At 47.8% G+C, this 60,001-nt stretch overlaps 1 protein-coding gene across 1 annotated transcript; it reads left to right on the top strand.

Annotated features, from left to right (window-relative positions):
- The first annotated feature begins 2,367 nt into the window (after positions 1-2,367).
- Positions 2,368-34,965, top strand: LOC119435888 (staphylococcal nuclease domain-containing protein 1-like). The gene is made up of 8 exons (XM_037702586.2): positions 2,368-2,602; positions 5,775-5,916; positions 11,246-11,544; positions 16,441-16,576; positions 19,068-19,264; positions 21,614-21,724; positions 28,883-29,131; positions 33,833-34,965. Exons 1-8 carry the CDS (start codon positions 2,396-2,398, stop codon positions 33,896-33,898), a joined length of 1,407 nt encoding a protein of 468 aa, XP_037558514.1. The 5' UTR covers positions 2,368-2,395; the 3' UTR covers positions 33,899-34,965.
- The last annotated feature ends 25,036 nt before the right edge of the window (positions 34,966-60,001 follow it).

Raw genomic sequence — 60,001 nt, 5'->3', positions numbered from 1 at the left:
AGTGCGATTCCATCTACTGCATGATTCCTGCAGTTTGTAAGGGTGTTCCGTATCCGCCGCCTTGGCCGTGGGCATTGCTGGCTAACGCTCCCAGGGATAATCTTGTAAACAAACACCCAAGAAAGTGACTAGAGCAACATGGCACCACGGTAGCTGAATCGGTGGAGCACCACATACATAATGCAGAGGGTGTTTGTTCCCCACCTGAGGCAAGTTATCTCTTCGTCCACTTTCATTTCCCTTTACCTTATTATTTCTATATTTCAAATAATCACAATAATAACTTCCCTTATGCTTTCTCTGGCTTATTGTCTGTCATTTTGTATGAATGTGGCTAACAAACATCAGGTGCCTTGGTTTCCCCTTTTTTTGCTTTTTGTATGCTGAGGGGCCTGGAATTTGGGGCCTTTGCATACCGAGGGGCCTTGATGTCATAAGGTAGTGTACGAGGGTTTATTAGCCGGTGCCTGCTCTTAAGGGGGGAGGAGGGGATGAAAAATAACTTTTTTGTTTCTTGACAGAAAGGGCTGAAATTTGGCACACACACTGTACATTGCAATAGAGAGGCAAATCTAAAATTTCATTAAGATATCTTCATTAGTTTTTGTTTTATAAGAATTTACAGAAGTTTACAAGTTCCTTGCTCGTGGAAAGCCTGGCACAGTAACGAAACATGGTACGAAACTGGGAATACTGTGTATGTTTGCCCAAATGTCTAATCTATATCAAGACAGTGTTAGATTTTTTTGTTAGTGCCCTTATAATTTTTTACTCGATATGACATGCATGTGACTTGTGTTTCACTGCATAGAGCCATGTAGTTATTCTGAAATAATTAAATAATGGAAAAATAAATGAACATTTCAAGACTGTCTTGATGTGCAGCACAGTTTATGGATCACAGCAAAACAAACTGGACCAAAATCGGTCCAGCCATTGTTGTGCTATGCTTTCCATGAGCGAGGTGACCAACAAAAAAAACACTATTGAGAAAACGACCTGCAAAGTTTTGCAAGCAGTGCAGCTTTATTAGAACGCATCAGGGCGGTAATTTTTGGCATCAGTGCTGCCAAGCATCTTCTTGCACCTTTGCCTCTTCGTTTGGTGGGCTTTGAAAATTTCATAGCCTGGCTAGTCCATGAAATTGAACTTCCGTTCAGTTGTGGACATCGCGCGAAGGGAGTCGCGCACGCTGCATGCTCGCGATTCTGCAGTCACCGCTGACACGAAATGCGTCTGAATCGTGCGCCGTTCGGGCGACTATTTGTCCGGTGAATCTTCGGTTATCACACTGTAGCTCGTCGATGGTTGGGGCTCGCTCGGAGGCGGTGTGTCCGTGTCGCACGATGCACCAAACTAAGTGCACCGTCTTTGCCGGCGATGGTGACCTTCGACCCGCGTCGATACGATCTCGGCTGATTCGCGCGGCCGTACGCCGAGGCGCGGGAGCTTCCGTTGGCGCGTCTTCCGTCGACTGCGTTGTCGGTACCGATGGCACAGGGCAATTGTCGGTTTCGCTGCTTTAGTCAGACGATGCAAGATAGCGCGGCACGTAATCCACGGTGCAAGGTAGCGCGGCCCGTTCAGTCGGGTGCTCCTCCGCTTCTCCCGCTAATCGCCGTATTTTTCTCGCCGTAGGAGGCTTGCGCTTCCGTATTCCGAAGGCGTGCTTCGTCCAAACTTTCATCTCCAACAAGCTACGATCCATAACTAAACTGGGCGCTCTCAGAAATCCGAATTCTGCGTGTCAAGTGAAGACGCCGGCATGGTTTGCGAAGCAGACAACCGCGGTTGCCATCTTGCCCGCTGCCGCAGCAGTAACCAATGGGAAGACGCCTTTCACCACGGCAGCCAATCGGAGGCCCGCTTTCATCGGAGGGCCCGTGTGACTACCTCCAGCAGACCCGCGCTTCTTTTGTGTTTGTGCATTTGTTACAAGATGGCGACGACCGACGAATTTTGAGCGGCGAAACTTTGAGCTTTCGAACGATACCAAGATGGCGGCGCTCGGTGGCGGGAAATACGAGATATGGCTCCGTGAACGGCGGTGATTTTGCGCGATTTAAAGCTGTTTTCTCGCACTGCGCACTGACAAATTAATTTTTTTCGGGCACTTTTAGCACGTTTTCAGCCAAACCATTTTGATACAGCGTAGATTAGGCGTTGCAGATACCGAAATGCGGGGTTTCCAAAAACCGATTTTTCTCGGGATTTTCGCGATCTGATCCCCGCGTCCCCCCTTAAGCTCACATACTGCATGGCACTGTGGTTGAAAGGATGTTCCATGTCTGCCGCCATGGCCGTGAGCAGCGTTGGCTAGCACTCCTAGTGGTAATTTTGTACACATGCATGACAATAAAAAAATATACGGAAGTATAGTCACTGCACTAACCTAATGTGCTGCTCTCTCCCACACAGCAACGTTGCAGAAGCACTAGTAGGCAAGGGGCTGGCAACCGTGGTCCGGTACCGACAGGACGATGACCAGCGCTCGGCACACTACAATGACCTGCTAGCTGCTGAGATGAAGGCGCAGAAGTCGGCACGGGGACTGCACTCCAAGAAGGATGTCTCTGTCCACAGGGTCGTCGACCTGGCTGGGGTACGTTCTCCCTGTTGCTTTTCTTTTGCTTTTGCTAGGGGGGTGGGAAGGGGGGGTGCGAATCTCAAAATTTTAACACGAAAATGTTTTGTCCTGGGTTTCACGACTGATATCTGGCATCGGATGTAATGGATGTAACGTTCGCCTTCTGGGAGTGGTGAAGCGAAGTACTGCATTGTGACATTAACGAGTGCCGACAGGGAGCGCTTCGGTAGTCGTAGCGCTGCGGAGACTCCAGCATGGTGTAGCCATAGAATAAAGAACTAAGTGTAAACGGCTTCATGACTGTAAACTCGTCATTTCCAACGAAGTACTGTGTAATAAATAAAAAGAAGTCAGGCCTGCACGGCACACGCAGCACAGTCAACAGCAGAAGCTGGTGGAGCGGCTCAAGAGTAGCTCCAATTTGGGCACCATGCGCAACAGGGTCTTCGCGGCAGTCTGTTCGCCTTGTTTTGACGAGAATGATCTGAACTGTCCGCTTGGCGTCGACGGCGAGCTGCGGCTTGTAATGCTCTCCGCACAGCAGTCTGCTGAGCCCGATCAAGCCTTACAACTGCAACTTACATGTCGGGTACGCTGCGTTTGCAGGCACTTTAACTAGATGGCGCCACCATACTGGCAGAGGCTCGGCAGCTTGGGAGCGCGTTGATTGCGCGCCTCGTCTGAATCGCATATTGTCCTCTGTGCCTGCGCGCACTACGTTGGCAGGCACCTTACCTAGATGGCGCCACCATACTGGCCGAGGCTCGGGTCTTGTGCCCCTGCGCGCTTACCTTATAGAGCATTTCCGCTGGCTGATAGTAAGCACTTGCGTGGCTCAGTGGTAGAGTATCTGGCACTCACGCAGCTAGCGTGGGTTTGATCCCGGCGGGAAACGTGTACTTTTTTGGCATTTGTAGCGATAGCGGTTACAGTGGCTAAATGCCAGCGGCAGCATCATCGCGAACCGAAATGGCTTTTGGAATGAGCCCATAACAGCTTGCGCTGTAATAAAATAAACATTATTAAAGTGTCAGACGGCAGGATTCGAGCCCTGGACCTCTAGTACAGAAGCCCGACGTTGAAACCATTACGCCACGGACGCATGCACCGACACGCGGCTTAGAATGCCCTTATCAATTTCTCGCGGGCAAGTCAGCGCGTTGAGTCGCCTGACATGTTTCAACTCCATTCGCCAACAGGATGCCGCGCGCGAAGCAAACATGCAACATGGTCGCCGTCTCGCAATCGTGCGTCATTCGCTGCAGCGAACCACGAGTTCATGAAGCAAGCATGCAACAGCTTCTGTGAAGACACGTTTCACTTTCATGTTCTACCGATTCCTATGAAAGAGGGATCAACTGTATTTTTTTCTCATGTGTATCAAATACAAATAGTTGAAGGGAAAAACAAACTGAGCCAAAGAAATCTCAGAATGTGATGGTATCTACCACTGCCGATTGCCCCGCTGCCGTGGCAAAACATGAATCGCTCAACCAGCTCCGTGCCATCTATGCATTTCCGTTAACCCTTCATGTTCACGCAAAATCCAGTCTTGAACGCCAACAATTGTTAGTTTGTCACCATTGCAGTTTTGGTCTTTGTACTTGATTCTTATCCACATGTTTTTCTTTTGTAAATTTTTCTAGACTGAAAGTGCACATTAGAAACTAGACAGTTTTAGTTTAGCGTGGTTACCGCAATAGCGGCCGTACCGGAATAGCGGGATCGAAATGCGCATGCGCAGAACGCTAAACGACCCATACCGTTTACCGTGCGCACGCTATTTCTCAGAGTTAACATTACCGTGTTAGCGTGTTTACGTAGTGTACGTAAAACATGGCAGTGGTCCCGGCCGCCCGCTTCGAACTGAATTTGGAGTTGCTGTTGAATAATTCACTTCGTTGGTAGGAAATGACTGTGTAAATGGCTTTCGCTTACCTTCAGGCAGGATCGACAATATGTTTTTATGGATAATTTAGCGGAGTTTTCGAGATCGCTTCTCGTTTCGAACGCGCCTAAGCCTAACGAAAGAAATTTTCTCCGAGATGTGAGCGCCACCTGTCGATAAAGTCGGGAAATAGGCGCGACGACGGCATATGGCCTCTGAGATGGGAGGATTTCGGAGGCTATGGTAGACAGCTTGTACTGCTTGTCTGTTTCGTTGCAGATCGACAGACATGTGAAGTAAAGATACAACGCGCTCCTGGCTTCCATTGCGCTGCTTATCGCACTTTCCGGACGCACACACACATAGAATTAGGTGTCCTATGTATGAGAAATTCAAAGCGTAATGGCATAGCGTCCTGCACGTAAACTACGCTATCATGCTATACTAAAACTCTCTTTCTGCAAAGTTCGTTTGCGGAACGGTAACGCTATTTCCCGTAACCCTGCTGCTCGGCACACTACAATGACCTGCTAGCTGCTGAGATGAAGGCGCAGAAGTCGGCACGGGGACTGCACTCCAAGAAGGATGTCTCTGTTAACGCTAAACTAAAACTGTCTACTACCGTATTTGTTTGATTATAAGGCAGTCACCATAAGGCAAGGGTGCAATTGGGGGACTCAAGAAAAAAAGTTTTAGTATTCACAGCCAATATAAGGCGATACAGGGTAGCCGACGGATTATAGAGAATCGACGGGGATCGCCTGAAATACTGAATTACACAGCCAAAATGCAAAATGGCGACCATGAAAAGAGGGGTGGGGGAGTGCGGGTTATCTGAAAATTTTGCCTCTCGGTGAGGCTTTATGGCAGCGCAAATTTCTCCTTATAGTGTGGCTTCGTGGCACTACGGCGTGCGCTGCCGTAAAGCCACACTGTAAGCGAAATTCGCACTGCCGTGAAGCCACACCTATAGGCAAAATTCGCAGATAAGGCGGGGGGGTGACGGGGGTGACTTTGAGGATACGGATTCTGGGAAAAAGACCTCGTCTTATATTCGAATAAATACGGTAATGCGTGTATCAATTCTTTCAACCTGAAAACTAGGATCGACTGGAAATGCCTCCATCCCCGGCATCAAAAGCTTCACGGCTGCCACTCATGAGGTCTTTCATTGATTTTGTTAATTGTTGACGAAGTCATTTTATTTCCTACTGCACATGTGCTTGTGATTGCCCAGTCCTTCCTGTAATGCCCTCGGACTTTGGAAGCAACTCCAACTGTCTCGTGTCTGTGTTTCAGGACTTGGCCAAGTCTAAGCAGTTCCTGCCATTCCTCCAGAGGGCGGGCAAGATGGAGGCAGTAGTGGAGTTTGTGGCGAGCGGGTCGCGGCTCCGGCTCTACATTCCCCGAGAGAACTGCCTCGCCACCTTCCTCTTGGCCGGTCAGTGCCACACTTTCACTTGCCACCATGCCTCGCTCTGCAGACAACCCTCACAAGTTGCGCACAGCTGCTGTACTTCTGCGGGTGAAACAGGCATCCACCAGTGTTGACATCATGCCTCAAGGGGATACATTTTTTTAGGGGTGTGCGAATACTGTATAGTAGATTTCGAAGCGGCCATTGGATCGAATCGATAAAAAAAAGCCATATATCGTTTTTCTCAAAATGTATTGCTTACAAGTAAGTATTAGGCAAGAAAACACATTGCTGTACAGGCTCGGGGGTTTCGAAGCATTGAATAACAAGAATGTAGCAAGATATTGGTAACTTAGGCACATAGAGATCAAGGTATACAGTACAGTCTACTCTTATTAAATGAAACTCAAAATTATCCTATTTACTTGCATAATGAACACACTCGTGTAGTGAACACACCCCCACTTTTACAATCAAGAAGTTGTCTTTTCTTTTCCTCGCATAATGATCTTACTCGGAGCTTGCTGCCGTGAAGTAGGAGAGACACGGTACGCTTCGGCATCTGATATGGCGTCTGGCGGGTACGATTGTGTCAGACGCTGTATTGGATGCTGAATCGTATTGTGCGTCTCCTATTTTTATTATGATAGCAATTGTATGAACACTCCAGGCACATTTTGGCCTTCGGCGCCGACGATCGCAGTGCAATCTCCCGCGTTCAAGAAAGGAAAGCGGGGAAAAAATGTGCCATATTCCATTACGCGCATGGTGCCGGGGGCGCAGCAGCTGCGCACTGCGTCGCCGCGCATGCCCTCTCTTGAACGCGATTTGCGTTGGGGGCTGAGTCTAGGTGCGATGGCGGTTTATAACTTTGTGCGTGCTCTGTCCTTGCCGCTCGGTTTCTGTTGAAGCGATACACAGCACGAAGGCCACTTCGCTCACTGTTGCTGCCGCGCTTCCTCACGCCAGTGACGCCAGTGTTTTTGACAGCGAGCGTCAAAAGCATGGTGTCAGCGCGCACAGGCAAACATGAACACATCACGCTCGATGAGCGCGGACACTCGCTGTCAAAACACTGGCGGGAGGAAGTGCAGCAGCAGCAGCGAGCGAAGTGACCTTCATACCGTTGATCGCTTCAATGCAAACTGAGCGCCGAGTACACACAGCACGCACAAAGCTACGAGCCGCCGAAGCACCTACACTGCCTATGCTCTGCCCCCAACGCAGATCGCTTTCAAAATACGGCCCGCACGGCCGTGCAGTACGCAGTTGATGCCAGAGTACATTCCCCCCACCTGGTGCCTCAAGCGTGATGGAAGGAGGTGCGCCTCCTCCCTGCTTTTCTTTATTACGTGCGCCAGATTTAGCCACGGTCGTTGGCTCCCCTTGCACGCTTTCACTCGCACATACAGCATACGGCGTGTGGCGGTATCGCCCTTGGACTTTATACGGACCCCTCTTAAGATGGAACCACACCAACTCGCCCAGCTTTCAATTTTGATGTTTATACGGATAATCTGTGCACCAAAACCAATTTTAGGGCCCCAACGCGTCGAAAACACCATCTTTAGATAGCAAATACAGATCTCAAAAGCCATGCTTTCTGGCGGAAACCGAAAATACATCATAGGTGTTGCCCCCGGCACTTTGGGCGGCCAGTCCCATCATCAAGCCACCAAGCCAAGCGACATGATAAGTCAAGATTGCCGCTCTAGCTGGTGTGGGGTTGCAGTTCGCAACGCATGATGCGGGAACATGATGCACGATGCGGGTTACCAATGCATTGGGTTCTATGGGAGCTATACTGGGACCGGCCAAGAACGATGTAACAGCCAGGAAATCGCAGCACCCGGGAATGTAACAGCCGGGTTCTACTGTATTAGTATTCTTGCCAGTGAGCTGGGCAGCAACAAATAGTCCATTGCAGCATAACTGTCGGGTTTCACATGAGCGTGCAGGCTGTGGTATGATTGCGCTGTTTCTCAACCTGCGTGCACGCCTTGCACTGAGTCAAAATGGAACTACTGCTTGCTGTAACCATTGCAGCCGAATGTGTGGTTGCTAGTGACATCCTCATGGATGGCGACTATGGATGGTGGGTGGCCAATGCAGCTCATGCGTGGTGGTAAACGTAATACGGCTTTGACCACCTTTAGCGCATGTCACGGGTGTCTGAAAAATCAGCATTATACAGTCGTCGACCGATTTTCCGGACCTCGAGGGGACCGAAAAGTAGCCTGAAAAATCTATCAGTCCGCAAAACTTGTTCACACACACAAAAAAAAATTGAATTTATTAGGCTTATATCCCTGTCACACTGGACGATTTAATGTCATTCGAACTGAATGGCATTAGCCTCGAATGACATTATTCAGCTGCTACACAGCGATATTTAATGCCATTCGAATCGAATGACTTCCGCAATCGAATGAGTGCGAGAAACTCATTCGGCTTTGCACTCGAAGCGAATGTGTACTCTCTACCCCAGAGACAAGGTAAAATATGACATTGAGCGTTCGTAAAGTGAGATGCATTCATGTAAAAAAGGAAATTATTTTGCGTGTTTTAAGGCATCTGTAATTTTAGCGAGAAAAGCTGTAGGGCAGGCTATCAGAAAATGTTTTTACTCTGCACCTCAGTGACGTCTGGCCGCAGTCGCTTTACGAGTCAGCCATACTGTAAACAAACGGGCGCCTGTGTACACGTACGAAGCAAGGTACATAGCAACTATCCACTTCACCTGCTAAAGCTGAGCGTCATCGTTCAGCACCGCCATGTCAGTCGTATCGTTTGTGTTCAATTTATCGGCTATGGCTACTAAGCTGGCTAAGCCTTGTCTTGGCTTATTGTGGCCAGACATTCTGAAATAGAAGTTTAAATGCGTGTTATTTCAGTGAAGCGACGCCTCATATTTATTTTAAAATACATAGATTGACTTTTCAAACACTCACCAATACCTTGTTGTACTGTTCTTGCCAATTGTATTGGAAATATGGCTATTGATATCATGACCAAATGACATTATTTTTTTATTCTGTGTAGTACCACCACGGGTCGAATGGCATTTGCTGCACCGAATGTCATTTGAATCTAATGACATTAGAATGCCCAGTGTGACAGGGATATTAGAGTGGCATAAAAAAAATGTCTAGTAATGCCCTGCCTCATACTACACTTGAAGGCGATCAATTTGCTTAGATTTGTGTAAAACTGACCTCGTCTCCGTATAGAGTCGACAAGAGCTCACTGCATTGGCGATATTGATTGCCAGAGATCGCCATGGAGATCGAATAAACGAGCCCGGTTATAGCGCCTCCTCGCTGCCCATTACTTGGCTCTCGTGAAGGCACAGGAGGCGGCGCCGATCACACAAATGCGAAGCCGCACACACACACACACACACACACGCACACAAAGATGCGACAATGTCTCTAAGACACACCTGTTCTGTAGACGCAACACGTTCAAAACAGCAACTGAAACTTAAGAAAGAAAAAAACAATAAAAGAAAGGAAAAAAAAAAACAAGCTGATCCCGCATTCAGTGATTATGAAGATAGTGCCGACCAAATAAAGAAAGGAAAAAGAAAAAGTGCCATCCCTTGGATCATTTTGTCAGCTAAGAAAGAGCACGCATGCTCTCTGAGACGAGGGGATGGCGCACGCTCTCTGTTCATAGCAAGTGCCTCCCAATCTTGGAGGTTATAGAGCAGGCCACTGGAAGCCAAGCCAGCGGAAAATCCAACGTGGAGGCCTCATAAGATTTGGTAACGTGGCTCAGAACGAGTGATTTAGTCCGGAAAATAGGAACTTCACGGCCTAAATCTTTCCGAAAAATCGGTCTCGAAAATGCATTAGCTCGATGGGAACCCTGACGTTGCATTTGCTAAGTCCGGAACATCTAACAAGTCCGAATTTTTGGAGTCTGAAAAATTTGACGGCAACTGTAAATGGTACCGCACTATAATGAAAATGTCACTTTTACAAGTGTATTCACATCCAATATAGCCAACTCACTTTTTATGTACCTTTGACAACATATCACGCAATGCAGCACTGGAGTCGCACAGCAGAAACATTTTATTTTCCTTTTTGTCACTTGTGTTAATGAAAATTTGCAGTGATCGATGTCTGACGCTGTGACTTCACGGCGTTACGCCGTGACAGCACAGAGGTGCTTCCCCTTCCCTCCCCACATCTCAAATGCCATCTTTTAATCTCAGCGGCCAAGTGTCAAACACCCCGTGAACAAGGCGCCAACGCTGGGCCAAATTCCAAAGCCGACTTATCAGCTTTCGAAAATAACTCCACGAAAGCAAGGACAACAAGGGGACCTCTGGTGCACCAGCAAACGCTGGTTGTGGTCCAATGACAGAGCCCAGAGTTGTCAAAACGCTGGTTGTGGTCCAACGACCGAGTTGCTGGTCTTGAGCCGGACGATCTCTGGCGTAGCTCCAGGCAAATCTCGAAGAAGGAACTTCTTCCGGAAATGCAGACTCTAGAGGAACTCGTCGACTAGCTTGCCAGGAAATCCCCTTTTTCCGCAGACTTGCAGACTTGCTTGCAGACTTTCGCGTTACATCTCGTCACCGGTGCGATCTGATCCCCCTGCTGATTCCCACACAGTGCTTTTATTGCCTTCGCCGGTGCTTCTAGAACCTACGGACGAGTCGTGCTCCCATAGCATGAGAAAGCCTGGGAATCTTCTAGACATTTCTCGCGTTTTCGACCGCGGCCCTCGGAGCGTCGTTGAGGAGGGTGGTGACTCATCCGTAGGCCCAAGCCGGGTTGTCGTCCTCTCTCTCTCTCTCTGTCTCCGCTCGCCGGGTGAGAGGGTGTTTCGGCGCACGCGCTCTTTCTCTCTCTTAACCTTCGCGTATCTTGTCGAAGCTGCTAGACTGTTGATCGCGTCGGCTGTCTGTGGCGTATGCGCTCTCTCCCTCTGTCGAAGCTGCCACGGGCCGACTTGCTCCGTTGGGGGGTTGGCTGATGTGCTGCGCGCGCTTTGATTTAGCGCACTTTTGTGACAGGTTCTGTAAGCTCCTGCGAGCGCCGCAAGTTTGTCACGCTGGGCCTCAGAGTTCTAAGCTTTATTTTGCCAAGTGAAGTCAAAGTTCAATTTCTCTTTCTTGCCTCCAAAAATCTGGTCAGAAACAGTCAAGGGTATTGCATTTTTCTTTTTCTTTTGTTTTTTCTCTCAGTAGGAAAGTCTGCGTTCGTGTTACAATCGATGGCACATTATTCTAATGTGCCATCGTAAATATGGCAAATGAAGAGAATGCAGTACTGCGGATCCCTCCTGGCTGAGGTCTTGTGGCAAAGATGGTGCGTATAATGTGGTCTCCTCCTTGCAGGCATCTCTTGCCCCAGGGCAGGCCGCCAACAGGGTGGCCAGACCATTCCTGGCGAGAAGTTTGGCGAGGAAGCACTGCAGTTCACCAAGTCGCTGTGCCTACAGCGTGAGGTGGAGGTGGTGGCCGACGGCATCGACAAGGCGGGCAACTTCATCGGCTGGCTCACCGTCGAGGGCGTCAACCTGTCGGTGGCTCTGGTTAAGGAAGGGCTCGCCACGGTCCACTTCACGGCCGAGCGGTCTGTCCATTACCGCGCCCTCCAGCTGGCGGAAGAGCAAGCCAAGCAGCAGCGGCTCAAGGCTAGTGTCTTAATGCCAACTCCTCTTGATGTGATGCCAATGTTGTCACCCGAAACCTTTAGGGGCATTGTCCTTGGTAGCTGCAGACTTTATTCCACTTTGGTGTAACACAAGCAATAATGTGACAGGAAAAGTTATAACTAAACATAGTTTTCTACAAGAATTACTAGAAGAAACTTAAGTGCTACAATTGTTCGGCTAGCATGGAAATTATGGTTTACTGCGAATTGTTGCATTCACAGTGCAATATTTTGGTGAAGGGGATCAATCTGCAATATCACAATGTCGTTTGATGCCCGAAGTGCAGAGGTTAGTCAAATCTATGTACCAACCATCATTGCCATGCTTGGAGCTGCCGTCAGAGCTTTGTCAAGTAATTTTAGTAGGAAACTCCACCATACGACAGAAAACTTCACCATACCGCAGGTACTGCAGAAAAGTTTGTTAGACTTCCTTAGAGGCAGGTGATTAATCACATTATAATTTGTCACTTGGTCTTATTGGATTCCTCAAATCCTGCACAAGGAATAGACCGATCCCACCAGCCAGTTTCACGACGCCACCGCTGCCGCGGTGCATGCTGGTACATGTAGTCATCCGGCCGCTCCAGGCGCCCGGAGTGCCTGTGCGTTTTGTATTCGAACGATCTTTGGCAATTTTTATGGTTCGTGTAGAGCCATCGTGCGATGGGAGGATTGACCTGCTGCGTTCCTGGCTGGTACAACAACCACACAAGGGACAAAGGCTTCTGATTCTGTGTTTCCTAAAGAGCGAAAGCTTCGAGAGTGGTGGATCCAACGGATTAATAGGTGGTACTGGTAATACACAGCGTGAGAATACGGGGACGAATAGCGGCCGCATTTCAATCGGGGCAAAATGCGAAAACACCCGTGTACTCAAATTTCCCGGAATTTATAGATTATTTGTCGATTATTGATTAGCTATTGATTGGCTATCGCAAGGTATTGGCCACGTACAGTGGAATCTCGATGATACGAATCTCACGGGGTCACGAAAAAAATTCGTATTAGCCGAAATTCGTATCATCGAAACACAATTAAAACTAGCTAAATTAAAGAGTCAAGAGGTGAACTCACTCAGGCACACGTACGTAAAAAGCATTTACAGTATAGACCACTTATAACGTAACCGTTTATAGTGCAGAACTGGCTACAACGCGGCCTTTTCCGACTCCCGTTCACCCTCCCATAGAACTCCATGTACAGTAGAACCCCGCTGTTACGTTTTTCACGGGACCGTAAAAAAATAACGTAAGAGCCGGGAAACGCAAGAGCCAGGAAACAGGAAAAATTGAGAAATGGGAGTAGTGTTGAACTGCACACAATATTATTTTAATTCTTACGTGCGACAAAAAGTAGTTTCGTCCGACAGCCGAAGTATCGATTGCGATGAGCTATACAAAGAATAATAGTTTTATCGTCTGTATAAACTTGTAAACATTCGGTTATTAACTAATTAACAAACATGGTGTCAGCGCCCACAGGCAAACATGAACACATCACTCGATGAGCGCGGACACGCGCAGTTAAGCGTCGCTGCAGAAGCGAGCGAAGTGACCTTCGTGCTGTTGTCTATCGCTTCAACCCAAACTGAGCGCCGAGAACACGCAGCACGCACAAAGCCACGAGCCGCCGACGCACCTACACTGCGTAGAATCTGCCCCCACGCAGATCGCTTTCAAGATACGGCCCGCGGGACCGCGCGCGCGCCGCCGCGCAGTATGATGCCAGAGCACAACGCTGCCCGCTCCCCCCCTCCCCCCCCCCCCTCCCTCGCTGGTGCCTCGAGCGCAACAGAAGGAGGCGCGCTTCCTCTCTGCTTTTCTTTCGCGCGCGAGACGCGGTCGTCGGCTCCCCTCGCAACCTTTCACTCGCACATTCAGCATACGGCCGCGCAGCTTCCCTCGCACGCTTTCACTCGCACATACAGCATACGGCGCGCGGCGACGTATGCTGTATGTGCGAGTGAAAACGTGCGAGGGGAGCCGACGACTGCGTCTCGCGCGCGAAAGAAAGCATACGGCGCGCGGCGACGGCGTTATCGCCTTTGAACTTTATACGGAACATCTATGAGCCAAAACCAATTTTAGGGCCGCAACGCGTCATAGGCATCATCTTTAGATAGCAAAAGCGGATATCAAAGGCCATACTTTTGCTGGCGGAAACCGAAAATACGTAATAAATGTCGCCCCCAGCACTTTGGGCTGCCAATGCCATCGTCAAGCAACCAAGGCAAGCGACATGAAAAGTCAAAATGGCCGCTCGGGCCGGCGCGGTGTGGCAGTTCGCAACGTATGATGCGGGAACGGTCCCACAGTTGCGACGTAACAGCGGGGTTACCAATGCATTGGGTTCTATGGGAGCTGTGCCGGGACCGGCCGAAAACGACGTAACAGCCGGGAAAACGCAGCACCCGGGAACGTAACAGCGGGGTTCTACTGTATACGCATACCGCTTACAGTGCAGCCGCATGAGACGAAATTGCGACTTCCGCGGGAAAATCTCGCCGACAAGGGCGGTAGCGAGCACGAGGTGCGCCCACCGATGGAAGAGGAGATCAACGAGGGCGAGGCGGACGAGGAGTATGAGACGTGGAGCACGAGTCCAAGGGCGATAAAGTCGTCACCGCGCGCCGTATGTGCGAGTGAAAGCGCGCGGGGGAACGCGCACCTTCACGGACAGCGAATGCACAGCGGAGAGCAAACGTGACTGCCGTTGCGCGAAAGGCAATGCCTCCTAAAAAAAGGAGGCATTGGCAAAAGGCCGTGGGGTTATGGGAGGGGGGCGACGTTTTAGGCGACGCTGTGCTGCGGCGCCAAATGCATATCTTGCAACCGAGCGCAAGGGTAACTGGTGACGCAATCTCCCCACGCGAAAGGAGCAAAGCCTGAAGGTAGCGCAGGAGGGAGGGAGTGGGGGGGGAGGGGGGGGCGGCTCCTACTCTGCCCGCAAATGCGTTCCTGTACTTTGCGCCTGTGCCGGCTGTCGGTGTCGTCGCGCGCACCGTTTCTTGAAAGCGATCTCCACACGGCTCTGACCTTCGTATGCGCTGTGCTTACACCGCTCAGTTTCCGTTGAAGCGATAGACCACACGAACCTTCGCTTGCTGCGGCGGCCGCGCTTCCCCACGCGCGGCCGCTGCAGCGAGCGAAGAGACAAAAAGAAAAGCACAAAAACAACAAAAGCGCCACAGCTTCAAACTCTTCGCGCCCAGTCGCGGCTTCCGCGCTGTCTGGCGCCGCGTCCGCGCCTCCGCACCAAAAGAGAAAGGGAAAACGCACGTGACTGCGCACTGTTCTCTTTCGCGGCCGTCGGTGGGGTGGCGTTCATTCGTATCAACCGACACGGGTCGAAAATCGATTCGTAACAACCGTTCTCTAGCACGTTGCAATGTAATGGCGCTCGGCCGGGACCTAAGAAAAATTTGTATCATCCGGAAATTCGTATTAGCCGTGATCGTATCATCGAGATTCCACTGTATTTGGGCTAGGCCAAGAACTACCAAGTCATCCCAGCAGTTTTTGGAATTTAATGATTATTGATTGATGATTTATTAACTATTAATTAGCTATAGATTGGCTATCGCAAGGTATTGGCCAGTATTTGGACTACGCTAAGAACTACCAAGTCATCCCCAGCATTTCCCGAAAATTATTGTTTATTGATCGATTAGCTATTGATAGGCTATCGATTGGGTATCGCAAGGTATTGGCAACGTACTTGGGCTAGGCTAAGAACTACCAAGTCATCCCCAGCATTTCCCGGAATTTATTGATTATTGATCGATTAGCTATTGATTGGGTATTGCAAGGTATTGGCAACGTATTTGGGCTAGGCTAAGAACTACCAAGTCATCCCCAGCATTTTCCGGAATTTATTGATTATTGATCGATTATCGATTAGCCATTGATTGGCTATTGATTGGCTATCGCAAGGTATTGGCTACGTATTTGGGCTAGGCTAAGCACTGCCAAGTCATCCCCAGAATTTTCCGGAATTTCTTGATTATTGATCAATTATCGATTAGCTATTGATTGGCTATCGATGACTTGGCGATGATTGGCTATCGGCGTTTTTATGTTAAAAACGCCGCCTAGCTTACTTAAGAACTTCCAAACTTCTAGATATCGCTGTTACCGAAGTCTGCAAGTCGTGCGCGAAACCCATGTAGGTAAGTAAGGAACGAAAGTTTTGGCGCCGCATTTCAAACCTGTCTCCAACAGGTATACAAATCCCATTATGTCCGTCGCTAAGCAAACATAACGTTGCAGTCACCGAGATGCACGTGCGCAAAAATAGTAACGCAAAACGACCGCGTACATCAGCATGTACTACATACAAAGCTCGAAAAAATACGATACTCAACGCGTTATGAGCGGGTAACAACCGAAAGGAAAGAGGAACAGGCACTTTTCAACGTTCGCCTCGCATGCTGCAATGAACAGCCGATGTAATTTCTTTAAATACATGACGAATGTTTCTCGGTGGTGGAGTTGCAGATATGTCTGGGAAGCTCGTGCGCAGTACTCAACGAGCGCGGACTGCGGTCAGTGCGGTGGTGTGGTTGACTAGTTGACTACAACCAAGATGGTGGTAGTGCTACTTCCGGAAAACCGGCGCATGCGCAGATCGGTCGGTGGGATCGATCTATTGATTTTCCTTGTCTAGCGAAATCTGCTAGATGGAGGTTTCGCAAACGTTTTTGGAGAAATAAATAAAGGAAGCTTGCATAATATAGTGCCAAATGAGATAAACAAAATGAATGTCATACTCGGATTAAGCACATGCATTATAGCAAATTACAAGTTTTGAGCACTATAACTCAAAGAAAACAGATTTTTAAAAAGTGCCTTTTTTTAATGTGGCTCGTGTGCAGATCTGGGAGGACTACGAAGAGACCGAAGACACCAAGCCCCAGGAGGTGATCACCGACCGCAAGGGCAACTACCGCAATGTGGTGGTCACAGAAGTGAAGCCGGACCTCTCCTTCTACGTCCAGTTCTTCGATGACGGTGAGCACTCCTGCCATTTCACACCGGGATGTCTGACTTTTGCCACCTTGCTGTTGCCTACCTGTTGCCGAACGATAATTCGGACTTGACGGGGACCACCAAAGTGTCCTACAATTTGAGAGTCTGAAATGCCGGATTTGCCAGAAAATAAATGACTTTAGACTGGTGCTAACGTATGGGGCTAACAATATGCAGGTGTTAACTTATGGGGTAGAAACATGGAGGTTAACAAAGAAGCTTGAGAACAAGTTAAGGACCACACAAAGAGTGATGGAACGAAAAATGTTAGGCCTAACGTTAAGAGACGGGAAGAGAGTGGTGTGGATCGGAGAGGAAACGCGGATAGCCGATGTTCTAGCTGACATCAAGAGGAAGAAATGGCGCAGGGCAGGCAATGTAATGCGTAGCATGGATAACTGGTGAACCATTACAGTTACAGAATGGATACCAAAAGAAGGTAAGCGCAGTCGAGGACAACAGCAAACTAGGTGGGGTGATGAGGTTAAAAAATTTGCCGCCACAAGTTGGAATCTGCTGGTGCAGGACAGGGGTAATTGGAGGTCGCAGGGAGAGGCCTTCGCCCGGCCGTAGACATAAATATAGGCTGATGATGAAACTATGCGAAAAAGTTCTCGGATCGTCCTTTTCGGGGACACCGTCAATTTCGTGCCGAAGGAAAATTTCGCAACGAAGAAGCCCACGAATACACGCAAAATTGCTGCGTGACTGGCCGCTCGAAGCACTTTGCATGAATTCACGGGCATCTTTCATGCTCAGAAAAACACTATTATGTAGCATGTATTGAGCAACAGAAAGCGGTATTGGGAGTTTTTCATGTTGCTCTACAGTTTTCTTATTGACACTTTGATAATTAGGACACTACTTCTCGAGTTGGATAATTCATTACAATTACCTAATTGAATCTCGGTAACGAAAATCTTACTGGCGGCTGCTGCACTGTACTGGAAACAATATTTGCTAGGTTTTCTTCGAGTAACGCAATTGCTCTTTCTTTAAATGTTGGTGCATGGTAGTTGGGACACCCTGTATATATATATTGTGCACTGTAAAGGGATTATTTTTTAAGTCTCTAGACAAACCTCGTTAATACGTAGTCGGCCGGGAACTACGTTTAGGTACGCACTAAACGATGTACGAATTAACCGCCAATGCCAGTTTAGCGGCTGCTTACCGACCGGAAAAGAACTACGTCACGATGCTGTCAAACACACGCACTCAGACAGGGTTTATTTGCGGGTAGGCAGCAAAAAAGCGGTAATCTCACTGCCGCCGAGGCGGTGTTCCCACAACGACGGCATCTTCGAAGCCGATAAGGCCGCGAGCCAGTTTTTCCATAAGGCCCCGCTTACGAACTATATTAACAAGCACGGTGTAGCACATGCACAGATAAACATGAAGACGTCTCGCTCGATGACCGCGGAAATTCGCTTTCTGAACGCTTGAGTGAGGAGGCGCGGTAGCAGCAACAAGCGTGCTGCCTCTTGTTTCAACGCGAATTAGATGTCGAAAGGACAGCCCATACGAAGCTACCGGCACTAGTTGCACTTTGTCTGCAGATCGCTTTGACGATGAGGCCTTCAGGTGTGCGCACTTTATCCACGCCGCAGATCGCTTTCAAGATACGGAGCCCGTGCGGCTGCCACCGAAGTAAACCCCTCCCTTTCTGGCCTCCCCCACTTTGCCTCGCGCTCAACAGAAGCGTGCTTCCGCCCCGCCTTTCTCCCTCGCGTGCACGAGATTGAGTCGGCTGACCCTCGCAAGATTTCACTCGCACATACAGCGTACGGTGTGTGGCAACGATGTTGATGTGTTTAGACTTTATACGGAACCTCAAAGCGACGTCCAAGGGGACGGCAGAAATGCGCTTCAGCAATGAAATGTGCTTCTGCGTGGTTACTACTTAAATTTGACGGCGAGAGCGAATTCGCAGCTCCTACCGGCGGATTCTTCGCGTTACTGGGAGCTGCTCTCGAAGGCCGTGCTTTTGTGCGCGGAAATCGGCAACAACTGTATGAGCAGGAAATATGTCATGGTGGCCATGTTTTAGGTTCACTATCGCTGGCGGCTGTTGTCCGGGCGTCGCAACTCGAGCATCGAACGTCTGCACACATGAGATTTTGCCAATTTTGTGCCTGTGCGTGTAAATAAGAAACAAAAATAGTATGCACTAACCATTTGGTGGGCAATGAGCGACTACGGCTTAAGCGGTCAGCCAATACATGGGATTCAATGGTGGCTGCGTGGGGGAATCTTTGCGACTACGTTAAAACCGCAATTACACATTAAGCAGGTACGTATTAATGAGGTTTGACTGTACATCCATGTTACATATAGAGTTCGAAGTTCATTGCTTCATTGCAAACTTTTGATCACTTGCTTGGGGCTGTTTTTCCAGAACTGGCCATTTCGCCATCAGACCCCTCTCATCATAAGGAAAATAAGCCCAATTAAGTGACCTTCCCTTTTTCAGGCCCGAAGCTGGAAGAGATGACCAAGCTGCTGCGTCAGGAGTTGGCGGAGCATCCACCCGTGTCAGGTGCCTACACGCCCAAGAAGGGTGAAGTGTGTGCTGCCAAGTTCTCTGAGGACCAGCAGTGGTACAGGGCGCGTGTCGAGAAGGTCCAGTCCAGCGGTTCGGTCGAGATTTTCTTCATCGACTACGGGAACGTGAGTGCTCTTTTCCTTTTCTCTCATCCATTTGTTTCTAACTTTGCAGGAGTACATCTCTGCATAATGATGCTTGTGGGCCATTCAAATTTTCTGCTCATGAAAACTGTAGCGCTGCTCATCAGCTGAAAAGAATAGAAATATATATATCTATGTAAATGGTGTGCAAATGAACAGTTGCTGAAAGGCGAGGAAGAATAAAGGTACAGTGCAGTCCACTCTTAATGATACCGCATACATACCTGCCAAGTCTCCTGGATTACCTGGGAGACTCCGGGATTTGAACCATTTCTTCCGGTTGTACTGTTGACAGGAAAATCTCCCGGAAATTGCGGTTGTGTCCCGTTCCCGTGTCCAGCGATTTGTCAGGCCACATTGGCAAAAAAAAATACAACCCAATCTGATCCATTTAGAAGTTCATCGCGCAAAACATTGTTAAGAATGTCTATTTCGTTAACCGCAGAGCCGCTGCTTACGCTGATGGGGTTGTTGGATGCCATAGTGGCCCTAGTCTCATTAAGCCAGCCAGCCAATGCCACCTTCCGCAACTATGTGACAGTGGTAATTTGCGTGGGAGATTGCGTCGCCAGTTTCCCCTTGCGCCCGGTTGCAAGATACGCATTTGGTGCCTCTTATACCCCCATGGCCTTTGGCGCTCCGCCGTGCGTCCCCTGCGCGCTTTCATTCGCACATACGGCGCGCGGCGACTATGTTATTGCCCTTGGACTTTATACGGAACCTTGAGACGGCGACGCCGACGGCAGAAATCCGCTTGCAGTGTCCATATAATTGCTATAGCAATAAAAAAAAACATCCCACAATAAATGGTTATGATGAAAGTGCTGACCGCATATACTAGAAAGAAAAAAGAAAAAGTGCAGTACTCTGAGCGTTTTGCCAGCCAATGAAGAGTGGACATGGCCTCCGAGACTGGAGGATCGCGCAAGCTCATTATTGATAGCGCGTGCCTCCCAATCTTGGAGGCTATAGAGCGATCCACTGGAATTCAAGCCAGTGCAAAATCCAATATGGCGTCCTCCAAGATTGGGTAGCGTGGCTCGGAACGAGCGATTTTGTCCGGAAAATTAACCTTTGGGGTCTCAATTCGTCCGAAAAATTGAGTGCAAAAATGCATTAACTCAATGGGAACCCTGACGGTGCATTTTTGAAGTCCGGAATATCCACCAAGTCCAAGTTTTGGGAGTCAAGCACCCACATGCCCGCTTTAGCGGCAGTTATCGATTCCGTGAAGATCGTCCGCAACTTTGTTGAGTGCAGTGCGGGTGATATTTATGTGCTACTTGTTGTGAGGCAGCTGGAGAGCATGGCACTTGGGGCCGGCGAACTACCACGCCAAGTAATCCCGCATCATTGATTACTTCGTGTAATCTTTCTCGGACATGGAAAATAAATGTGATTGCTTTTTGTGGCAAGTTCTTGCTTGTTTTCGTTTTTTTTTATTCATTTCCGTTAATTCGAAAATCCGCTTAATTCGAAGAATTTTCATCGTCTGGCGACCTTCGAAGTATCGAGGTTTTGCTGTATATGGTGTGGTGGCAAAATGTCTAACGAAACTTCCAAGATAAATTGCTATACAGTCAGCGACCGATTTTCGGGATGCCTTCGTGTCACCGCCACAGTACCCCATAGAGTAGTGTATACGCGCCTGAAATTTCGGATCCAAAAAACCTTCACCGATCAATTTTACGAACTTTTTGCCGTGACCCCAAGCCTGAAATGGCTTTAATCGAAGCCACCACCAATGCCATTTTGATTATCTTGCCGCCTCAAACCGGCGCTCTCGCACGCAGATCCGCTGGCACCCGTAGCCACCATCGCAGCAACCCTAGGCCTAGCTATTTAGACGTTCGCTACCAAGCTTCTTACTGTTCGGTGCCGTGTTTTTCCTTGAAACAATGCCCCGCTGTTAGCAATGGCGCCAACTCCGCCTTTGTAATCTTCGCAAGTGGCTTCGAAGCTCGGAAAGCACAGCACGTTACATAATGCTTGCTCCGAAAAGTCAGCTTCGCCTCAATACAGCATGTTATGCGGTGACGCATACCAAGAGTGGGAAGGGGCAATTATCACGGGACACAGTTATGTCTTCTTTAATTATACATGTGTGCACCCGCAGTCACTTGTCGCAGTTTGAGCGCCGATGTGCCTGTGATTTCGGACGTGCCTGTGACGATTTGAGCCCATGGGGGCAGTAAAAGGCATGCATTAATTTTTTCGGGCATTTTGCGGCCCCAAGGGAGTCCGAAAAATTGGATGTGGACTGTACATTTGTGCATTTATGTAATCGCTGAATATTTCATTGAGTGATGCTTCTCGGTTTCTGATTTGCAGAGAGACACGGTGGACTCTTCATCCCTGGCGTCCTTGCCTTCCCTCGGAATCCGCGACATCCCACCAGCTGCAAGGGAATATGCCCTGGCTCTGGTGGCACTGCCAAAAGACGTGAGTGGTCCGCCCATTGTTCCCGACGCACTAGGTGTAGACTCTGATGACACAGCCAATCATTGATAAAGATGTGTAATCATGGTGTAGCACACCCAGTGCAGGACATGAGACCTATACACATGCCTGGATGTAATGTGTAATGTGAAGGAGCTATCCTAGTGAGTTGTGGTAATAATGTGCAGTGTAGGAGACTTCCAGAGACTGTGCATCGTATCTAATAAACTTAATGTGCACTTGTCGCATTGAAATGGACGCTTCACCTACATAGAAACATGGGCACAATTGCCATTGCATTTGTGTCATAAGCATTGCATTTCGGCATCAAATTAATGAGATTGCATGGTTGGCCATTAGCAGTATTTGATACAATAAGCATTTAAAAACTAATTTCTGGCATCAACTGCGGACTGCACGGCGGCGCGCGGTCGCGCGGGCCGTATCTTGAAAGCAATCTGCGTTGAGGGCAGTCTAGGCAGTGTAGGTGCATTGGCGGCTCGAAGCTTTGTGCGTGTTGTGTGTTCTCGGCGTTCAGTTTGCATTGAAGCGATAGACAACAGCACGAAGGTCACTTCGCTCGCTGCTCTTGCTGTTTCTCACGCCTGCGTTTGACAGCGTGTGTCCGTGCTCATCGAGTGTGATGTGTTAGTGTTTGCCTGTGCGCGCTGACACCATGCTCGTTAATATAGTTAATAAGCGAATGTTTACAAGTTTATACGGACGATAAGACTACTATCCTTACTTTGTATAGCTGTCAACTAATTTGCTATCGCTGTCGATGCTTCGGCTTTCGGACGAAAGTACGACTTTTTTTCACATGTAAGAATTAAAATAATATTGTGTGCAGTTCAACACTACTCTCATTTCTCAATTTTTCCTATTTCTCGGCTCTTGCATTTCCCGGCTCTTACATTTTTATTTTACGTTCCTGTGAAAAAGGTATCAGCGGGGTTCTACTGTAGTACAGTAAAATCTCATTGCTACGAACCCCACATTAACAAACTTTTCAGATTAACAAAGTTTTCAGAAATACCCCACTGACTTCTTATACTTTCAATGCAAAAATATTTCAGTACTACGAACTTCAGAATACCAAACTTTTTAGAATAACGATCGTTATTAAGTTTCCGTGCCATGTTAACAACGCCTCAGTACTACGAACTACTATTCCAAAATGTGGGGATTCTTAGATTTCCAGTGCAACCAGTCACGGCAGCCAAAACAGGAGGCTAACAGACAACAATGTGCAGAAAGCGGATGCTGTGGCACATAGGTTCGGAAAACGTGAGACGGCGCCTGAGGAAAAAACAAAAGAGCGAAAGAGTACGCTGCCACGCAGCATCGGTGCGTCGGAAAGTGGGGTGGCCACCTCTCGAAAGGCCAATCGCCCACGATAATCACTCCACGAGTTCTGAAAAAGGCTCGAAAGCATCGCGACGATCACGCCAATTGGTGACAAGCGGCATGTCACAAGGAAAACGGCTGTCACCCGCGCGCGCACACATGTTCTTTCCCGCACACCTCTGTACCAGCCAACCCACTAAGGATGGCGGATGACACGCCAGTGCGCGTTGCAATGGGTCCGTTCCTGGTTAAGGACGGCGCCCTTGCGCTCTTCAGCGACGCAGTGTGCCCGAAGGCCTCGCGTGGACGGATATTCCAACAGCGCAGCTCAGTAGAGCAGCGGGACCAGCGAGGCGAGAAGGCCCGCATCGGGTCGGGCATCACCTCAAAATACTTTCACTCTCAACTCACGCTTTTTCGTGGCTAAGTAACAGTGTGTCAGCTGAACAGCCAAGGAAGCCGTTCTTTCTGAAAAGGTCCCGAAGTGGCGATTGTTACGCTCAGGACCGTTCAAATACTAGCTGAGGCGACGACGTGTCAGGTTTTCTCAGCGCATGCTCCGCCCAGACAAGTGTCGCCTAGCAACGGCGGCACATCTCTTCCTTCTTTCACCTTCCTTTCTGCACGCCTCTTTCGCTGCTGTATTCTGCGGCCGTACTAACTACGCCGCTACACGCGCGGAGAAATGTAACCTCCGTACTCTCGGGGTTGCCCACACGTTCGCACTTGGTACTTTCCGGGCGGTGTCATTTACGCGCACTTGCGCTTTGAAATTGTTCACGTGTCCACCTTGAGTGGGACAGTGTGGTGTCCACGGCAAAGAATGTGAAAAACAAACAAGCTCTGGAGGTGACATGGAGCTTCCTTTTTGCCGGTGGTTTTCTCGGAGTCAGTGTCTCTTTTGAGTGCATCACTCTTGTTACACGGTGCTTCAGGTGGTGCGTGGGGCCGGAATCTCGCAAATAGCAACAGCACAGCCCGAGAGCCAACAGCGACGTCTTCGTGGTTAGCTCATATGGGGACAACTTATGAACTGATGGGTTAATGGGCGGAATGGTTAATTTTGGGGCTTTCACTATAACAACTTTTTAAAATAACGAACTGTTTACCGTTGTCCCCTGAAGTTCGTTATATCGATATTTCACTGTAGAACCCCCATTGATACATTCCTCGCTGCTGCGTTTTCATGGCTCCTACGTCGCGTTTTCGCGGTCCCGACCTAAATCCTACATTGATTTCCATGTAATAATATCCCCTTGATAGGTCACCAATCTAATTTTCCTGCATTGTATGTTGTGTTTTAATGTGGCGGTCACGTAAATTTAGCGGTGCAGCCAGTTGTACTTTGCAACAAATGACCGGTGCGTTGCAACAAGCGCCCGGCATGTTTCAGATACGGCGTGGCCGCGCGGCCACTGTATCTGAGATGTGTTCGTGTTTACCTGTGTGCGCGTGACACTGTGCTTGTTAATTTAGTTAGTAAGCGAATGTTTACAAGTTTATACGGCCGATAAAACTACCACCCTTACTTCGTACAGCTGTCTACTAATTTGCTATCGCAATCGTTGCTTCACCTTTCGAGTGAAACTGCAACTTTTTGCGGTCCCTTGAAAAACATATCCAGGACACGGATGGTATCCGCGTGTGTTTTTTTCTTGCCCAAATCAGCAATTGCCTTCTGAAAGGCGTAACAGCGCGCACATGTGATCTCACGAATGTTTTCGCATGCCACTGAACGCCTCAGCACGTCGAGTGCAGGGAACGTTTTAGCTGTCGTGGCTGCTGCAGCGGTCCTTGTTGTCTTCCTCGCTGGTCAAAGCATCTGGCTGTAATGTGGTCCGGTCCACTCGAGGGGGGTACCAATGAGAGATTGCACAGCCGCGTGACGTAGCCGGTTGCTTGGCAACTACGGATCCCGCCAAGATCACGCAATGCCGGCTTGTCTGTGCCGGTCTCTCCGCTGGCTCGGCCGCCGCGCTGTTGCTCGCGCATTCGTATGATCAGCAGCAGCGGCAACGCGTTCAGAACAGCCAATTTTTTTAGTACAGTAAAATCTCGTTACAAGAGACATGGTTATAAGAGACATTTGAAAATGGTTTGGTTGGTTTTCCCTACGTTCATCATGTTAACATCGCATACAAGAGACATGATTACAAGAGAGACTCTGTTACTAAGGGCAACCTTTTTAGGTCCCTAGAGTAAGTTCTTCGCTGTTTAGAAGAGACACAACCCAGACACGGATCTTCCATCCAACCCAGGACGGAAGATCCTATGGAAAACTGCCCTGATGATAAAAGCTTGGGCCTGCATCCAAGAGACCGCAGACGTTCCAGAATCTTTCAAGTTTGTGTCTGCAGATGAGGACCTCGTATGCTCTGAAGAGCTTACAGATGATGCAATCCTCGCGCAAGGAAATGGTGCATGTGCTCTAGATGATGAACCAGAGGAGGAGGACGATGTCGAGGACATTGCAGGGCAGAAAGTGTTGGTAGTTGAGGCTGACGAACATCTAAAAGCACTTCAAAGGTATTGTGAGCAACAGGAAGGCTTGCAAAGGGAAGTGCTTTACCTCCAGAAGTTGGGAAGGAAGCTAATACAATCTGCAGTCACTAAAAAAGAAACTCCTATGAATGACTTCTTTAAGCAATCCTGAGCAGTTTCCTGTAGATGTGTTCAAACACACTTTGATGCTGGTGGTGTAATAAAGTGATCTAGTCTGACTACTCAGTGTCTTTAGGATGTTTGGTTACAAGAGATGTTTTCCAGGTCCCTTGAGTGTCTTTTGTAACGAGGTTTTACTTTGTGAGCAGTGTATGTCGCCCGCAGAATGTTACGAATTCGTATCACACCGAAATTCGTACCAGCTGTGGTTGTATCACCGGGGTTTTACTGTATGAGGATGACCAAAATTTCGGACACCTTACAGCACGTCATGCGATAATTTGTTGGACTCTGACTGCACAGCTGTGTGCTAATTTGGCTACCGAGTCGAGCAGAAATAGGCATATTTTCATTTTGATACGTTGCCAGCAGGGTCGTTGGCCTTGTCGCCGGCGCCTCTAAACCAAAACTAGGAAAGCCCAGTCGATCTAGTAGTCTCCGTCCGCGCCCAAACCGCAGTACTAGCCAAGCCAAGCCACGAAGTCGTAATGGCTGCATTTGTTATTTGTGTGATTTGTCATGCGAGTTCTATTCCACTGTTATCATCTACCGTTGCTGGCTGATCCTGATGACAGTGCGGTCGGAGCATTTTTCTGACCACTGACGAAGCGTGAAAAGGAATACAGTAGCCGACGGATTTTTCGGACTCCAAAAATTAGGACTTGTTGGATATTCCGGACTTCATAGATGCACCATCAGGATTCCCATAGAGCTAATGCATTTTCGCGACCGATTTTTCGGACGAATCTAGGTGCCAATGTTTGATTTTCCGGACTAAATCGCTCGCTCCGAGCCACTCTTCCCGATCTTGGGGGCCGCCATGTTGGATTTTCCGCTGGCTTGGCCGGGCTTGGCTTCCAGTGCCCCTCTGTATAGCCTTCAAGATTAGTACACGCATGCTATTCTCCCGTCTCTGAGGCCATGCCAGCTCTTCCTTGGCCGACAAAACATTCCAAAAAGCGGCACTTTCGTTGGGTTTTTTTTTTTTTTTTAGGTCAGCTCAGCACCATCATCATAATCACTTCAGCGGAATCCGTTTTTTTCTTTTTTTTTTTTTAAAGTTAGGTTGCGCCGTACGTGCGGGTGAAAGCTTGCGAGGGTCAGCCGGCAACCGAAATTTAATCTCGCGCACGCGGGAGAGGAAGGCGCCCGGAGGCGCAGGCGCGCGGACTTCGTTCGCTCGCGGGTCACGGGGAGAAGGCGACGGAGACGGTGGGGAGTTGCGTTCAGCTCTTGCGGCTGCTTCCGACGGAGCTGCCCCGCAGGCACCGTATCTTGAAAGTGATCTGCGATGGGTACAAAGGGCGTGCGCCGAGTGCCAGTAGCTTGGTATGCGCTGTGTGTGTGTTTTTTTTTGTTTTTTTTTCTTTCGCATTGAAGCGAGAGAATAGACAGCGCGAAGGTCAATTTACCTGCGGTCATCGAGCGAGATGTGTTCATGTAACCTGTGCGCGCGTGACACCGTGCTTTTTTAGTTAGTAAGCGCATATTTACAACTTTATACGGCCAATAAAACTAACATCCTTACTTCGTATCGCTGTCTATTAATTTGCTATCGCAATCGATGCTCCGCCTTTTGGGCGAAACTGCGACATCTTGCCTGAATTTTTTTCTTTGGGAGGGGGGGGGGGGCGAGTTTTTCGGACTGCTCGATTTTTCGGACTATTTTTCAGTCCCCGCGAAGTCCGGAAAATCGGTCGGCTACTGTAGCACAAAAGGCATACATTGCTAGGAAATCGCGACCGCGGACTGTCGAGGCCAAAGGCGAGCAGATGTGCATGTAGCAATGCAATGGCAATGTTGGGCCGTATTCTCAATGACTTTTGCAATATTTAGCGTGAGCAGTGCCAGACATGTCAAGAGGCAGTAGCGTTTCCGCACTGTGATGAGATAGCATGCTTGGCACAATACCATCGCTCGTAGACACTGATGCATCTTTCACTAGTCACACAATATTGAAGGTATCCCCAAAAGTGATGTTCCGAGAATACGCCATGGCTTATTTTTTTGGCCACTTCTACAATAGTCACTTATTGTCTGCCAAATCCAGTGTTTCGGACTCTCAATTATTTAGATGTCTTGGGGCTTGCTGTCGAGTCCGAATTATTGGTCGGCGACCGTAGAATCTTGTCTAGCGATTGAACAATTCATTACTGCAAGCTTCTCAGTCGCTTCATATTTCTAACGAGTGTGTACCCGTCAGAAATATGACTTAGCTTGTGGGTTCTCACGTAGCATACCTTGCTTTCACTATGGCCACGCATCCCTGGGGCCGTCTTCTGTTCATTTTTAATTCTTCTGGCTCTTTGTCATTCGTCCCAATGTCACTCGGAGGCCACCGCATCACCGCCTTACCTACGATCGCACTCTCAGCCAAACACATAATAAAAACAAAAAAATTAAATGGAATGCGTGAAACCTATTTAAAATATCAAAATAAGTTCTAAGTTTATTACAATGCCATGCATGTTAAAACATTTTGTCATCTCATTGACACCTAAAAATTCTTTTTTCTTTTTCTGAAAATAATTTGCTCTGAAGATACTCAATCTCCATTAAAAAAATGTGATCCTGGGGAGAAATTAAATGTGACCCCTCAAAGGGTTTTAAAAGGTCCAAGAGGCGGCTGCCATGACTGACATGTGGACAGCATCGGTGACGGCAGATGCATAGGCCATGCCCACGAGGGTTGGTTGTGTCCCACTTTTGTCAGCCAAGTGTAACAAATAAGGAGCTTGAGGGTTGTTTATCTAATGACAGCATGCGTTATTTCAATATCGTGGTGGAACAGGAAACATAGCCTTAGAGATGGGGGCACGAGCTTGCTAACACAGGCCTCCTAGAGGCAGGTGGCAGCTGAAGGAACGGCACAGCCCCATGCCAGCGCACAGCAAACTGTGCATTTCTGATCACTTCTGACAGCCCACGGATCTCTCCAAGTCTTGTCAGGGCTGCCATCATTTGCTGTCATAAAAAAAAGGAATCTTCTAATGACAGGCTCATTAGAAACAAGGGATCTGAATAGATCCTAAAATGTCAAGCTCTGTGTGTTTTTTGACATTGTTCAGTGCACTGTTGTGCTAATCGTGTCATTTGCCGAGTGGCCTAGGGGGCGTTAGTGAACGGCTGCTTGCCTTTTTGTGCTGTTTGCAGCCCGAGCAGGCCCAGGACGCAGTGCAGGCGTTCCAGGAGGAAGTGTCGGGTGAGCCGCAGCTGCAGCTCAACGTGGAGTACCGCGTGGGCGGCCAGGAGTACGTCACGCTGCTCAACTCATCGGGCAACGACGTTGGCAAGACTCTGCTGCAGGAGGGCTGGGTCTTGCTGGAGGAGCGCCGCGACCGGCACCTCCAGGAGCTGCTCCAGGAGTACACGGCTGCCAGGGACTCGGCTAAGGCCAAGAGGGTTGGTCATCATCCTCTCTCGTTTACCAGTGCCAGGCTCAATTCACAGTGTGTGCAGAGTTGTCGAAACCCTGTTTTCAAATGCTTTTGTGTGCATGCACGTCTTTCATGCAATCTGTAAACGTAGACAGTGTATGCCAGTTTGGTATACAGCACAGACCACTTGTAGCGTAATTCGATGGAGTCTCGAATTTTCGCACTATAAGCGGTGTACCGCTCTTTAACCGAAACATTTTTCAACGGCTCTGCACATGCAAAATAGGTAGACCTGTTTTGCATGTAGACTTGAACAGGTAGACCAGGAACCGATTCATACGACTGGGATGTGCCCTTACTTTCCTTGGAGAGGTCGTTCCTCCGTTTTCTATGTTCCACACAGCCACTGCGAAGCATTTCGGTGACTCTGCACCAAACCATAACCTTGACCGCGGGCTACCGACGAGATAGCGCTGATTAGGCAGGGCTGTTGGGCCGCATGCCGTCGTGGGAAGCTCACCCTTGATACGTGTTTGTATCCGTAGATGAATACACATTGATCTGGCGCGAGATCACACGCACAGTGCATGTGAAGCCGGGTTCGTGGACTATCAGCTGGCAACTACTGCAGGCGCATATAGAAAAAGTTTGTATGTGCGAGTATCGGCAGGGATGACGAAATCTCGCATGTGGATAACATTCCAAGCTGATGAATTTGTGCAACAAGTGCAAACTGACACCGTCGTAGAGTCAAGATCGAATGCGCAATATCTGCACTTCGTGACAATGCGCATCGTGACGAGCAAAGATGAAGCGCACTCATGGCCTCCACCCTATTTTCCGTGGTGCTGGAGTTGTAAAATACAAGAAAATAATTTTATCGTTGAAATTTATTTCTTCAACCTTAGTATACTTACGGCGATGCATTGCGCATGCTTCACTGCGTAACACCGCTGTATTGCAGCGAAGCTTACTTTTGGGAATTGCCATTATTCAACGCTTAATGCTTGTCGTGCTTTCTGCACTTCGAAGCCATCGGCGAGGATGATAAAGGCAGAATTGGCACCATTGCTGACAGCAGTGAATTCTTTCAATCTGGCAGAAAACTGGCAGAAATCTGGCAGAAAACTTCGAAGCAGCTAGGCCTAGCGTTACCACGGTGGCTACGGCTTCCTGCAGATAGGCTTGCGAGAGTGCTGGTTCTAGGCTGCGAGGTAATCAAAATAGCAGCAGTGGTGACTTCGATTAATGCTGTTTTGGACCTGGGTCGCGGCAGAAAGTATGGAAACACGGACGGCGAAAGGTTCTAGCATTCAAAATGTCAGATGTCATTATACGTTGGCTCTATGGTGGTGCCGCGATGGCGTCTGAAAAATTGGTCGTTGACTGTATAAGCGGTTACTCTAAAGGGGTCTGAGCTCTAGATCCCTCGCGACAGGATTGATGTTGCCGGTCTCCTTCCTAGTGTGTTCTGTTTGGTGTGCATCACACCACAGTGAACCATTTGTGAGCATTTACTTTCATAAAAACAGGATCAAAAGCACTGGCACTTGCATTTGAGATCGTGTCCAAAACAAAGCTTCAGTGCATACCGCGCCTACTGCTAGTGGCTGACGTCACATGGTGACCTGTATGCATGATCGAAATGGTTCACCAATGAATGCTAGGCTGCCTATTTGTTTGCCTGTAGTGTTGCAATGATTTTCGAGGCCAAGGTAACCATAATATTGTTCTGTGTAATACAATACTGCGTGTCAACTCTGGAGGGGTATTCACACGAAGGTGAAATTTGTTCTGAGCTCTGCAGGACTTGACTCGGTCTGCGGCTATTTCATTGAGATGGGTAACGCGGAGGTTTGAGAGGTGTCAGTGTAGCCAGATGAATTCAGCTGGCACAGGTGGGAGAGTGCGATATACCACCAGATTTTTCCACTGCGTGAATGCCCCTTGAAACAGCATGTGTTGGTTGCCAGAAAATGGCTGTTGGCTGCCCTGTGCAGTGCCGATGCAATAATAATAATAACTTTATTGCAATGGAAAAGATTTGAAGGAGGGATGGTCAGAGCCTCTCAGTCCAGGGCCCCACTGGCCTCTGCCACCTGCCTGACCTGGCTAATTAAGGACTTTTGTCTTGCCAGGTCGGAGCGGGCGAGCTGTACCTCCCACTGTTCCATTGTGTTACTGGTATTTGGCCTGTGAGGGTGCTTAGTGCACTCCCAGGTTATATGTTCAGTAGAACCTCGTTCATACATTTTCAAAAAATATGCGAAAAATAAACGTACGATCCGGAAAAACGTACAATCCGAATCTAGTAAAAATTGAAGCTGACAAGCGCATATTGAGGTGCAAGGGTAGAAAACATTTATTTCTTGCAAAACATAGTTACAGTAGAATCTCGGTAATTCGAACTGACGCCGTGGTCCTGTCAAAGTTATGTGTATTCCAATGGGCGAGAATGCTCGGTAATTTGAATGCGAAAGCATTTGCGACGGTTAATTCGAACATTACCGCGCACCGACAATGCTCTCAGCAGCATGCCGAATCACGTGGCGGCGCCTCCGACTGGCATTGCTTTGACACCGTCATAAAGCAAAAGCTTAGGAGAGACCCCTCAATGCCGCGCGAAAAAATAAAAAAGAAACAAATACTGCGGCGAAAATTTCCTCTCTCAAATGGCAAGGTTGCCGTTCCTGCGTCGCGCCGGAACATGCGTGTACGTGCCGACGTCTCAGCCAACGCTGCGGCTGCGGCGCAGAGAGAAGCAATGCGGAGGCCCAGTCCGGCCACCGAAACGGCCCACGCCGGCCAATGCTCGCTTCAACGGTAGAAAACGAAACTTCGGGGAGCGGGCTAAGCTGGCGCCGGCACGGCGGCAGGCGCGCACCAAGACAGTCGAAGGTGAGGGAGCTACGAGGAAGTTGAGAGGGAGGGCGAGGGTAGCCACCGAAGCGATGGGGTTGCCGAGGCCAAATGCACTTCCCTGCCGCCCTCCTCCCTCACCTTCGACGGTCTCGCCGTGCCGGCACCGCCCTCTCCCTGAAATTTTGCTCACTACTGTTATCGGGATGCAAGAGAGAGAGAGATTGTGGTTGTGAAGAGGAAGAGGCGCTATCGGGATGCGAGCGTTGGCCAGCGTGGGCAGTTTCGTGGCCCTCGCTCGCTATGTGCTTGCGTGCCTCGATATTTCGCGACTCCCACCATTCATACGTAGCGCTATGGTGCACAAATATGTCAAAAATAAGTCCTTCGTTTACTTCGAACCAATTTTCGGGCCCCTCCGAGTTCGAATTATCGAGATTCAACTGTATTGTCTGCTGGTGCGTCACACCTTTGGACAGGAACAACTCCTTTTGCACACATTGCAGACCCTTGTCCGCATTTTCGTTGTCTTTCGTGCGAAAGAAGCTTTGTAAGGCTTCCAGGTCAGCATGGGCTTCGGTGAAGGTAGCCGGTGGGCTCAAACCTACGTTCTCGCCGCCGTCTTCAGGCGCCTCGTCCCCCACCACCTCCGCTACGATCTCGGCGAGTCGTAGCACAGCGCGCGCGGCATCCGCTGCTTAGTAGTTCGCGTAAGCGAGGGGCGAGGTAGCGCAAAGGTCAGTTCGCTCGCTGCTGCTGCCACGCTTCGTCACTTCGGGCGAACGAGCAATGCAGAGAAGTAGCGGAGGGGAAGGGGGGGGGGAGGAATTGAGCACTGCAGAGAAGCCGCGCGGCGGCCGTCTGCCACTTAGCGCTTCACAAGCACCTGAGAGCGATCTTTTTGCACACCTGAATGATAATTTTTTGCTGCAGAACGTATCATACGACTGCAGTTTGCCGCAATGCTGCATGTCGCTGCCGAATAATTGTATTTTCCGGGAACGTATTAACCAGAACGTATTAACACATTCCTCTATGGGGTTATGTTTATTTTTCGTAATTGCCAACGTAGGAGCCGGGTAATCGTATTAAGCGGGAACATATCAGCGAGGTATTAGGATAGGTATGCCACCGCACCAAGGACAGTTGGCCCTATAACGAGTGGTATACATGGTGTTTAGCATTTTTAAATGGGGGAATACCCAGGTCTGTATTTTATGCCAATCGGCGGCCTCTTCCCCGCTAAGTTGTGGGTGAGGCGGCGGGCATTTTCTGCAAACTCCGCGCTGATGAGCAAAGATGTCTTTGGCATTTAAATTGTTGGAATTTTGTGACGGATAGTGCAAGTTGTTGGGGTAGAAGAGGACGCCGTCGCTCGGTTAGTAAACCCTCGAGCTAACGCATTAGCCTTTTCGTTCCCTTGTACCCCCGCGTGGCCCGGGCACCAGAGTAGGCGATGACGGTGGTTGAAGGATTTGGGGATTATTGCGAGGCCAGCTGCAGTCACGTGCCCATTGAGAAACTTGCAACATGTCTCCTGGGAGTCCGTGACCACGATCGAGTCCCTTTGCGAACGCTCCGCGTGAGCGAGTGCGATCACCACTGCTAATATTTTTGCCGAGGTGGGGGATCCTGCCATGGCCGTTGCGGTTATTTGCTGCTGGCAGATCACGTTAACGACTGCCAGGGCGTACCTCCTTTGGTAGCGCTGCCCGGTTGCCTCTGTATACACAGCTGCATCTGTGTAGTATGTGTTGTACCTATGGTTATTAAAGTACGTTGATTGAATGTGTTGTGCGCGTGCTTAGAGAAAAATGTATTCAGGCATGCTTGTGCTCACTGTGTTTCCATCATCTCCCTCGCGCAGCTGAACCTCTGGTGCTACGGCGACGTAACGGAGGACGACTCCAAGGAGTTTGGCTGGGGCCGCTGAGGAGGACCTGTCGCCGCAAAGTCAACTTCTGCCTTGTGCACGCACACACCTCAGGCCCGTGGTGTGGGTGGGTTGGGGAGGGGGAGAGGGGTTCAGGTTGTTGTTGGTGGTGGAGGAGTGAGGAGCAGCTCTCCGCCCGTTGTCAAGGAGGTCCGTCGCGGCGGAGGCGGGGCACTCCGGCTGAAGCACGGGGGAGAGAGGGGTGCAGCCTCCTCGCCTCATTTTATCGTGAAGACTCTCGAGAACACTCGCCCGGGAGGGGAGGTGCACTGCTCGCCATGCTCGACATGTGTTTGTCTCGCTCTTAGTTTTTTTTTTTGTCTTGCATCACTCAAATGTCGGGCAGTGTGCCAGCCGTTATTACCCCCTTGTACAGAGAGCTTGGGATTGTTAAGCACAGAACTCTCGCCACCCGTAGAAGTCGCACTTGCTCTCATTACATCTCTTTACACAATGTGGAGCAAAAGGCTTCCAGATGATGTAATCAATATCACGTTAATGCATCGTTGAGTGCGTGGTGGTCTCCCGATCTTTGCAGATTTCATGGAACAGCCTGGACACAAAGCGTACAACAGGATTGGCTGAGTGTCCCGGCTGTACCAGACAGCGTCGCTGGACAGTCTGCTTTGTTGGCTAATATATACATGCAAGTATGACATAAGTGGCAGTGACTTATTTAGTCTTTTCGGCGCTGGCTTTTGATTGGCTCATGGGCTTCCTCCTTGAACCATCTACGAAGCGCCAGTTTTGGAGCAAGTATTTTTTTTCTAGTAGTCTGGTAAAAATCACTCCTCCTCTTGCTCTGTTTTAGTATGCCTTGAAAAGGCCCGACCTCACATGGCGCGGTCTCCACAGTGAAAAAGCGGCTTTTGACATTAAAGAAATGGCTGCCCTATGAGCGGTACAGACGGTTATATTACGATGCCTGTCTCTTCTTTTTCATAGATTTTTTTAATATTATGATTGTTGTTGTCATTCGCGCATATATTGGTTGAACTTATACCTGACAATGAAACATTGCCCCCTCTTTTTCTTTCTTTTTTTTGTAATAAAGGAGTTGACTTTGATGCTGTATTATTGGTATGAGCTTTTCTTTCTCTTGCTCGTCTCTTTCCTCTGCTAAAGGAAAAATTCACAACCAGGAGCTGATGTGATACAATCGTATACCTGCCAACGCTCCCGAATTGTCCGGGATCCTCCCGGATTTTTCTCGCATCTCCCGATTGTACGGACGCCACCTCAAATCTCCCGAAAAGTCGCCGCCACTTTTTTTTATGGCCTGTAATATAACCATGCAGAAAAGCGGCGTGGGAGCAGTTCGTCCCCCGCATGCACTGTCAATCGTGGTAGCGGCCGCCGGCACTACCACTATGGTGGCTGCCACCACGAACGCGAGCAGCCGACGGGCGGTGCCATATTGAATTTTCCGGATTGGCTCGTCTGAGGCTGGGTCGAGCGTTTTTAGCAATCCATTCGTTATATGACTATGAGTGCGCTAGGTTTCAGTTGGCTTTGTCAGGTTGTCGAGTGAAGTGTGAATGCCGAACTTCACTTCGCGGCGGCCGCATTTTGATGGAGGCAAAATGCAAAAACGCCCGTGTGCTTCCGTTGTAGTACACGTTGAAGAACCCCAGATGGTCAAAATTATTCCGGAGCCCTCCACTACGGCGTGCCTCATAATCGGACCTGGTTTTGGCACATAAAACCCAGAATGAAAGAAGACTTTGTTTCCCTGAGTTTAGTTGGAACGATCTATGGCAATTTCGAAAGCCAAGAATAAGTATCGCATTTACCGGTCTATAACTCGCACCTTTGTATAAACGCACCCCACTCAAAACGGCAGTTTCACAGAAAAAGTCGCACCTGTGTATAAGACGCAGCTGTTCGTTTGGTAAGCGATTAAAAAAAAATTGCAGTGACGTTTCACTCCGTGAACATGGGTCACGCGCAAGCGTATGAGTACTCCAGGCGCATTTCTGCTGTCGTGGCTGCCGCGATGTACTGTATAGACCTTTTCGCTGTTTACAAACATGCACCCTGGATGGCTTCCGGTTTTGCTCAATGACGTAGTCCGCTAACTATTGCGAGCAAGAAAGGCAGTGGCGGTGATATAGATTAGCTGGAGTGCGCTTTGTGGTCCGGCACAGTAGACTAATAAGGCCCGTGACCGGAAGTTTCTTGGGAGCGCACTATCGCTGCTGTTATCACGCGAGCGAAAAGGCGTTAGTCCAAGGGCGATAACATCGTCCCCGCGCGCCGTCTGCTGTATGTGCGTGTGAAAGCCTGCGACGGTGAGCCGAATCGTGCACAAGGGAGGAAAGCGGGAAGGCGCTCTAGCGCGAAGGTAGGGGGGGGAGGCAAGCATGGAAGAATGAACAACAATAGGAGGGAGCGTAAGGGGATGAAACAAGCCAGTAAATGTGGGCCCCGTAATTGACTTTACCACCACCAGCGTGTGCTCCTCTGAACCAAACACTGATTGCGTCCACAAACTGCACATTTCCTGGGATCTCTTTAATTGGACAACCTGAAACACTGTGCCTTGTACCCAAGACAGTGTCGTGTACACCTCGAAAAGTGTTATATAGACAGAAAAGTTGACATTGTTTTCTACAGTCCACACATTCATTGTCATGTAAATCATGTCACCAAGCTTATGCTAAGAATATGTTGCAGCCATTTACCTACCTATATGCCCGTCGGTAGGGTGAAAACGCAATTTTAATCACTAAGCCTGGAAAGACGTGAAGGTACTTCATCTCTTGTGAAGACTTCACAAGAGATGAGTAAGGAGCGAAGTTCATTGCATATGTAAGTCCTTTCGATCCTGATCTGACAGGAAAATGTTACTATGGATATAGAACGTGGCAAGAATGTTTTGCTACGCCCACGCCTCAGGGAGTAGCCGTTCTGTAATTATATATCCTCCCTACATTCTTGGCGCAGTATACCCACTGAACACAAGACGTTTTGTAGCCGTCTTGGACCAGCCAAAATGAACTAGAACGTCTACAACTATTCAAGATGGCTACAAGACGTCTTTATAGGTACGTCTTGAAGATGTCCTGCGAGGGACGGCTTGAAGGTGTCTTGTTAAGCTGTTTTAAGCTATCATCTTGCTAAGACGGCTACAAAACGATTTGTAAAAACGTCTCGAAGATATCTGTGCGGATCCTTATCCAGGTATATGTATACAATATGCATTTCAGTTCTTTCCGCTGCTTTATACGGTTGTTATATATTTAGCACCCATACTGGCCACGCAGTCTGTACTTAAAAACATGTACATGCACTGCCTTTCCTTTGGTTTGTCATATTACCATCCTGTAAGGTGTACAATTACATTGGCTGCGCTGTACGTCCGGTCGTAGCGTCTATACGTATTTCACGAAGAAAAAAAAAAACATGAAGCAAACGTAAAAATGTGCTAGATTGAAGGCAGCATACATGCAAGACCTAAGGCCTTTAACCACGTTAATTGAGGAAACTGAAAAAGTGAAAAATAAATTCAAGGGTTGTACATGCCTAAAATATGAAGCAGACCGTAGGTGGAGACTCCGGATTAATTCTGACCACCTGGGTTCTTTAAGATGCACATCAATCTAAGTACACGATCGTTGTTGCGTTTCGATCCTGTCGTACCCGCGATCTCTAGCTGAGCAGCGCGATGCTGTAGCCACTTACCTACCGTGGCGGGTAACAGAAAAACGTGTGCCTACGCTGAGCAGCGGCGCAAATTTAGTGTGAGCGTTAATTTCAGATAGATGAACAGGTGAGTCCGATGATATATTTTTGTGGCAGAAGATCGATCGGGTTTTTACCTGTGCGGTTTTCTGCAGGCTGCCACAATGGGCGTTTTTCGCACGATGCTAGTTCAACCTCCCCGCCAGCGCGTTATTTGACAGTTTTTAGCTCCTACGGCAATCTGCACATTGAGCTGCATCAAAATTCCGCTGTCAGCTGTTCAATCCAGTAGTAAAAAAAAAAAAAAAACTAGTATCGCAACTTCATCAATTTCTTATTACACTTTTCACCATCGTGTACTCCGAAGTTGTGAGACTGAATCGTTCATTTCATCGCTCTTTCAAATTAAATACCTATATACGCTCAAAAGCTATAGCTAAAACTGGCGCTATAAATAATGATGTGCACGTTGGGGGGAGAGCAGCATATCATGGCATTTCGTCTAGACGTGTTCGTTTTGCCCAATTATTTGCAACCACGTACCGCACGGCGATTTTAGAAGTGCACCACATATTGTAGTAAGCTTTGCCCGAAATTTTAATACTGCAATGTTTATTTGCGACATATTTGAAATGTTTTGAATGACCTTGCTTTGTATATTTACTTGGAATATTTTTCACAATAGAAGCGCGCACTTAACAAACTCGTAACACTGCACCAAAACCGATATTGCAGTCACCAGGACTGCGCACGGTTGGCCAGGAGCTCAGTGCAGCCATATACAGCCGATGCATGGCGGGGGGGGGGGGGGGGGGGGGGTATTATGCCAGCGTCTACCTAGATTGGAGCGCTTAAGGCGGGCAAATTTGCTTTCGAAGTAAGTTTGTAGTCCACGTGCACTTCTCACAACGTTTACAAGGGCTTTGCCCAACATAAAACACCTTCGATAATTCGCGGTATCTTTCAGAGCCGCGTATACTGAATCTACTCTGTCTGCTTTGGACGTGTTCTTAGGTGCGCATTACAAAATTGCGATATCGTTTAGTATTGCTATGTCGCAGAGTTTTAAGCTTGACACTTTCGAATTTTCGAGACTCTTTCGAAAGACAGCGCCGACATTAAATCAACATCTGCTTCCAGCCCATACTTGATTTTACATTTTATTTTAAATGCAAAAAAAACGTCATCGAAATCGGTGTAGCGATTCCTGAGAATGTCGATTTCACCATTCCTAAGTATACGGAGCTAACGCTGCAAGCATTGCGCATTTTCAGTGCGCGCGCTCTACACGAGCGCGTTTCCGGAGTTTCCTTTCTCCATGCTAACGAAAGGCTAACGGCGCCGTGACTGGCAGACATGGAAGGAGGATGAGATTGGCAATTTTCTACCTCCCCCCATGCCCGACGGCCCTGGCTGCATAGCGCCGTTGCCTCTTCACAACCACTCTCTCTCGACGCCTCCAACCTCACTTTGCCGTTCTCTCTCACGACCTGCCCTTCGAATCTTTCCCCTTTCACATCTTTCACGGCGGGAAGCGGCGCCGGTTGCTCGGGCAAGTCGGTTCTCGTCCTTATTTTGTAGCGTTAGCTACACTGGCCTAGCCAAGCCCGTTTCGCGCGGCACATAAAGAGCCGTGCTGCGCATGCGCAAGGATCAGTGATGTCACACGGCTTGCGCACCGGAGCCGGCACCTCTCGCTTACGGTGTCTATCTCGCTCACTCCGCCGCCGCCGCGCGCGACTCACCGCCGCCGGTCTGCGCATTCCAGAGGAGTGACGTCGTAGCCGTGGTAGACGCACTGGCGCCGGCGCTCGCTCGCTGTGCAGTCGCCGTCTGACACTGTGCTGGAGCCGCTTTTTGACTGGCGTTTGCCAGTATAGCCATGGAGAAGGAGAGCGCAAATGCTGCTCAACAGCGCAGAAGAACGGAGAAGCTTGACTCATCGGATCCCGAAGTAGTTGCCTGGCAATTAGCGGTTGAGCGTAGGAGACAACCAGGAAAGCTAAGAATAATCAGCTGAACCTTTGCTAACGCTACGTATATCCTGGCATAGCCGAGCTAAGTCACTGCAACTATTTTTGCTCTTTGAAAACTAGCAGAGCGTGCTCTCCATTTTGTGTCTACGATGCGTTAACCAAGGACCGTTGCTGACCCTCGGAGTACGCGGCGTCGCTTCTTTGACTCGGAAAGCGGATCCTGCCTCGTCGATACGGACAAAAAAAGTGAGTACCGCACGAAAGCTGCCTTATTTCTGGGAATTGTTACCCCCAAATGCCCTTTGTATGGGCATGCCACGTTTGCTCGATGCGTTCGAAAAGTATACTGTGAGCTTGCCGCTGTCTTGAATTAAACGTTGATACATGTTTGTCACAGATCAAATAATGCTTGCGAATATCCATTTGTGAATAACTTTCATGACGCGTTTTCGTGTTTTCCTCGATGATCCTGACAACGTGCGAGATATAGCGCTGCACTGACAAATTTAATTCCTTATTATATTGCAGTCATCCATGGTCCGTGGAAAGCGTTCGGGACAGTTAGTGTCCCTGTGGGGGCGAAATGCTAAAACACCCGTGTACTTCGATTTAGGTGCACGCTAACGATTCCCAGGTGGTATAAATTATTCCGCAATTCCTCACTTTGGCGTGCCTCATAATGCAGATAGTGGTACTGGCGCGTAAAACCCCATAATTTTTGAACGTTAAGGAGAGTCAAATACTCATGACAGGTTTATCACAGCTGCTGCTGTAGGCATGCCGAAACTTTAGGGCTTCAACTAGCGTCGCTCGTTTTGCGATACAGAACGCTGCTTCCTCTTATAGTGGCCCACCATTCCCGCATTGTTGGCGATCACGAACGCGATCAGGCAAACTTGCGTAGCCGACATAATTTGTTTGGCATGTTTATTGTTATTCAATTCCTGGCTGGCGCGGTAGCGCCGTTCAAAAATATTCCCGCCTGGAATCTTGATGCCCATTGTTCTTGCGTAAAATCGCGCGCTTTCTGTTGCGTGTTACTGCGCTTGCTTGCAATGTGTTACGTTTCAACTCGTATTGTACTGTTTGCGTGTGGGCCACCTGTTTTATATTTTGATTTCCGTTTAGTGACGGTAATGTAACTTGTAATATGCATTCGGTCGAGCTACAGTGACCCACGTTTCGAATCTATTGATTGCTGGTTGGCACTTCTAAAATATTGCGACTTTGTGGGTGCCTGCTCATGGATGCAGACTCAGGAACACGCCGTTTTGCGCATAATTTTCTTTCGCACTATCAATTTAACCCAGTAACTGTGCGTGGCTTAAATTAATTCGCATCGGCGTTTGTGACTGCAAGTTATAACCTCAACTCATAATCTACTCGCGCGTAGCGTCAAGCGTTGAGCAAACTTAGACACTTGCAGCGTTGTATCAGCAAGCTGAAGCGCTGGTAAACAGACCGATGCATGAGAGAGTGGTTTCCTGTGATGCGCACAACGATGGGCCTTTGTTATCGCAAGACTAATTATTTGCACCGCTGAAAAGGTCATTTCTTATTCCTATTGTTCCATAGACATGCGGAAATATAGTTTACAAGTCAGGCCGCATTATTGTTCCAGAGCGGATTATGTGTTCATATACATGGTGTCTTTTTTTAGCGGCAACAATTTAAAAAAAAAATGCCTGTGGCAGATAGCACAATTATAACCCTTGATCAAAATTACTCGATAAGGCGGCCATTACGTTACGAGAAATCAATATGCTTTTCGAATAATTTACTTAATTGCGCTAATAAACACTAACTACTTTGCAGCACATATTTTAATCTACGCATTGTAGTTAGTGGGTATGAAATGCATATCGACTTAGAACGAGATTTGAGGACTACGCTAGTTTCGATATAATAATTTTGAATGCGTCCACCGAAATGCATTGGCGTTCCAGTTAGTGTGTGCTTCAATGTATGAATCAGCCTTTTCTTAAAAATTAAGTTTAAAAACTGTGCATTTTTTACTGCAAGTTTGATACTGCATATATCGAAACCGTTGCCATCCTCAGAATTTGTTCCAAGTCGATATGCCTGGCATAATCACTAGCTACGATTAAAATATGTGCAGTGAGGTAATCAATAAAAGTTCTTTATTGTAACTGTCAATTGTTCAATTAAAAGTTTTATTTTTCGTAGAAGTAATAGGCCACCTCATCGAGTAATTTAGAACAATTTGGACAGCACAATTGTGCTGTCTGCCACATGTTCTTAAAATTTATTTCAGCTGAAATAAAAAGGACCATGTAGAATGACAACATACCGTATGTTCTCATTCTACGAGGTTTTATTTTTTTTAAACTGATCCAAATTAAAAAAAAAAAAAAAACATTGCATGTGGCAGATAGCACTTAGGCAAGTGCAATGGTCCAGTCATATCACATGCCTCAAACCATTACGTTATTAAGCTGCTTTCTGTGTCACATAGAGAGAGAGAGAGAAACATTGTTTAATGAAATGCTGGAGATGGTAGCCTGGCTATTCGCCTGACATGCTATTCCAGGTGCTTAATAACGTAATGGTTTGAAGTAGTGATATGACTAGCCTATGGCCCTTGTCATGTAATTGTCATTTTAATTGAGTATGTTGTTACCGGTAAGCTGAACCAACCGCTAAGTAGGTTGAGCTTACCACTGAGGCGAGGATGACAGAAGAAAGTGAATACGCCATTGAGGCCTCAGTAATGACAGAACAAGATGTTGGCCTTAAGAATAACACACGGATGCAATGTCAAATCGTTTGCGCCTTTAAATAAATTCTAAGTGTGGCCTGTATGTGCGGCATATGCATTTTTGTGTCCTCATTAACTGCTAGTTTCGACCGAATTTTTTTTATGCTTCTTCACTTGGTTATTGACAAATCTATCAGTCCTAATTTAAACCACAAGAATGATTAATACGTAGAATTTTGCTCACATTGACTTGCATACTTTGCAACAGCTAGGATAATCAGTTCAAATTCAATGCTGCATCTGGCTTATGTTTTCTCTTGGTTCTGGAGTTCATGTTACAAGAAGAAAAAAAAAACAAAGGACGCCGATCAAAAAGTACTAATAAGAATTTGACGTACGGAAGCCTTGATCAAAACACGAACTGCTCGAAACGACGGCATTCTGCGTCTGCAGGCAGGATATTGCCATCGTTGCGATACAGCGTTTTTTTTTCTGTAGTTTTCTGTAGTCTGGATAGCAAGGTATTCGGGAAACTATTTTCAAATCCAGTTTCTTTAGCAATGATAGAAGCCTTTTCTCGTCGGTGGCATATTCAGCCTGCCACGTGCTCCGCAACTGCAATGTAAACGACATTGTTTCTTCACTTCTGATTCATTTCTAATTCATCTCTTTGACATAATTTCTTGCTTCAAGCGGTTTCAGAGAGACTGCTTTCGCTGATGTAAAGATAGTCGCGATTCGCGCAGGCTGTTCTGTATACAATGCTTGGAACATATCTTCTGAATCTTCACATCTGCCTGTTCATGCTGCAACTAGCGGGCCTAAACGTGGGACATTGACTTCATAGGGTTTCAGAACAATTGCGATGGCCTTGCTCACTCAAGTGACATAGGCGAGGGTCGTGCGAGCTCGAGGGCGCGCGTGGCGGGCAATGGGGCAGGCCTCAACGATGTTTCATGGAACGAATGAACATTTCCGGTTATGCTCACTCGGACGTAATCTGTGCAAGTCATTGTCAGAAATCTGGTCGCGAGGATTTTAAAGCAAAAATTTTACGGCGATCCCGGCAAATTTGCTCTAAATCAGAACGCTCAGGGCAGTGGCGTATCAGGTGGGGGTGGGTGACCGGGCTTCTGCCCCTCCCCCTCTCCAAATTTTGTCTATTTCTTTACGGCCGGCGCCCTGCTCCCTTTTGTGCCTGGCACGTCGCCTATATTAACAAAGGCGCGTATCCTTCGAACGTGCGGCTATTATGGCCATTCGCGTCTCAACGCTTCTCCGACGCCTGGGAGCTTAAAAGAACGAAGCACCACAGTCAGGACGATCGCAGTGCTTTAGCTCCCCCAACCCCACCCCTGAAAAAAATATCCGGGCTACGCGCCTGGCTCAAATTACGTCGCGAACATTCTGAGTGCGGTTACCCCGGAAGTGTTTCATTCGTTGCGTAGAACATCGTTCAAGTTGACCAGTGACCTCGCTTGGCCGCGCGTCCTTGAGTCGACGCTGCCATTCAACATGTCCCAAGAGGAGGCCTTGTCACGTTTTCTGAAAACCTATGACGCGCGGCGCATATATGTTCCTGCCTGCACGTTGCATCAGGAACTGGTACATGTGAAGGACACGGTGTAGAATTGTTTTTCGGCGCAAACTGCTACTACATTTAAATCAACAAAAGATGCAATTTCGAAAAAGGGCTTGCAGCATGTGTATGATTTGAAAACGAAAAATGTCGCTTGCGATGTAGTTGTGGATGACGTGGCAACCTCCAACCATGGCACTGGCCTTCTTGGACAAGGATGTTGTTATCGCCAAGAATCCAGATTTCACGGTAGTATATCGGGAGCTTGCTACCGGGGCTACAGATAAGGCCGAATCGCAGCGATGGCATTGTTGCATCTGCATACGGAAGATACCTAGGTCGGATTTCTAACAGTTAGTGTTTCCAAACAAGGCTGCGGTATAAATGAGTCGGAACACTTACCAGTCATATGCAATAAAATCTTTTTATAGCGAAGCCCAAGGGGGAGCCAAAATTACGTCATTATATTCATTACTGCCGTTCACTGCAATACATGCGCAATGTCGCGCACAAATTTCAACTTGTATAGAAGAAGACGGCTTTTCGGCCAGCAGAACCACTACATGGCCACGTGCTCGCTGAACTTCTGATAAAACAGCAAAAGAAACTTCGGTGTCCTTAACACACCACTTCTTAGCATCTGACACGATTGCCTTTACGATAGCTGCCTTCTGTTTCAATGTGATGATCTTTCGTTACAGCTTTTATTTGGGTCGTCTCCAGCATCGCGAAACCGCTGAAACGGTGACGGTTGAATAGGTTGCACGCTGCGACACCAACAATGCTCGTCATGTGCGAGCAGCACGTGCTACACACAGGGAGGCGTGGCCTCTGAAATTGCACCGGCGCAATCTCTGAGGCCTCGCCTATAGCTGCACTAACTAGCCTGCGCGGTGCCGCAGTGAGAGGAATTGCCACGGCGATCTAGTCTGCTTATGCGCACCTACGCGTAGTGGTGACAAGGACCAGTGTTGAACGGTGGATTCAACGCAAATACGTAAACGTTTTAAACATCGACAAGGAATGTGTGCTCAACCCTGCGGAAAGCAGAAGCGAGCCTGCAAGGGTCGGGCATTTCTTTTTCGGAGAAAACTGAAGTTTGGTGTATCTATTGGCAGGATAATTTTACTTCGTTGAAACGAGGTTATAAAAACATTCATCTCTTCGGTGATTTCAGCGGCAACGTCATTTTGTTGTATACAGTAATTTGTTATATCCTGTTTCGCTATAACGAAGTTTCACTGTAACATATTTGTTAATCTTTTGTCTTACCTTCTAATTGCAGGTGCAAAATCTGAGGCCAAGCATCATTAGAACGCGCTAAATTTTCTGCGGGTGCATCATCAGCCTGTGGAAATGTCTAAGCCAGTTCCCTGAATTGTGAAGTGACCAATTATAACAGACAGCCACAATGCAAAACTCTAGGAAGTGCATTAGAAACATTTTGCTTATGTAGTGGCATGTTACTGATTTATTAAAAATTCTTTCAAACCATTGACCACTTTAGCAATTCATTTGTGTGAACAATCTTGCTTTATGTTAAGCCTACGTGGCTTTGACACGTGTTTATCGCTTTTGTGGCTTTGCCAATGTTTCAGTGTTGCTATGGTAGGTTGTAAGAAATGGGCCATAGGGATTGGTACTGTCGGTAAAGCCAACCTTTTTTCAATATTGCAAAGAATACGAACATCCTCATTGATTTCTCTATGTAGCAGATAACAAGGAGACACTCAATTCCTTTATAATTAATGCTATAATGGAAGGGTGTTTGGTGTATCTAAATTCTTGAGTGTGCCAAACATCCATGCAAGGAAAAATTCTGTAATAGTGTTGCAGGAGTCTTTGATATTATTCCATCTGCAAATCTAGATCAGTGTTGACAACGTAAGTAAAATTATATTGGGTCTTCCCGGACCATAATGAGCAATGTATGCCGTGTCTAGCAAGATCACTGAAGCTACGCACCATTTCGTTGGATAGTTGACATCGGAAGGAGACAGACCATCTCGATTGTAATATGACGTAATTTCAGCTTCTAGAGACTTTAAAGTATGCTAGTGCTTCCCCTAGCTCACAATAGATTACGTGTTGAACTAAAGTTTAGAGAGTTCAAATCCGTTGTACTTAATATAGTATGTATATATTGACAGTCACCGTGTTTATTCCTTATTTGTTTCTTCACTTTTTTTCCACAACGGGAAGACTTGGTAACTTTATGGAATACATTGTGTTGAAATAACCTACGTCGTGTTCAGATTTCACGTCCTGTGCACTTTAGACTAAGTATATTTACACTCACTATCTTTTGTAAATACTGTAAAACAATTTAGGGCTTAATTAGCTAAATACGAACGGCTAGAAAAGGTCATGCCTTAGTTGGCAAGTAGATGTTCAAAGCATTTAAAAACGTTTTCAAGACATCCTCAAAACGTCCAGCAGAGCGTTTTGTAGCCGTTTTCAAAACGTTCGCAAGATGTCTTGCAAGACGCTTTCTAGCCGTCTTTAAGACGTCTACCAGATGTCTTGCAAGACGTCTGATATCCCAAATTTGGCGGTGCATTAGACGGTCTTAGAGACGGCTACAGAACGTTTTAAGACGTCCGACAAAATCTTGGTAAGATGTCTTCAAGAAGTCTTAATATCTTGCCAGAACGTCTCCAAGACGTCCTGTCAACGTTAAAAATGGTTTTGAAGACGTCTTGCTTATCTTGTCAAGACGTCTTGAAGACGGCTTCTAGACCAATGTGTGTTCAGTGGGTAAGAAGCATAGAGCAGTTACACAGAATAATGTACGTGCACGGAAAATGCACCTGGTCATTGGTTTGCAAATAAGTATGCCATTTCCTTATCAGTTCACGAAACAGGTCCTACACTAAAACATTTCTCCTTCAATTTGGCAATTCTGTGCGCCTTGTTTATTGCTCGGGTGAGTTGGTTGATCTTCTCACTGATATTAGAGTATGCTGATAGTGCAATAGACGGGACAAGGTGAGGCAAGACAGACGGGACAAGCGCAACTGACAGCTGAACGTTTATTGGAAAATTTTGCTGCAGCAGGACATGCGCCCAAGACACCCCGAAACCAGCAACAAACAGAGCAGCTGCAAAAAACAAAGAAATACGGCAAAGATAGCTAACAACGCACGCACAATCTCTTATAAATGTGATGGTAATTGGGAAGCATGTGTACGTTGTCAACTGCGTACAACTGGCCCTAGAGGAATAAGAAAGAAAACAGAAATAGAAGAACTAGCTGCGCTGTTCTTCGGTTAAATCGCACTTCTTTGGTTAAAGTGCCTACAAAACCACAATAACACACTTTTGCACTGCAAGGCAAGATCCCACATTTCTTCTTATTCCAAACACCTAAAGTACTGTTGGAGCCTGTCGCTCAGGCACTGGTCAGTCTGTCCCAAGTAAACACGACCACAGTTTAACGAATCCTGTACATGACAGAATTAGCCCATGGGACATACTGATACTCACATTTCGTCATACAGTATTTCCTCATTTGACTACCGACAACACATTTGCACAGTTGTGCCAACTTGCATGGCGCAGAAAACACAAGATCCACCCATACTTCCCTGCTACTTTCCATAAGTTGTGCGAAACCTCAGCAACACATCTGCCCCTTCAAGGTGGCAATGCTTATATGCATAAGGTTTCACACAACTTAATGAAAGTCACAGGGAAATATGGAGTGGTTCGTTTGTTTTCTTTGCCATGCTAGTTGGCACAACTGTGCAAACGCGCCACGGGTAGTCAAGTAAGGAAATACTGTATGACGAAAGAAGAGTATCAGTATGTCCCATGCGTTACTTCTGCCATGTGCAGAATTTCTTTAAACAGCGGTCGTGTTTACTTGGGATAGACTGGCCAGTACCTGAACGACAGGCTGCGACAGCACTTCAGGTGTTTGAAATAAGGAGAAGGGTTTGGATCTTGCCTTGGACTGCAAGAGTTGCGATTGCTATATGTAGTTGAAGAATGTGGAAGTTGTAGGCCGGTGAAAAACAAATTAGAATGCGAGCTTTTCGAAGCAGTGTTAATTGAAAATTCTTTTCAATTCTGGATCTGATACGTGCGTTAGCGTGGCTTTGGTGGCACTTTAAACAAAGAAGCGCGATTCACAGGTAGCCACAGGTAAGCTAGTTCTACTTCTGTTTTGTTTTTGATGTCTCTCGTCTCTTGTGCCAGCTTTGCGCAGTTGACAGCGTACACATGCTTCCCAATTATCACGTTTGAAGAAGAGATCGTGCACACGTTGTTAGCAATTTTTGCCGTATTTCCTTGTTTTTTGTGCCTGCTCTGTTTGTTGCTGGTTTCGGGTGTCTTGGGCGCATGCGCACATTATCCTACTGCAGCAAAATTTTCCAATAAACATTCACAGTTGTCAGTAGCGCTTGGCTCGTCTCACCTCACATTGTCCCATCTATTGCACTTCACCGTACTCTAATATGCAACACCAACTGGCCCAAAGTTCTACTCTTCTGAAGTTATTACTGCTACTTCGCGCTTGTCAAAGTCAGGCCGGCAGACATACTGCATACAATGTATAGCTATATGGACTGGCAGTTCATGTTATGGATTTATTCTGGCTTTATTAAGAAAACAGAAATCGCACATAACACGTGGTGATATGAAGCTACGTCATTCATTCAAAAACAAATTCTTCATCCAATATAACTGAGAATGAGCGATGCATTTGTCGTTTGTGTTGTGAATCTGCCAAAGCTAAATATCTTAAGTACTCTCTGGTCATAATTTTAGTTCAACGCAGAAGTTTGGGCTAGTTTGTGATAACAGAACTTGGACATCATAACAAGCGCGAAGGAACGCGAACACGAAGAAGAGACACATAGACTAGCGCCCGTCCAGTCTGTGTGTCTCTTTTGGCCCGCGTTCCTTTGTGCTTGTTATGATGTCCAAGTTCCATAATTTTGGGCTATAATGAGTTTTGTGGAACACAGGAATGGACCCACATTTTTTGCAGTATGTTGCAATGTGCGGAGGATATTTGTTAGGCACAAACAACTCGATTCACCCCAATCTCAAATTAATACAATGTCTGTCTACACAATGTTGGCATAACAAGATGGCCATGGCCGACTGTACACAACCTCCGTTGCACAGTGCAGCACCTTCTTGAAATCGTGCCACACGCAACAACCAAATTATTGTCCTGGCTGCAGTATTTTTTTTTTCACATCAGAGCAAATCGCTGTTCGCAAGCTTCCTACAGAAAAAAAAAACATTTAGCCCATTGGGACCAACTGCGCTTTTGCCCATGAAAAAGCACAAAAGCATACGAAACTGCGACCATTTATTATTTGGCTCATCTCATTCATTATATTCCATCGTCTTGCCTAATTCAGTTGTGCTAATCATTTTTCACAGGCCCTTGTTGGGACGGCTTTGTGCTGTGATAAAAAAGGAAGAAGTAAAAAAGTGAAGAAGGTTGGTTGTGGCTTGCGGCAAATTATGCATCCTGCAAACTAGACCACAAATGTTGTGTACAGTCTGGAGTCCTCAAAAGGTTGTGCCTACATTGAACAGATGGGATGCTATATTAATGCGTGATTGGGGGAGTATGACTCATCTGTGTCAAACAGCCTGCCCTCACGCATTGTGAAACACTAACAAATGTGGCAGCAGTACTGTGTTCAACAAAACTCACACTGTAGCCACGCATAATGACTAGACAACATGCAAGGCAACTGTGGCTTCTGAAATTAAAAAAAGAATGAGAAATGCATCAGTCATCTATGAGTTGCACTGCGCGAAAAATTTTAATTGATAACTTCACATCATGTAACCACTTGTTATTATATATTGTCTGTTTCTTGATTATAAAGCTTGAGATGAGAGCTGAGGCTTCGGTCATGTGTACATATCTTCGTTCGTTCACTTTTTCTGGTGTCATTACATCAGAATTGGAATAACCAAATGGCCACACGCTGCTTTTGTCACGTTATAGTGGTGATCGCAAAGCGGGAAGACAATGCACATAATGCGACGCCATGTCAGCATGCCCACTTTTTGCACACGCAGAAGATTACCTCTAGAACAAGGTGCGCAGGCTGCGTATGTGCTCAGCTGCACCGACAGCCATGTGCAGCGATGGCTGTGCTAGAAAAGAGGACGCGCACACCAACTGCCCTCCACTAGGCCCCTTCCAGGGCCCCCTTAAAAGCTGAGTTTGTCATTTCTTGTTTCTGTTATAGGCTAGTGGAAACAAATGAATTTGTCTCATTCACATTAAGAAATTTTGTAGATTAGGTAGAAAATTTATAAAAGCATCGATTTATTTTCACCTTTCTGTCGGAATATCGTAGAAATGCATAAGCAGTACTTATCAACTTGTTTCATGTAAGATTTTTTTTTCCATGCTGAAAGAAAGACATACATTTAAAAATAAGCTTGGTTGCAACGTGTGAAAGAATTGTGTCATGTCCCATAAAGGGTTGCTGAAATGAAAATGTAGTCGCGACTTTCCTGTGACTGACTTTATCTAACACATTGAAAAGGAAAATGACCCTTTAAACAACACACTCAAAAAGAAGAAGAAAAAAAGCCACGTCACATTATTACCAAAACTGCAGCACAATAACACACAAGGACGACACAAAGAAACGACCAGGACAAGCGCTGAACTTACAACAGGTTTTATAGTAGCCAATTTCACATATATTTCACGACACAAACGTCATTAGCTGCACATGCGTAGAAACGCCATCTCTTTATCTGAGAGCTGTATCGATGGCACGCAAACACACCGTTTCCCTAGCTGGGCAATACCTATTGCTTCAAGAATTTCTAGAGTAAAGCGCGATTTGCTTTTCATAATAACAGACGTGTTCTGCAGAGGTGCTCTTTTGTAGCTATGACTTTGAAAGTCACAACTACTTTTCGCGCGACGTCACCGCTTCTGCAAGTGGTGTAAACGTAGCACGACGCTTTTTGAATAGTCCAATCAACAGCTCCCTCCGTTGGGCGGATTAAACTCCCTAGATTTTCAGCTCTTTTCTTTAGAAAGCAAAAAAAAAATATATCTAGGGCCTTTAGGGCGGATGTGTCTTTCGTGGTCTCTTCTCTTTTTCCGGGGCCTGTATAGCAAATTTGTTTTGTGAGAAGACATTTAACAAAAGCGCACGTCCATCCTTCGTAAAGCAAATTTGTTTTGCAACCTTGCAACGTGAAAGCGGCCGTTGCATAAAGAAAATCTAACGCAAGTGCTTCTATTTTTGAAGCCGTAGCCACATATATGTCGAATGTACATCCAATCCATGTCGTTGAGCGCATGCAAAATGGCGGTCTGTGTTGGAGCCGAGCAGCTGACTGTCGCATCACCGTGCGTTTACGCTAGTTCGTAATGTTCCACAAGTGATTTCGGCCCACGACTGTGCACTTTCGTCTGAGAAGAAATTCAGACGTGGCTTCCGGGAAACGTGAGATAGAAGAAAGAGGTGAGTAAATATTCTCGTGTAGTGCTTGCATTGTTGTGTGGTTTTCGCTGCATGTATTGAATGACGTGTGATCCTTTCTTTCTTTTAGGAAGAGCCAACAAGAATTATTTATGGGAGTGCAGAACATAGTGTATCGAGAACTGTCAAGACACCGCCACAACAGAACAATAGCTTCGTCAAAGTGATCGCAGCGACGGCAACCCTTCCTCGGTCAGGCGCCCCTGCACTGACGGTTCCGCTCCGAGAAAGAAGCTGCTAGAACGGTAAATGTGAGTAGCGACATTAAGTTATTTTACATTAATGGTGTAAAAAGGTAAAACAGAGTAATCAAATCGATGTGAGTGTTTTATGCAGGCGATAAGTTTAGACAAAATGTTTGCCTTACTGTGTTGCGGTCGGGCTGAAATTCTCGTTTTTAGAAAGGCTTCAAAATGTCGGCGAAACGCCCACGCGTGTCGTAGGAACAGGCCGATATTCTGTTTCACTTTATCGAGCAGTATCCATACCTGCTTCTACTACTCGCCACGTATGAGTGCTGCTCGAAAAAACGAGCTGGGGAGAAGAGGTAGAGCCCTTCTAAATGAACAGCGGTAAAGGCAAGCCGCTGGCGCAGTCACTGGGCCGCATGTGCTGACCTCTGTATTAATTGTATCGATCCGTAAACAACCGTAGTGCTGTGATGTACATTTACAAATTTACATGTAGTACTGTGATGATCATTTCTTGTACACATTTGCAGGATATAACTGGCAATGTCTAGGCACTTATGTGGCTAAAAGAAAAAAAAAGTCAAGTTCAAGTAGCCATGTAATGCATTTTTATGGGCCACAAATATATTTTCGGTGTCTCAATATAGAGTGACAATAGCATTATTGCAGTAACTCCAAAGCCTGCGAATGCAGACCAATACAACAACATACCAAGGCATTGTTGGTGAGCTTCTGTAAGTAAATTTTAATTTATTTTCTTGCAAACAGCACCATAAGGCACAGATGGCTGGCCTGCGGCAGCTGACAGAGGAAGTGCGCAGCCTGTGGGACATACAGCAGCAGTGCCTCGAGGAGGAGCGGCGGTCTCAGGGGACGAATCAACACCTCCTGCAGCTGTTGCTGGCTGCACTTGCTCATGGTGCAAGCCAAGCCCCTCACCCATTTCAGGCCCCTCATTAAATGTAAAGAAGCATAGGCAAGGAATTTTCATCACATTTTTTAATCGCTTAAAAAATTCACTGATGTAGTAATGATGATATGAAGTCAGACTATTGCTGGTTTGCAACAAACAATTGCTTATGTCACCCTTTGATGCAACCACAAATAGCATAGCAGGCAGCATGATTTCATGCTTGAATTGATACTGCAGCAATAGGCTTGTCCACGCCATCAGGCTCACCGGCACAAGTGCCAGTAAGCCTGGTGGTGCGAGCATTCTGACTGTGGCATTTAAATTTCCAGGCGCCTGATTGCTGTCATGTCAATGTGCGCATGAGGCCACGCCACAATTTCATCCGGTCTCACCAAATAGTGGCGATCACTTCTTGAGAGGCGGGAGAATTCGGACCTTAATATAACATTAAAAGCAACCGATGAACACACACACACACAAAAATGTGATGAGAATCGCTTGCCTATACTCCTTCATTTCAGTTGTATATTTGTGACTATCAAAGTATGACATCGTCTTTTTTTGTAACTCCACGACAGCATGTTCCTTTCACATGTGGTGATGTGCTTAGACATCTGGCTGTGATAAATATGGTTCTGTTGGTGCGTGATAATCTATGCACCTGTACATTCTTTTCTGGTACAGTTTACACTGGGTGCTATTTATGTGTAACTATGGTTTGCACAGTAGTTTTATGAAACAATGCGTGCCGTCACTTGTGATATTTTAGATGCAAGTGCAAGGGGATGTGATATTTATACAAGGTCATGTGATATATGCTGCATGTCTCTACTACTGCAGCCTGATGATTATCACGGTTCTTTAATGTAATTGCTATTGCATGTGATGTGTGCATAAACATGTTTTACTTTAAAAACAGCTGTAGGTTGAAGAATAAAGAAAGTTGCAGTTTTGTTTAATGTTTTTATTTACATGTCACTGCTACATTTGCAGTGGTAGCTTGCACTATAAAAATATTACTGTGTAACATTTCAGTTATTGGCTCTACTATTTACAAGTGAGGGCACTTGGCTGAAATCTACGTGAACACACTTCACGGCAGCCACACCGCTTGACATGTTGGATGACCAGTTGACAGCCTTTTCAGGAAATTTTGCGGTTGTTGCCAGAGAAAAGGGTGCAGGACCTAGAAGGTGTGCGTGCAACAGCACATTTGATGGAGCAGAAGGTGTGATGTGCATTTTGGCTTTTGTGAGCTTCACTGCCCGAGAAGTAAGCGAGCAGATGAACGCTAATGTCCTTCATTGCATAAGAGGAGCGGAGAACTGTCAGGGATACCAGCAAGAAATAAGGGTACAAAACAAAACTGCACGCTACATCCATGGCACACAGGGAATCTACATGACAGCAGCAGCAAGCAAATCATGTCAAACACACTTTTAGAAGCCACTTAATTTTAGTTTGCTTTCAATCTTATATGTTACCACTATATAGCATGTTTTACTGATTATAAATGTAAGGTCTACATAACCCTCCACTACACAACTTTTACATTTCTCTACAAATCGATAATGCTTTGCATTACGTAGACATCAGCTACAACTGAATTCTGGAAAATGTTTTGTCAGCAATTTCACAGCATTAAATGCACAATGCAATTATTTCGTATCTATTCGACCACCACATCTTGCTGATACTACAACAGCGTGTATGTACCTAGCGATGCTCACAATGCTGTTAACGTTGCAAATGCAGCCACACACTCCTCAAGTAATGCATGTGCTGTGCACGGGTTGTGTCGAACATGCCGATTACACTGTCTCGGACAGCCCGTCCTCTCAGATAATTCAATCGAGACCCGCTGTTTCGGGGCACACCATTTGGTATGGGGTCGCCGTTGTTATCGAGCTCGCTACTACTGCTGGTGCTGCTGTCGTCATCACTTTCATCGTCGTGGTTATGCTTCCACTTTCAAGTCCAGGCAGAGGTAGACGGGAGAGTCATGCTAAGCAGGGGAGAGTCCTTCTTGGTAGGGCACTTTGTCTTCTGGGGTGGTGGGCTGCGTCGTTTTGCGGTGGCATTTCTTGCCTTGCACGAGCCGGTCCCCGTGAAATGCTGCCCCCCACAGAGAATGCAGATCGGGATGCAAGAGGGAAGATCTTGCGGTTCATGCTTGTCCCCGCACCACGGGCAGAGACCACTCTTGGGGTGGTGGCACGCGTCGTATCTGTGTCCCCGTCGCTGACAGTTTGTGCACGCGTCTAGACTTCCCTTGTACGGCGTGCATCTATACACAACGCTCATGTAACATATGGTGTGAGGGACTGGCCCGTGCGCAAAAGTTATCAATATGGAGAGGGTCCTACCCATTCAGCGGGCTGCGATGATATCAGCTTCCGGGATGCGGGTGTGTAGGTCCCGTAGCATCTGTTGCGCTGTTTCCGCCCAGTAGGTTTGCGAGATGACTCCGCGTGCAACAGCCGGTGGCGGTGCGATGTAGGCGGCGACAGGGTAGCTGGTCTCTTGGAGGAGCACTTCCTTCAGTTGGACCAGGTGAAGGGCCGTTGACTCGTGAGATGTAGCGACCGTGAAGGTGTTGTTCGTAGGGTGGATCCGGAGGTGAAACTCTCCTATAGGTCCTGGTCAGCGGCGGTGACTTGTAGAGCTTGCATGAGTGGCTGCGCCATGGTTCCGTTCAAAGCGAGGCCTCCTCTTGGTCGGAAAACTACCCTTAACGTGTCGGGAGGGAGTGAAGCAAGTTGCTTACTTCGCAGTGCGACGGCCTGCGTCACGCACAGCTGTTGTTGTTGAGCGCGGTATGTCGCCTTGAAGGTCACAGGGGTAGCGTCGGCCGGAGTACCGACGGTGGACGCGGGAGGCTTAGATCGAACAGGGGCTCCATGAGGAGGTACAACTAGCATTTCCGGGCTTGGTTTTCCGCCGTTGTACGCGCGGAGTATCGTGGTCCACTCACTGGGGGTGAACTATGTCGGGTCGAGGTCTTCACCCTGTGATTGCACATGCATGGCTGTTGGGAGTGGGGGCACGTCCGGTGATAGGCCTAACCTCTAGCGAGGCAAGACCCAGCGCGGCGGCTGGCAAGGAGCAGACTTTCCGACGTCGATACGGTCCGAAAAAGGTTGTAATGCAACAATGGCCGTAACGGTTGAAAGGTGCTCACCTTTAGGAAGCGTTTGACTTATGAGGTGAGGCACAAGGGCGTGTGGTTCGCACGAAAAGAAGATTTCGCCCGGAGCCGATGCGGGACACGTCTTGCTACTCGAACGCGACGCGCGTTCCCCCGCTCTCACAGGTTATAACGCAACTACATGAGGTGTTCACCCCTCTGGTAGACGATCAATTCCACAAGAAGCCGCGCGATTATCCACACAGAGAGGCAGCCCTCCAGCAAATACTACAAGGGGATCGAAATGGCCAGAAAACCGTATGATCAAATGGGGGCATCACCGTTTGGCAATGGAACGGTCGTGGCTTCACTCCCAAGAGGGTGACGCTGATGCAGTACGTTGCAAGCAAGACACACCACTGGATATAATAACCTTACAGGAAACAGGAAAATCGCCAAGAATAACCGGGTATCACACTCATGCGACAGCAGAAGCATGTACGGTCACACTCACGAGCAAGCACCTCACTGCAATAAACCACACTTATTCGGACACGGAAATCGATCACATGTTCACGGAAATAGTACCGCATCACAGTGGAAACACGAGAATTTCTATACCTAATATATACAGCGCGCCGAAGGAACGCTGGGACCCCTAGAAAACTTGGTGCAGCAAGCGAGGCAGCTAGCTGGACACAACGGCCTCCTCATATTAAGCGACTTCAACGCGGCGCACGAGGCATGAAGGTACGTCAGACATACCGAAAAGGGAACAACCTTGTACAACGCCATACAACACCACCGAGTTACGATAGTGATAGATTCGACATATTCAACGAGAGTAGGCAACAGCACGGCCCGCGACACCTGTCCCGATCTTGCGCTCGCGTCCAGACTTCGGAACCTCGAGTGCGAAAACACTAACGAGACGCTAGGGAAGCGACCATTTCATACTCGACATCTCAGTACACGTGGGAAACTTCCCAAGAAGAAAGATACGCTCCAAGGAGGTAGCACTCATCACGGACAATCCGGCAGTGGATCCGCGCCTCTTACAAATGTGGGAAGCACGCCACAGTCTACTGAGAAGATGGTGAAGGCAGCGGCACAACCGTAAGCTAAAAATTCGCATCGCGAAGCTAGCGGACGAGGCAGAGCGCTACGCAGAGCAACTTGCACGACAGAACTGGGACCAGTTCTGTAACTCCCTCTAAGGAACGCTGAGCACTGCGAAGACTTGGGCCATAGCCATTTACTAGGTCCGACCCAGACCAAAAGAAAAAGCAAGCACACGATGACCCGAGTACCGTCCAACTATGCAGGTACAGCCGAACAGCTATTGTGTGCCTTACAAAGTAGATGCATTGGCCAGCCGATACTCAGTCCACAACCAGCGGCTCACTACCCCGGACTGGAAAACAGTGAGCTCGACTGTGACATAACGCGATCCGAGCTGACACGAGCGATCGCAAGACTCACTCGAAACACCACTCCGGGCAAAGACGGAATGACCAACAAGTTGCTATGCAACCTGGACATGCAACCATGCAGACAATACTGGAACTCTTCAGTGCACACGGGATTAAAGGGACCTTACCCCCGGAATTCAAGCATGCGGAGATTACGCTGATACCAAATACAGGAAAAAACACCCCGGCCTGGAGAACCTAAGACCCATTTCGCTCACGTCCTGCCTCGATAAATTGATAGAACGTGTGATCTTAGGCTACAGACGCATCTCGAAGAACTCCAACTGATTCCGAACACGATGTTTGGTTTTTGGCCCAACTTGTCACCGCAAGACGTGATTCAGCAGCTGAAAGAGGGAGTATCGACTGCAGTAACGCCGTGCTGCCGAAAAGCAATTCTAGCACTAGACCTAAAGGGGGCCTTTGACAGCATGGTGCACGAAGCCATAGTGGCCAATCTCAGTGATACGAATTGCGGCCGACGACCTTACGTTTGTGAGGGCTTTTCTCGCTGGTCATACAGCCGCAAAGGGCTGGGAAATGTGAGGTCACAGTACGTAGACACACCTAGCTAAGAGAGGAAAGCCACAAGAAGCAGTGCTGTCGCCGACACTTTTCAACGTGACCACGATGAAACTCCCAGCCCAACTCGAGAAAATACCGGGGAGCAGACATGCCTTGTATGCAGACGATATCGCGATATGAACAGTCGGAGGGTCCATAGGAGAACAACAAGAGGCATTAAAAGAGGCAGTGGACTTCATAGCAAGATACGCGGAGACATGCAGATTGCAATGTGCGCCGGAGAAGTCGGAGCTCCTGATAATCAAGAAGCGCTCACAAGGACGATCAATAGTCCCGGCACCAGCCAGCCACTTGCGAATTGGTCCTAGAGAAATCAGCAAGGTGGACAGACTTCGTATCCTTGGCTTACACTTACAAAAAGACGGGGCGGAATATACGTCATACAGAAGCTACAACACACGACCACGCATATCTTGTGCATGATGCAACGAATTGCCAGAAGGAAGAGGGGGGACTTAAAGAACAGGACCTGATCCGACCAGTGCAGGCTGGGATTGTGAGCCGCATTGCGTAGTCGGCACCATATTTAAATTTCAGTAACGCGGAAGCAGAGGTACTCAACCGGCTGATACACAAGGCGTATAAGCAAGCGCTCTGACTCCCATCCGGAACGGCTACTTTTCGTCTCGAGGAGACAGGGTTGCACAACAACGCACAGGCAATCATAGAGGCCCACCAGGTGAGCCAGAAGGAAAGGCTACTACGCACAATAGCGGGACGCTGCGTCTTGGAACATCTTGGATATCAGTACGGAAGACCAGGGCACTGACAAAAATCTCAACACGAATACAAGAAACTATGCACGTCTCACCAATTTTCAGGAACATGCACCCAAACTTCCACATCGGATGGCGACAAGCCCGAGCGCAGGCCTCGCAAGAAAGTATGAAAACCAATGTCTGGTACGTAGACGCGGCCAGCACCAAAACAAGCACCGCATTCGTCTCCAGCATAGTCGACAATCTCGGGACCGAAATAAATGCGTCGTCGGTTTCGAGAGCGACTGCTGCGGAGGCAGAGGAACTAGCGATAGCGTTAGACATCATGTCAAGACCGCACTGGGATTGCGTCAAAGTTTTGACAGACTCTCAGACGGCAGACGGACAGACAATGAACTTTATTGAGGTCCTGAGGGACTAGCCGGCGGAGACCTGTTAGGGTTCCCGACTCGCCGCTGGCTGCTCCCATGTTGGAATCGGGAGGCCAAGTCTCTCCGCTCTTTCTCGGGTCCTCTGGACGGCCGTGGACTGGATGTTGAGCTCGGTACTTGAGATGGCCTCGTTCCAGACCTGTTCGCTGGTAAGTGACGTATCTCGTAACGCAGGACACTTCCAGAGCATATGAGCTAAAGTGCCAAATTCCTCCCCACAATCCGGGCAGTGTGGATAAATTTCTGTGCTAATCCTGCTTAGGAAACCTCGAGAGGGATATGACCTCGTCTGAAGTATCCTAAGCGTGATCGCTTGAGATCTACATAGTTTTGGGTGTGGAGGCGGGAAGCACCTGCGTCCCTCTTTATAGTGGGAGACAATCTCATGGAAGGTTTATAAGGGGTCGCTGTGGCCGATCTCCTCCGGATCCAATGAAGCCCCACCGCCATCGCGACACGTGAGTTCTCGCGCACGGCGGTGAGCAATCTCATTGGGTTATGGTCGGCGTGGCTGCACGTTGTCGCCTATATGAGCGGGGAACCACGTAATGTAATGCACGGGGTTAGAATTAATTATGGACTTGCTTTCCAGAAGCGCCGCCGCTGTCTCGCAACTATTCCTGAAGCGAAAGCCCTGACGGCCGCGCGTGAGTCAGTGTAGATATACGGCCTTTTAGAATTCTACATCACCAGCGCAACCGCCGCCTGCTCTGCCACGTCGGCCGTGATAGCGCCTACCGAGGCCGAAGATAGGAGGTCGCCCTTCTCGCTGACCGCAGGGCCCACGAATTTACCAGAGCGCCCATATTGCGTGGCATGCACGAAGGTTTCCACGCCGACCCTTTTCTTGAAAATCGCCCTACACACTAAACATTTTAACACCCTTAAGGGTGTAAATCAGTTTGTCGCCAGACGGATACCCTAAAGGTGCTGTTTCCTACACCCTACAGTTGGGGTGCTATTATAGCACCCTAGAGGAAGGGTGTCCAGCAAAAATTATGAAGGGTGTTAGGGTGTTAGTCCTCATTAACACCCATTTTCATAGGTGTTGAAAGGGTGTACACCCTTTATTTCTACAGTATAGGGAAGGCAGGCTCAGCTGTACATACCTTGAATTATGACTATATAGAGCGATCCAGGCATAACTCGTGTGTGCCAGAAGGTTCAAGTTCAGCTACCAAGCACGGCGTCCGATAGCCAAGCTTGAAGTTTCGATAGGC

The sequence above is a fragment of the Dermacentor silvarum genome, unplaced genomic scaffold (genome assembly GCF_013339745.2).
Source record: "Dermacentor silvarum isolate Dsil-2018 unplaced genomic scaffold, BIME_Dsil_1.4 Seq988, whole genome shotgun sequence".
Classification (NCBI taxonomy): domain Eukaryota; kingdom Metazoa; phylum Arthropoda; class Arachnida; order Ixodida; family Ixodidae; genus Dermacentor; species Dermacentor silvarum.
The sequence above is the reverse complement of the archived record's forward strand: the minus strand, read 5'-3'. Positions and strand labels throughout refer to the sequence as shown.

Bases quoted from the DNA above. Each gene is read 5' to 3' on its own strand.
- LOC119435888 (XM_037702586.2), top strand. From the start codon at position 2,396: ATGTGCTGCTCTCTCCCACACAGCAACGTTGCAGAAGCACTAGTAGGC. The intron at 2,603-5,774 runs GTACGTTCTCCC...TCTGTGTTTCAG, and splicing joins GGGTCGTCGACCTGGCTGGG to GACTTGGCCAAGTCTAAGCA. The intron at 29,132-33,832 runs GTTGGTCATCAT...TCCCTCGCGCAG, and splicing joins ACTCGGCTAAGGCCAAGAGG to CTGAACCTCTGGTGCTACGG.